This window comes from Silene latifolia, chromosome Y (genome assembly GCF_048544455.1).
Source record: "Silene latifolia isolate original U9 population chromosome Y, ASM4854445v1, whole genome shotgun sequence".
NCBI classification, from domain to species: Eukaryota; Viridiplantae; Streptophyta; class Magnoliopsida; order Caryophyllales; family Caryophyllaceae; genus Silene; species Silene latifolia.
This window is the reverse complement of record NC_133538.1, coordinates 100,331,759-100,403,847: the sequence shown is the minus strand read 5'-3', so window position 1 is coordinate 100,403,847 and position 72,089 is coordinate 100,331,759. Positions and strand designations below refer to the sequence as shown.

The following is a 72,089-nucleotide window of genomic DNA, read 5'->3' as shown; positions in this document are numbered from 1 at the left end:
TCTACTCAACTTGACGCGTAAGATATAAACCAACTCGAGTCTTGTTAGACCATGCATAGAAGTTGATTAGGAGGAAAGTAAGTCGACTTGTAGGTGTTGTACAATCTAATCGATTCGGCTCCGGGACCCAACTCTTCCTAAGAACCGTAAGATATAACCCAACTCGGTTCCTCCACAACATTAATTGCTTGCAACCTTGTAAACATGTTTGTATGATCAACACCATGAATCCCCCATGACCCCATGACATCCTAGCACTTTTAATCATTTGTTTACATCTTTCCTTTTATTGCTTGTTTTACTTTATTGCTTGCATTAGTCTAGAACACAACTACAAACCCAAACAAATTGTGACACTAGCATAAATTGAGATAGATAGACTTAGAACCCAAAGCACACCGTCCCATGGATCGACCTCGACTTACCGCTAACTAGTTGTTTGTTGAGTATTATAAATGTGTTTGATTGGATGAGTGACGACATTGTCCGGATCAAAATGGCGCCGTTGCCGGGGATGGTGCTATGGGATTAAGTTCTTACTTGTTTGTCTATTTTGATTTTGCTTTCACAAGTTCCTCAAGGATTGTTCTTACCGTTTTTGTGTAGTTTCCATGCTTGTAGTTGTTTCCTTGTCTTAGCTATGATGGCTCAAGACTTGATACATGGAGTATATGTTGGATCTTTTGAGTATGACTATGGGTATGGGAAGTTTGAGGAGCAAGTCAACACAAACCTACCTTACTACTCATACAATGAAAATCCTAACCACTACCCCAATTTTTCCCACCAAAATCACCACACCCAATATCAACAACAACCACCCACCCAATACCCATTTCACAATGAGCTTCAATTGCCACAATACAACCACTTTCACACCTACCCACAACAAAAAGATGAACCCATTCAAAACATGATTCTCCAAATGATGGGGGATCAACAAAACTTCTTCAAACAAATGCTAGAAGAGAGCCAAAAAGAAGATAATTTTCTTAAAAACATTGTTATCCAAAGAGAGGAATTGAGGATTCAAATTGCCCAATTAAAAGAATCCCAAGCAATCACTCACCACCGTTCTTTGGACATTGAGCATAAATGCGAATTTGAAGTAGTGACCTTTGACATGGAAGATGAGAAGTGGGAGGAGCCAAGTTCCTTGAGCTCTTACGACTATGAAAGTGTTGTGTTCGATGAAGAAGACATAAGGTTGAGCAATCCAAATACCCTTAACCTTTGTGAGTATGAGGGTGTGTCTTTTGATATGAACGTTGAGGTGTTGGAAAAAGAGTTACATGAAGCCCACATTTATGATCCACGTGAAGATAACAACAATGATGATGAACCTAGAGGAGGGACTCACAATATCACCTTGCTTGAGGAGCCTATCCTTGAGGCATTTGAGATACCCTATCATGAAGAAGAACGTCCTTCCTTTATCCTTCATGAAGACCACTTGGCACCTATCTTGGAGCCAATGATCATTGAAGAGGATATGATAGACCTTCTTCAAAAGGCCAAAGTCTCTTACAAGAACTACTTGGTGAAAAAGCTCAAGGAGAAAATTGCTCGTGAGGCTACTTGTGAAGGTTTGGCACCCGCAATCTCAACTCCTATGGTTTCCAATCATCAAAGACATGAAAATTCTCCTTCTACCTTGGAAGGATTGAAAAATCAAAATGCTATCATCATCACCAAAATTAAAGAAGAAGTTGGTAAGTGGAAATCCACGGATGAAAATGAACCACACTTCATGCTTAGTGTTGACAAGAATCATGGGTTTACCTATTTGAAGCATCGGGAGAGCTCTAACGCTAAGGGGAAGGTAAGAAAAAGAACATTCTACAAGCTTCCTTGGCCAAATTTCATATTCAAATTGAGCAACCCATACTTGTGCTTATTTGGAGCTTGTTCACAAACTTTTGATCTTTTATTAAGAGCTTTGAGCTCTATGGATAATAATTTAAAATTGAACTAGTTTGGTGGAGTCCTATCTCAAACCACCATTTGTAAGATATTTCTTGGACCCCTTTATTTTGTATAATATTGTACATTTCCATTTGCATTTAATTTCTTGCATGAGAGAGAAGAGAGAGAGAGTCATCTTACATGTTTCATGAGCAAATTTCAGAAAGAGATAAGGAAAAAGAGAAAATCAGTGAAAAGGGGTGTGTTGTTTCACGAAGAAGAAAGAAGAAGAAGGAAAGAAACAAAAGACGCCCGGATCGAGAGGAGGACGCCCGACCAAGACCCGCGGGAAAGAAAAGGTTAAAACTGAAGAAGAATCCGTGCGGATTCGAGGAAATCCGCCCGTCCTGGACGATACGTCCGTCTTCTTCACGGGACGCCCGTCCCCTATGTCGTCCAGAAGCAAGATTTTGAACTGTGTCAAAATCCGTGCGGATTGTTCACAATCCGCCCGTCCCGACCAAGCCGTGCGTCCTATATACAATCCGCCCGTCTTTCCCCGCTTCTCAGCCAACGAAATTCTCTGTGCTAGAATCCGTGCGGATTCTAGCAAAGATGCCCGTCTTCTTCTCCGAGAATCCGCCCGTCCCGACAGAAATCCGCTCGGATTGCACTGTTCCCTCGGATAAAACGGGTCCGACCCAACCTTATCCGTTCGGATTCCCTACTCCTTCTATATAATCACCCCCTTTCTCCCTCATTTCCTCACCTTACCAAACCCTAAAAACACTCATCTCAATCCTCAAAATCACCATCCCATCCTCAAAAACACCCCCATCACCAACATCCAAATGGCACCATTGACAAACACCAAAGGAAAGGCCAAGAAATTGGTTGAATCATTCGGGAAGAAGCGCAAGGGATCAACCTCTTCAACACCGCGAGAGGTAGTACTACCAAGGAGCACCCGACCCTTAATGAGGGGAGGCATTGAACAACTCAACCACTTCCAAGAAATGCTCTTTCAATCCGACGACCACCGCCAAAAATTTGTCGAGCTACTAGGTAAGAAGTACGAACCTACTCAATTTGTAGACACTAGGGTGTTGGAAATCCTTAAGATAAGGTACCCTACCGAGATGTTCTTTAATGGCCTTGGCATCGGGAAACTTTTACATGCCCATGAAGAGACTTACCTTAGTCTCACCCTTGAATTCTTGAGTAGCCTTCGCATTGTGGCGGATACCCACAACAATGTTGGCATGGAGTTTAGGTTATGCAACCTAGACCATAGTCTTTCGCTTGAGGAATTTGCCTATGTTTTCGGTCTTGAAGTACCCACCGACTATACCGAAAAGCCCGATAATTTTGGTGTGGACTTTCTTTGGAAGGCTATCTCCGGGAGGGACTTTACCCATATAAAGCGTTGTTATACCTTTGCCATCCAGCATCCGGTGATTCGATTCACCGAACGCTTTGTAGCCGGTTGCATCAATGGGAGGTACGAACAAGATAGGTGTACTCTCATCGACTTAACTTTTCTTGAGTCCTATTTGAATGTTCGAGCGGTGAGGCGTTATAACTTTAATACGCCACTTGAGATACTTACTAGGTTCCATGATTTTGCTCAAGGGACCACCCAACTCAAAACCTTCGTGATGGGAGGTCTAATTACCATTTTGGCCCACCACCTTTGTCCCGGGTTCAATACCCGAGGAACCTATACTCCTCTTGAGGGGAGGACTTTGATTGATGAGCACACCATCTTCCACAGCCACCGATGGTGTAACTACACTCGAGATGGGAGTGTGGAGTGGCACACCAAGGGATGCACTTCAATGATCCTTGAGGGATGGAAGATACCAGGCATTGACCCAAGATTGAGCCCGTACTCTCCTCCACCAAGCTACCTCCTTGATATCCAAATTCTTGATAATCCCCCTCAAAGGGAAGAGCCACACCGTCAACCACCTCGTGGAGGGCCGGGAGTACCTATTCGCCCACCTTCCTACGTACCTATCCCGCCATACCCTACTCCTTATACCGAATTTCAGCCGGCAATCCCCAATACCCCGGGTATTAATGATTTGATGGCACTCATGAATAGAGTGGACCTTGGGGTGCATAAAGGGAGGGAAGACAACTACTTGGCCCTCTACCCCCAATACTATAACATGGCTCAACAAGGGTATATTGACCCCGATGGTCCTAAGCCCTCTTGGGCACAACCGCAGCTCTTGTTCCCAAATTATGGGGACCAAGCTTGGGGTCGAGGAGACGGAGGGCATTCTAGCCAAGGTGGAGGGTACTCGGGTCAAGGAGGAGGATTTGACCAAGGAGGATATTGGGGCCAAGCACCCGGATATGATCAAGCCGGGAGCTCTCATGGTTATGGCTATGATCAAGATGAGGATGACGAGTGAAAGAGGCCTACTTCACCACTTCCATTTGTATGATACCCATCTCTCCCTCTCTCTCTTTTGTATATACATTGCATTTAGTGTAGTTTTTGCATGCATTTGTATTATATTTCATATTGCATTTATATTAGTTAGTTCATATAGATTAGCTTGCATTGTATTTATCCCACATGATTCATATAGATAATTGCATATAGACTAGAATTCATGCATAGGCACTAATGGCCAAACCTATTCATTTCTACACTAGAAATAGTGTTTAAATTGGTTTGGGGAGGTTTGATCATAGGTGACCATAATTTACTAGAAATCATGCATCATATAGTATAGTTTAGATTGCATTCACTTGTTATATATGTCATATAGAATTGCATTTAGTTAGAGCATGCATTCATTCATATCATATCATTGCATTTGTACTTCAATTTCCATAAAATCAAAATTCCAAAAACATGTATTTCCTTTTTATTCCTACTCCTACATGTACATTGAGGACAATGTCCAAAATAAAGTGGAGGATGGGAATTTATATTCCAAAATACATAAAAATTGAAAATTTTTTAAAAATACAAAAACCTGTCTTTTCATTTCATAAAATCAAAAACCATAAAAATTTGAAAAATTGAAAAATCCAAAAACAAGTTCATTTCTTTTGTAGAGTAGACTTGTATATATTGTTTTGTATATATTGTGTTTGTTCATCCTTGTTCACATTGATTGACTACGCCACATCCGAGACATGAGGATATTGAAGACCGCATGGTATGATCTTTCCAAATCTCCTTTTTCCTCTTTATGTTAATGACTATGTGGCTTTATTTTGATTGATGCGGTAAAAACAATGTGAATTTAGGATTGCATTTAGTTTATTTGGCATATTAGTTGGTAGAATCATATGCATTAGGATGTATAAATGCTAGTTGCATCATGGCATGTAGTTTGCATGGTTAGAAAAACTTTGTGAAACCGTCTACTTGGGAAGCTTGACAAGTGTATATAGGCCCTAGTAGATGCTTTTTCTTCTTAAGACTTTACTTGTTAGAATACTTGTAAAACACCCTAGGATGTGTCATTCTAGTATCCTTTGACCCGTGGATTAAGGCCTAGTCAAGATTACCTTGTGGTGTGATAATTCCTTGGCTACCGTTTATTCCAAGGTGACCCTTGAAACCATGCATCCATCCATCATCCATGTTCTACCACACATTTTGTCATCAAAGGGAATGAGCACAAAAAGAAATCAATTTGAGTTCAATGAAATGAAAAGTGAAAGAAAGTTTGCAAAATGCATCAAAAGAAAAGAGGAGCAAAAATAGACTCCTAAAGCTTCAAAAATAAGGCACCCTCCCTACATATGGGGTGACTTTGAAAATGTTCAAAAAGAAATGCAAAGAAAAGTTGAAAGTTGTCAAGTGTTGAAATGCCAAAAATCAAAGAGAAATGGCAAAAAGAAAGTGTTCTCAAATGTTATATGCCACAAGAAATTGGGGGGGAAAAACAACAATGAAAGCAAACTCCCAAAATGAAACTCAAATACTATCGATCCCTTTTCCATCTTATCCATTTTTGTGCATGGTAGAGAGGAGACGACCCTTCTTCTTGTCTAGGCAAGAGGGGGAATTCCGCGATCCTCCAGTGTTTCTAACACCATAGGGAGTCTATTCTTGACAAAAGCATTTAACGATTGAGGACAAAGGTACCCTAGCTTGACACAACTTGGAGGTGATTTATTGGTATCCTTCTAGGCTTAGTAGTTTGAAGAAATTGCATCTATGAAGGAGTGTGTACCCTTGAATTGCTTCCCTTGTAGATAATTTCCGCCACTTAGATGAGGAAAGTGGCTATTCTTTTGTAGGTGCATCCATTACTTGTTTTGTGTGCTTTAATGTTTGGATGTATCGCCATTTTGGCAAGACCCACCTTGCCTTGCAAGAAGGCATCCTACCTCATGGTTGTCTTGTTGTGAGTTGAAGGGGCGGAGTGAGACCCGCTAATTGTCTCATATCGGTTATGTTATTAGGTTAGTTTAAATAAAGGTCTAGTTTTAGTCACCTCTTTACTCGGGACGAGTAAAGGTTCGGTTGGGGATATTTGATGTGAACATTATTTGCGCACATTTAGTCCCCTAATTGAGCCTATTTTGCATACTATTATAACATTCTATGGCCATTTTATCCGTCAAAACCTTCCTATTTGCTTTTCTATCGCATTTCATATGTTTTGTAGAAAAGGAGATAATAAGGCGGAAATTCCCGACTTTCGTGCATATTTGGAAGCTTATTGATGATACTAGATGGGCTAGTATGAAGAGGAAGCAAGGACTAAAGATCAATCCCACAAGAATAAAATGGAAGTGAACAAAAGGGAAGAAAAGAAGAAGAATCATTGCTGAAGAACAATCCGAGCGGATTGTCTCCAATCCGCCCGTCCCCTTACAGCACAATCCGAGCGGATTTCCTCCAAAGACACTCGGATTGCCCCGCCAGAATCCGCCCGGATTCCTTCGAATCCGCTCGTCTTCCGTCAGCATAATCCGCCCGTCCCGACCCCAATACGCACGGATTTCTTCACAGCAAAATTTCGTCTTCTCCAAGCTACAAAGAAAGAAGCCCTTCTTTCGAAAAGTACCGGCTTCTCCTTGCTCAATCTAAAAAGTGTAATTACTAGTTTAGCCCTTAGTTAACCCTAATGCATCCACCTAATTTCCACTATAAATACCCCATTTGTAATAATCAAATTATCAATTATTATTAGGGGATCTCTCTTAGCTAGAAAATCTATCCTTAGATTAGATTAGGAGTAGTTTAGAATATATTACTCTTTAATCTTTCCATAAATTACACATTAATCTTTCCATAATTATTGCTCAAGTTCATTATTCAAGTTTACTTTTGGGTAATTGAAGATTATTGGGTAATTATTGGAGGATTGACAACCTTCCATCAATCAATCAAGCTTCTTCTATTATTCTTTGCTTTATTATTTGGAATCATCTCAAGTTTGGTATAATTCCTTTACTCTTTAATCTTTATTGTTCATTTCTTCATTCTATTATCATGTTTATACTTGTTGTGATGATTGACACCATTAATGACATATTTTCCATGATAATGAGTGAGTAGTCTCTTAGCTAGGATTAATGGGTAATTAGGGGAAACCAACATGGGATTGATTCATGCTTAATCTAATATGTTCACATGATTAAATTGCTTGCTTGTTGTGATGTCAACTTTATGCACATGTTATGTTTGATGAAATGCTAAGCCTATGAATCCTTGCATTTTTACCATATCTTATCTACTCAACTTGACGCGTAAGATATAAACCAACTCGAGTCTTGTTAGACCATGCATAGAAGTTGATTAGGAGGAAAGTAAGTCGACTTGTAGGTGTTGTACAATCTAATCGATTCGGCTCCAGGACCCAACTCTTCCTAAGAACCGTAAGATATAACCCAACTCGGTTCCTCCACAACATTAATTGCTTGCAACCTTGTAAACATGTTTGTATGATCAACACCATGAATCCCCCATGACCCCATGACATCCTAGCACTTTTAATCATTTGTTTACATCTTTCCTTTTATTGCTTGTTTTACTTTATTGCTTGCATTAGTCTAGAACACAACTACAAACCCAAACAAATTGTGACACTAGCATAAATTGAGATAGATAGACTTAGAAGCCAAAGCACACCGTCCCATGGATCGACCTCGACTTACCGCTAACTAGTTGTTTGTTGAGTATTATAAATGTGTTTGATTGGATGAGTGACGACATCGTCCGGATCAGATTTCAATTCTAAAAACTGTCAGAAAACGTCACCCATAATGTTTCAGTTCATAAATCCACTTTTAGAAAATATTTAAAGGCAAGGCAAAATTTTAAACATAACTAGACATTATAAAGCTTCTTTGAGAAAAAGATTAGCCACTGTACCAAAAGAAAAATATATTTTAAAAATGAATTTTTGAGAAAAGTCATAAACGCGTTTTTACAGGCGAGCTGTTCACAAGTAATTTATTCTGACCAAACCGTAAGTCTAACTCTTATCAAATGTTTTATGCAGACTCTAGACTTGAAAATATCAGGAGTCTATTTCTTACACTTTTGCAAATTCAAAATAAAAACAGGTGATATGATTTTTACAAACAGACGAACATATTTGACAGATTTAACAACGGTTTTCTTCAAATTTGTAAAATACACCATAAATCGAAAGTAATGATTCAAGACCTAAAATTTTATACACAATCTAATACTCCATGTCTCTGCCACATATTAAAATTTTGTGAATTAATAATTTGATTTATTATTTTTAACATAATTAAAATCGAACAGAATCGCTATAATCGCAGAAACTGCATCAATACTTTAAATTACGAAATAAATATTAAAACTCCAAAACAATTACCACGAAAATTCATGGTATCTTAAAATCTATCATTTAACCCAGAAAAATAATTTACACCTCCTGGAAATCATAAAAACGAATTTATACTATCCTTATATCATATTAATCGGGTTAATCATAAAACTTGCAAATCAACCAAATAAATTCCTATTGACAAAATTAAATTTATACATAGTCAAAATTATTTATAAACACCAAGGGATCAGAAATCATATTAATGAATAAATCTTTATAAAACCACAAAAATGCAATAATACATACAACTACAACAATTAATCAATGCAATACCGAGTAACATCGTAGTTACCTATTCGCTATCCGAATTTATCAAATACTCGTCCTTGTCGGCGTCCTCTTGATAACCCTATAAAAACATTAACAAAACTCATATGAATTAACACATGAATTATTATTATGACGATCTACTATTAAGAACATAAGAGTAATAAAATTTACCCTTTGAATAAGGCTAGATCGATCGATTGGAGCTAGAAAAATATGAAGAAATGATAGTGATGGGTGAGCAATGTCACGGCACACTTAGAGCAATAGGGTATTTTTTTTAGGGTTTGCTTCTCTTATTAACCTTTAAAGAAATGATAACCAATAAAGGGGTTTATAAGAGTTTAAAGGAGAGTGAAATGAGAAAAAAAAATCAACTCTCTTAACCACTTTGTTCCACCGGTTTTTAGCAACGTAAATGGGCCAAAATGTCTTCCCATTTTCTAGTAAAATGATTTATGTAAACTAGAAAAATGTCTTAAGAAAATGGTTTAACAAAACTAGTTAAAACACTTTCTCATTTAGAACACACGGTCCAGATTACTAAGTTCAAAATTTGATTTTCCATTTCCTAAAAAAAGAAATGTCATTTAAATAAAAAGTCGGTCCGAGAAGAAATCGGACTGAAATAAGATTTAAAACGGCATTAATTAACGATTGGTACAAAACCGGTAAATATAAGTATTAAAATTTAAATCTTATAAACAAAAATTAAATAAGCGAGATTAGAAATTGCGGGTGTTACAAATTGAGATAATATATGGGAAGAAGGGTAGCTCTAAATTGTCTATCCTTAGGAATAAGAAAATATCGATATTCTTTGATAAACTTCCATATTGGCCTGACCTGGAGGTCAGGCATTGCTTCGATTTCATGCACATTGAGAAGAATGTCTGTGATAATATCACCAACACCCTCTTAAATGTTCCCGGCAGAATAGCAGAATAAAAGATAACAAAGTAGCTAGGGAAGATATGACATTGATGGGTATTAGGCCGGAGTTGGCACCAGAGAAGAGAGATAATCGTACATTTTTACCGCCAGCAGCTTTTACCCTTTCACGTGATGAGAAAAAACAGTTTTGTGCATGCTTGAAATAAACTAAGGTGCCCCAGGGTTATTCGTCGAATATTAGAAGCCTTGTTTCGATGCAGGACCTAAAACTCATCGGGTTAAAGTCACATCACTGTCACACTTTGATGCAACAGTTATTACCTGTGGCTATTCGGTCTATTTTTTCCGACAGCGTACGATATGCTTTAACTAGGTTTTGTGTCTTCTTCCAGTCTATTTGCGAGAAAGTCATTGATCCCGCTGACGCGGAGTCTTTGCAAAAGCTCGTTGTCACCTCTCTTTGTCAGTTGAAAATGTATTTTTCACCCTCATTTTTCTCTATCACGGTACACCTGACAGTTCACTTAGTTAGGGAGATTTTGTATCTTAGCCCTGTGTACTTGAGATACCAGTATCCTTTCGAAAGATTGATGAAAGTGTACAAGGACTACACATCTAAGCTCTATCGACCAGAAGGTTATATTGTTAAGTGCGCTATTATCGATGAAGCTCTTTCATATTGTTACGCGCACCTCTCCAGTGATGAGTTAATTGGAGTTCCTAAGAATCGCCATAATGATTGGATGGCGGGAAAAGGCATTAGGGGTCGTGTTGAAAAAATTGTGACCCGTGACATGTTGTATTTAGCACATATGTATGTGCTTCACAACGATGATGAGGTGCAACCTTATATTCAGCAGAACCAAGATGAGCTCAAAGACGTTTACCCAAACAAGAGCGAGATGTGGATTGTAACTGAGCATAACAAAAGATTTGGAGAGTGGATTAGGAATATTATTTTAGATTATAAGAATTAGTATGGTGATGACATATCTCCTAGGTTACTACGTCTCAACTCAAGTCCGAATGTGAGAGCAACCTTTTATAGTGGTTTTACCATTAATGGATATACTTTTTACACCGCGAGCAAGATGAGTTGAGCACAATACAAAATAATGGTGTTTGTTCTGAATTAGAGGCGATGCACTTTGCTAGTTCAAAAGATAAACATCCTATTTGGGGAAAAATGCTATATTATGGTGTAATTCAAGAAATATTGGAATTAGATTACATTGATTTCAAATACCTGTATTCCGATGTAAGTGGGTAGATAACAACAATGGTGTTATGGGATTTACGTTGGTGAATCTTAATAAGGTTGGAAATAAGGATGATCCGTTCATAATGGTATCACAAGCTAAACAAGTGTTTTATGTCACCGATCCTATGGATAAGAAGTGGTCTGTTCTACTATCTATAAGGAGTAGACGGGGTGCACCCGATAGTGGTGATAATGATCAGGATGTCGTATTTGAGGGACTGGATCACCGTAAGGTATCAAGTTTTGACGATGTTGATGATGATAACACTCCAAGCATCTATATGCGTGATGATCATGGAGAAGGTATTTGGGTTAACGAAGAAAATTTTCCACCAAAAAAACGTCCCCGATCCTGAGATGGTTATATGAGTAAGTATATATATATATTTGCTTTTATTTGTTTTTTCTATTATTCTAATTTTTTGTTAAGTTTATCATCGTAAAAGTGTATATTTTTCTATTATTATTTATACATACATTAATCAATTTAATTGTTGTTGCACTTGTCTTAGATTTTAGTTTCCTTCATTAATCATTTAATTGTAATAACTTATTTAATTTCTTAATTTCAGGTTATCATGGGTGAAAAGCGGAAAAAAAAAAGATAAGAACGATGACGATAAGCCTGGTGAGACTGCAGCTCTTCCTTAATGTCATAATAGTTTCTTCAAATTGTAATGGTGAATTGTATGTATCATTGAATAATGTAGAAGTGATCAGCATTATTATATAGTTGATGTTGTATATTGATCTGATATGGTGTTGCTGCTGTGGTTATTTGCTGCTGCTGCTCTTCCTTAATGTCATTTGATGTTGTTGCTGCTGGTTTGGTTATTCTTTGATGTTGTTGCTGCTGTTAATTGATGTGGGATTTTGACAGTAATGCACTGAATTTATAATTTTTTTTTTTAAAAAGGACAATAACAACGATTATTATAAAAAAAACCGTTGTTATTAACAATAACAATGGTTATCACAAATGAAACCGTTGTTATTACCTACCCTCCAATAAACTATTAAACGCGCACATTACTATCAACAACGAGTTTATCACATAACACCGTTGTTATTACCTTCCCACTCACTCTATTCACAACGGATGACTTATAATAACAACTGGTATAAACCGTTGTTAAAATATTTATAACAACGGTTTTGTGTCATGAAACCATTGTTATTACTTTCCCACCAAAATATTATTCACAACAGGGACTCCTTTTCACAACGGATAATTAATAACTACAACGGGTATAAATCGTTGTTAAAACTTTTGACAATGGGTTTTTTAAAAAAACTAAACCATTGTTAAAAGTTTTAACAACGGCCCGAACAACAACGCCCGCTTTTTTCTATAACAACGGTTATTAGCCGTTGTTGTCCCCTATATCTATAGCAGGGGTGGACCATTAGTTCCCTTTCTTGATGTAACTAAACAACTAGTTATGTTTTAGGTAATCCCTTACCTTTTCCCCTCTTACCCTTTCTGATTTCCTTTCTCTTTCCCTTTCTCTAACCAAACGCCCCCTTAATTCCTTGGAAATTCAATTCCCTTAACGAACCAAATGACTCCTTAGTCTTGTTTGGTTACCTAACATAATGCAAAATAGGGGAGTTTACAACTCCCTCATGATGTAGGAGTTTGATTACCCACCTCTTCCTCGATAATTGGAAACTCCTTCATCCATCTTTCTCCAAATTTACCCATTTACCCATACAAATTAGGTGTTACTAATATTATGGAGGGTATATTGGTAACTAGAAATTAAAATCAGGTGAATTGACATAGATCAACCAAACAATACATGGGAGTTTAATTCATGGAAAAAATAAACTCTTACAAGGCAACTAAACATGTTTTTATCAATTCATGTGCATTGTATATGGGAGTTGGATTCCAATGAGTTGGAAATTAGCAGAGGAATTCAACACTTGCATGAACCAAACGAGGCCTAAGTCAATTATAGTTCCTTATTTCCGATTAATAGTTTATATTTTCTTTTTTGGTGTTTCAGTCAATAGTTTACGTTTCTGTTTTGTGCATGATTTACTCTATACTTTATCTATTAATAATATTAAAAGTGATTCTCCTCTCTTTGTACCTTGTTCTTTATGTATAAAGAATATATAAATATTTCATTAAGACAGAAGGATTATAAGATACTCATGGTTTCTACGTTAATAGTAATATCAATTCTTATGCAATCTAAACAACAACAACGACAACGAAGCAAAATTAAAAGTAAAACTGAGTCGTATTTGTGACTCTGTGAGATTGATATTCCCCTTCACTATCTTTTCACGAACAACCAAGTGACCATCCTGACAAAGTCCAAAAAGAAAAGAACGAGATACACTTAAGCCACAAGGGCATAGAAAGAGAAGTAGACTGGTTGTCAGTTTTTCATCAAAGTTCAACGATTCAAATCCACCAAAAGAAGATTAGGAATGTCCTATTATTACCCTTTGACTAAGACTTTGTGTCATTGTACTAAATTTCTCAAAATTCGATCTTTTGGTAAATAACCACCCTTAATCTTTACCTTTTTTTTCTCTTCAAAATCCACTTCAATATATAAAGATTCAATATTTTTTAGTACATTCACTTATTAAAAGCAGCACCTACTTCACACATACTATGAAGATACAGAATATATTACATAGTATATTATGTTATATAGAATGGGTTGTATATATTTCCATATATTATAGTTTCCTAATGGTGTAGACTAGAAATCCTATATAAACCCATCTTGTATGTTGATGTGAATAATTCAATAAGAAAAACTTCCCAAATATCGTAAGTTTTACATGGTACCAGAGAGCTAGGTTTAGAAAACGCTAGACAACATGACCGGAGAAGACGCCAAGCAGAATTCAACCACCATGAGGATACATTGGTCATCTCCCTTGTTCCTACACTAATATGACAACCCAGGTATCATGATTACCCAACCAATATTCAATAGGGATAATTATGATAATTGGGTTGATGCCCTTCGAATGACATTGTATTCGAAAGACAAATTAGCTTTTCTTGATGGAACCATAAAGGAACCGAAACAGGGAAAAAAGAGCGAAGAAAGCATGGAGCATATTGTGTGGCGACAGTGTAATGCCATGGGGAAAGCATGGCTAAGAAACCTTATCGATCCAAAACTCTACGTTAATATAGCATTTTCCGAGTCAGTGGTACAGATTTGGGAAGAATTGAAGGAGAGATATGCAACGGGGAACTCCCCAAGAGTTCATCAACTCAAGTCGGAGTTGAATGAACTAAAGCAAGATAGACTGACCATAGTCGAATACATACCAAATTGAAGACGATATAGAAGAATGGGCCAGTTACAATCGGGTTCCAAAGAGCACTTGTTGAACCGGAAAAGAATTTTCGAAAGAAGAAGAAGAAAAGGTGCATTAATTTTTGATGGTCATCTATGGTATATTGCCTTCGAACATCCTGATGGAAGAGACAATTCCCACTTTAAGCCGAGTTTATGGTATTGTACTTCGTGAAGAAAGGCACAAATCAATTGTCGCTAGAAGGAACACAAGGTTGAAGAAACCGCCTTTGCAGCACGATGAGGTGGATCCAGTGCTTATGGAAGAGGACCCAAGGTGACTAGTGAAGCATATGACCAAGAGGGTCGATGCTCCTATTGCACTAAATGGGCCATGATGAAGATGATTTTTGGTCGAAGCATGGACTGCCAGCCCACATAGCTGCTCGTGGAAGAGGATGAGGTCGTGGTGCAAGGGGAAGAGTAGGTACAAGAACCGGTAGAGAAGATGGGAGATATAATTTGAAAGCGAATGTCGTGACTGCAAATCAAGGAGCACGTGCGGCCAACAGTTCTAATCGCAAATGAGGTATGTCGATGGATGATGTTCCACTCACACATGAAGAAGTGGTCTCCTTGCGCGCTCTCCTTCAGCCAAGCAAAGACAATACAGAGAAGTTAGCAAGTAACGAGTTTGAAAATTGTTGGATACAAGACACGGGCGCATTGCACCATATGACAGAAAGAAATGAAGTTGTTAGAACACACTTGGTTGATGCCAAGTTTCATTGTTATTTGATTGTTTTTTCTTAGTTACAAATGTTTAGTGTTTGAAGCAATCAATGGACTTCCAAGATGCTTCAAAATGATCAAGATGATGATGAGAGGAGTGAAATCTGTCATTGAATTTGGTAACTGCTATTGTAAGGAAAGGAATGATGCAAAAGCTGTTTCTATTTCTGTGAAAAATCCTGGGAGCTACAGTGATTGCCTGACATTATATATAGGACATATTCCTTACATAACCCTAGAACGATCTCAGCTAGATGACAAAATAGTAAAGCCTCCATACAGCTCATTACAATTCACACTATACTACCAACTTCCTTTGTCTTGTAGTGCTGCACCTTATTTCCTTTTTCTCAATGCTTCAACATATGACAGTCTTGGTCCATCTGTCTTAGGCTGGCTGTTTTTACCCTCTATTTTATACTCCCCCTCAAGATGTGAGTGTGGAGCTTCCATCACTCCCATCTTGTGTAAGAGTTTATAATGTTGTTGTACTGTAAGCTGTTTGGTTAACACATCTGCTACTTGATCTGCTGATGACCCATGAGATGGCTTGATAACTCCTTGAGCAACTTTCTCTCTTATGAAATGTGAATCAATCTCTATGTGCTTAGTCATCTCATACAGTACAGGGTTAGCTGCAATAGTAATATCTGCTTGATTGTCACATCTCAAGGCAGCTGACTCTATCTTTACGAGTCCAAAATCTTTCAAAAGAGTCATCAACCATGTAACCTCACAAGTAGTCAAGGCCATAGCCCTGTACTCTGCTTCAGCTGATGATCTTGATACCACACTCTGTTTCTTGGATTTCCAAGACACTGGTGATTGTCCTAAGAGAATACAGTATCCAGTTGTTGACCTTCTAGTGTAAGGGTAGGAAGCCCAGTCAGAATCACAGTATGTTGTCAATCTAGCACAGGAGCTGTTAGCAAACAATATGCCCTGTCCAGGTGAAGTCTTAAGGTACCTCAGTACTCTTTTAGAAGCTTGAAAGTAATCTGAAGTGGGTGACTGCATAAATTGACTTAGCAGCTGCACTGAAAAAGCTATGTCTGGCCTGGTGACTGTTAGGTATATCAGTTTCCCTATAATCTTTCTGCAATTTTCTGGATACTGCAGCAGTGTACCTTTGTCAGGGTACAACTTTATATGGCTATCAAGAGGAACTTTGAGGGCTCTCTGTCTATCAATTCCAAATTCTTTCAACATATCCATCACATATTTCTTCCGAGACACAAAAATTCCTTGTGGTGTCTTGGTCACCTCCAATCCAATAAAGTAAGATAAATCTCCCAAGTCTTTCATGTGAAAAGTAGAATTTAGCATGTTCTTCAACTTTTTAATCTCAGCCAAATCATTTCCTGCAATTACCATGTCATCTACATATACCAAGATTGTTGTTATACTGTCTTTCTGAGTTTTAATGAATAAAGAATGATCAGCATTGGACTTAGCAAATCCAAATTGGACAAGAGAAGTGGACAGTTTACCAAACCACTGTCTAGGAGCCTATTTCAACCCATAAAGTGATTTCCTTAGCCTGCACGCTTGAGGAGCTTCAGTTCTTCTAGTGACCTCGGTTCCTGAGATCCTACTTCCACTTCCCGTATAACCCAATGGGAAATGCATATACACTTCTTCCTCCAATTCACCATGTAAGAAAGCATTACTTACATCCATCTGGTTCAAGTGCCAACCTTTCATAGATGCCACAGCCAACAAGGCCCTCATTGTACTCATCTTTGCCACAGGAGCAAATGTCTCCATATAATCCATGCCATATTTTTGCCTGCAACCCTGAATGACAAGCCTAGCTTTGTGCCTCTCCAAGGTTCCATCAGGCTTGTATTTATTTTTGAAAATCCATTTACATCCAATGGCTCTTCTTCCTGGGGGAAGGGATGTCACTTCCCATGTCTGACTGGACTCAAGTGCTTCCAACTCATCATTCATGGCCTGTTGCCATTCTATCTTTCTTACAGCCTCATAAAAATTTGATGGTTCCTCTTCTGTTATGATAGAGTTCACCATATTTGCAAAGTAGTTTATTACTTGTGCTTCTGTTATACTGGTGGCTTGAGCATTATCATCCCTGTTGTTCCTTCCTTTGTAATTTACTACAAAATCTTTCATCCACTCAGGTTGCCTCTTGGTCCTGTCTGACCTCCTTTGATTTTCATTTTGGGAATGACTATCATTTTCAGCCTCATTATCTTCTAACTCATTTTGATCATTTTGATCCTCTCTCTGCAGTGTCGGTACAGTGTCAGCGGGTATACTGCCATGAAGTACATCTGAAGGGGGGTCTGAAACTTCACCAGGCATTTGAACAGGACATGGATGAAGGTAAGCATTCTTGTTCTTGGAGTTATACGGAAATAAGTGTTCATAAAACTGAACATCTCTCGTGACATATCTCTTTTTGGTTTCTAGTTCCTCAACTTTGTATTCCTTTTGATTATGAGGATATCCTATAAAAATACAAGTAATTCCTCTGGCTTGAAACTTGTCTTTGTTTCTACTGGGATTATAAGCCACACCCAAGCAACCAAAAGCTTTAAGATGATTATATTCAGGTGGCTTATGATACAACACTTCATAGGGAGTTTGATTGTGAATAACAGGAGAAGGAAGCCTGTTGATAATATGAGCTGCTGTCAGCACACAATCTCCCCAGTACTGTAGAGGAAGGTCAGCCTGAAATCTTATAGCTCTACTAACTTCAAGTAAATGTCTATGCTTTATTTCAACAACCTCATTTTGCTGAGGTCTATCCACTATGCTGGTTTGATGAACAATGCTATGATTAGTGAAGAATTCAATACAATATTGATCTTTGAATTCCCATGTATTATCAGACCTAATAATTTTAATTTTTGACTGAAAATGAGTGTTCATAAACTCATAGAACTCCTTTAGATATTTATAAGCCTGTGATTTAAACTCAAGAAGATACACCCATGTTGCTCTAGATTTATCTTCCACAAGGCTCAAGAAATACCTATATTTACCCTTGTAGAGAATCCTGTATGGTCCCCATATGTCCATATGGATCATGTCAAAGAGCTTAGCAGTGGTGGATTGACTCAAGGAGTAAGGTGATTTAGTAAATTTGGCCATGGGACAATAAAGACAAAGTTGTTGTTGAGACTCAGATGCAGATAAATGCAGAGAATTAATATGCTGCAACTTACTGTAAGGGGCATGACCAAGTCTATTATGCCACAAAGAAAACTGAGAAATGTTTGCATTCATAGATGAAATACTGTTATTACAAGCATTTTTAAAATGTTTCAATGGCTTTTGACACAAGTTGTCAGCCTTAGAATCACAATTTGAAAGAAAATAAAAAGAGTTCTTGGTAATGGTGTTATCAGCAGAGTTTGTAGCATTTTTGTGAGTCTTTAAGTAGTAAAATCCACCTACTGCTCTGCCTATTCCTTTGACATCAAGGGTAGAACAGTCCTACACAATACAATGACTATTATAAAATTTCACAAGACAGTTATTGTCCATGCACAACTTCTGAACAAACATAAGATTCTGTTTGAAATCCGGCACATACATAACTCCAAACAATTTAAGACCATTTTTAAGGTTCATATCACCCATATGTGTCACCCTAGATATTTCCCCATTAGGAAGATTAATCTTGGGTTTTCTCACGAAGGGTCTCACATTATGCAGTTGGCTGAGGTCTGTGATCATGTGATCACTTGCCCCAGAATCCACACTCCACTCACCTTTGTTCAGATTGACATTATGACAAGAAAGTATACCTGCATAGTTGTAGTCTATCTCCTCATCAGTGTCATGTTCAGACTTTGATCCAGATCCAGTTTTATTCTCAGGTACATACTTCAACAGGCTCTCCAATTGTTGTGTGGTAGAGGCAAGGGCAGCAGCAATTTCAGCATTGCTTGGCTCAGATTAAGTGTTGGCCATTCTTTTGTTGTTTCCTGTGAACTGATAATTGCTTTGCTGACTGTAGCCACCACTGCTGGTTTGACCATTTCCATAGCCAGAGAAGTCACTACTGTTGTTGTGACTGTTACCATATGCAAAGGAGTTCCTTCCTCTTCCTCTGAAACTACCTCTGCCTCTTCTCCAGTTGCCTTGTCCTCTTCCAGAACTGAAATAAGCTCTCATTGGCTTCTGATTATCTGGTCCAAACCAACACTTCTCTGATACATGATTGCTCAGGTCACAGTGCTTACACTTTCTTTCATGCTGCTCCCCCTTTCCCATGAGAGTAGAGGCCTCAACCTCCGCTTTTCCTCCAGATTATATGTTGAGTTGTTATGCTTCCTCTTGAACCATAATAGACACCACATCATCAACAGTGGGAAGGGGTGACATAAGTAAGACAACACTTCTCTGTGTTCCATAGGCAGCATCAAGCCCATTCAAGAACTGAAATAGCCTGGCCTCCTCCTTCTGTTTTTGCATAACATCTAGGAATGCACTTATCTCCTCAGTTATAACAGTAATGATGGGAAAATCATTGAGATTCTCTAATTCATCCCACACAGTCCTGAGTTGAATGTAATATTCTGTAACAGGTTTTCCATTTTGTTTCATTTCATAAGTATCTTTGTTCAATTTATACTTCCTAGCCCCATTGCTCACCAAGTACCTTCCTTTCAGTAATTTCCATATCTCTTTGGCTAACTGAGTGTACAGTATTGCCATTTTGATTCACTCACATTTTGTAATATCCAGGATATCACAAGACTGTTGGCTGCCAACCATGCTTCAATTTTAACGTCATCCTTCTTTGGTTTCTCCACTGCTCCTGTCACAAACCCCAACTTTCTCTTTGCTGATAGGGCCAACTCCATACCTCTTTTCCATGGAGTATAATTTTCTACCCCAGCCAATATGGGAGTTATCTTAAGTGTACTACCAACATCATTTAGGTTACAATACAAAGGATCTGTTACGTCTATGACAGTCTTGGTTGTATTCGTGTCAGCCATGATGATTTCACAAATAAAAGCAGTAATATGAGGGAAAGACTGTAACTTTAGGAATATAAATCTATTTCTAGGGACAAAGACTACAGCTTTAAAACAAATACACACTGAACATGAAAGTAGATTGTAAACTTACTATTAACTTGCTTAAAGTTGAGAGCCTGTATACAGAAGCCAGAGCACGAGGCTTATGGCTCTGATACCATGATGAGAGGAGTGAAATTTGTCATTGAATTTGGTAACTGCTATTGTAAGGAAAGGAATAATGCAAAAGTTGTTTCTATTTCTGTGAAAAATCCCGGGAGCTGCAGTGATTGCCTGACATTATATATAGGACATCTTCCTTACATAACCCTAGAAAGATCTCAGCTAGATAACAAAATAGTAAAGCCTCCATACAACTCATTACAATTCACACTATACTACCAATTTCCTTTGTCTTGTAGTGCTGCGCCTTCTTTCCTTTTTCTCAATGCTTCAGCATATGACAGTGTTAGGGTACAAACTCATGTCCCACATCGGTAGAATAAAGATGAAATATTATCTTTATAAGTGACTACAAAATATAATAGTATGAGGCCTTTTGGGAAGGAGCCCAAGAGTAAATCCGTGAGGGCTTGGCCCAAAGCGGACAATATCGTACTATTATGGGTTGTGGATATAGATGCAGCAGAGGCCCAACACGTGATATTCACGCTTCCGCACCACAGACAGTCTTGGTCCATCTATCTTAGGCTGGCTGTTTTTACCCTCTGTTTTACAGATGAAGCCAAGACAATGAAGTTCCCTAGCCTTAGAACACCGACCCCTATTTTAAAGGGAAAACTCCCTATGAAGTACTACATGGTCGATCTCCGTGTCTAAGTAGTCTCCAGGTGTTCGGGTGCTTATGTTATGCACATAATAAGACTTGAACAAAGGACAAGTTTGGCGAAAGGGGGGAGAAGATGTGTATTCATAGGGTATCCCTATAGAAAGAAGGGATGAAGAGTGTATGACTTAGCACAAATTCTTATTTCAGACCGCCCTATCTGTCTGAAATGGTCAGACGGATACCATTTCCTCTCACAAAAAACCCATTTAGGGTGTGAGTGGGAAAGCACATGGGGGTGTCCCACCACCCATGTGCTTCTCACTTGTGAGAGGTCTTATTGCAGTCTGAAATAAGGCGGTCTGAAGCAAGACGGACTGATGACGTCATGAAGCCCATAGTTCTCGTGATGTAAAGTTTATGGAGCATATTTTTCCGCTCAATGAAGCCCCTGATGACACGGAACACCCTATGTTGGACCAAAATGACAAACTCCATATATGGGACGATGAAACACACTATAACACGGAACACCCTATGTCGCCCTCAAAAAAAAAATACACCTCTTTATGAGAGATCTTATCATAATATTGAAGAATAAATGGAAATAAATAGAATATGGATGTCTATAGAATCATATATTGTGTGACTTAAGAGTTAAGAATTTTGATTTATTAATTTCTCTGTAACTCCTTAAATTACCGGAATTTTAAAATATATTTCGCAGTTTTATTCAAGTGCCAAAGGGAAGCGATTTTACTCCAAGAAAGATGTTATTCAATATCTTACTAAACATCGGTCGTATAACAAGACGAGCAAGCAAATTAGGACAAAATCTAAGAAGGCGAAGAGTAGGTTCCTCTTGTCCTTTTGTTCACTATCGTTAAATTATTGATTTGACTTCAACTGTTAGCTTATTGACACACATTACAATTCCTTTTAGATACTAAAATCAACTTAATAGGTAGACTCGTCCCATATATGGACTTCTAACTAACAAAGGTCATATGGTGATGCTGAAATTAGTATCACCGAGTAACGAAATGCAATTTTCACGCAAAACAGGTATGACAACTCATGTTTTGTTCATTATAGATATTTTAGAAGATATAAAACGATTAAGCGAAGATGTTTCAACCTCCTATTCAAACAATACACCAAATTGGCCTGAATGGCTTCCACAAGATTGGTCCATTCAACGCAGTCATGACGATCCCGACGATGTGGTAACTAGCTACTCCCTCCGTCCCAATCATTTATTGTATTTGGTTATAAAATTAAATACAAACAGTATAAATGATACTCCAAATGATGCAGTACTACTGTAGCCCGGACCGGAAGAAGTTTCGATGCAAGGATGATGTTCTAAACCATATTGCTGCTCAATCTACAAGTCGAAAGCCCAAGACCATGCCAAGACCAATCAAATAAGACGTAAAAGAAAGACTCCACAAGCCGAGGGTATGTACCTTCGCTTTTTATTTAATGTCATGCATTGAGAGACCGCATCTCACAAAAAAAAAATAGAGGCCGCATTTCTTAATCTTATATGCTAATGCAGCTGAGCAGGAGTGTGCTGGTACAAAAAGGCGAAGATGCAAGCACAACAATGTGGCCGGAGATTGTGAACTAAAGTTAGCCGGTGCTCCCCTCCTGAAAAAAGGAAAAGAAACTAAACAATAGAGGTGTAATCATCAGATGAAACTCTTGTAGAGTTTGATGTAGAAGTGTTGGGGAAGCGTCCTGTAAACCTTGTGTAGGAATAGTCTCACCCAACAACGATACTACGAAGGAACACACACAACGAACGTAAGTAAGAGCAAATAAAGCGACACCACAATTTCTCACGTGGAAACTCTTCTCAACTAAGGGAAAAACCACGGCTCTCTCGACAAATTAATTCACTAATAAGAAATTACAAAGTTCATAGAGTACAATCACACACTAGTATTGTCACTCCCTCTCAAACTTTATCTCACTCTTATTATCTCTAATGGATGTTGAACACTCTCTTTTCTCTCCTTTAGAACAAGAAGTATTCTCACCAATATAAACTAATTTGTCTCTCTATATTTGTGTGTGTATTATAATACTACCACCATTAGCTATTTATACTAAGTGGCTTTCAAAACTCCTAACAAGTTACTAATTGTTGTAATTAAAAACAACTTTATAACCTCTTGAGCATTAGTGTTCTCTCTTCCAAAAAACGTAGAATCTACGTATTTTGCATTGTAACATCAACACACTTATTTTACCTCTTAATATTTGGACTTTGGGGTGATTAATCCAACAATTTCCTCCCTCGACCCAAAGCTCCAAATACTTCAACTATCTCGGAAAAGCGGACTTTCTTCTTTACGTCGGCCTTTCTCTTCACGCTATGTCCATCTACATAGCAAATGTTATTCTTCGTTTTCACCCCTTGCATTACCAAGCTTCTTCCACGATATACTTTGCACCACTTACCACTACCAACATATCGGTTACCTTGAGTTGTCAACACACCCAAAGAAATAATGTTGGAACAAGCTCTAGGGACATACCTCACATTTTTTAAAGTTCTTATGGTGCCATCATGAAGTTTCATTCTCACACTCCCAACACCCTCAACTTTTAATTTGAGACCGTCACCCACTTTGACATGCCCAAAGGCTCCATTTGTTTGCAAAGTATCAAATAATCCTTGGTCTTTACACACATGCACAGAGGCACCCGAATCCATCACCCATTTTTCTCGACACTCCACCTCATCTTGAGAAGTCAAGAATATGCCTTCATCATCACTACTATTACCACACACCATATTGGAAGAATCACCTAAATCATCAACCTTAGCCTTGCCCAACTTTTCTCTTAAAGACTTCACACTTTTCAAGTCTTCCTTCATTATTGGACAATTTCGTTGAATATGACCTTTCTCATGACAATAGTAGCACTCCACACTATCCATGTCCTTCACGCGCGACTTCGATCTACTTCTTTGGCCATTTCCATGTCTGTGTGACCCTCTCCCTTTTTCACAACCATCTGCCACTAGTGCCCCATCACTTGATGATGCATCTCCATCTATTTTCGCCATCATCCTCTCATTTTCTCTCACCACCGTTATAGCTTCATCCAAAGAAATTTTCTGTTTACCCACGAGCATCGTCATCACAATGGGTCTAAAACTTTTCGGCAATGAAGCTAGTAACAAGAGAGCTTGCTCTTGATCCGTTATCTTCTCATCCGCATCCAAGAGTTGACACACTAACTGGTTGAATTTATTTATGTGGTCTTGTAAATTTGCATCACTCTCCTCCATTTTGAGTTGATACAACTCCCATCGCAAACATAGTCGGTTGGTGAGCGACTTTGAAGCATACATGCCTTGTAACTTTTCTAACAAGGCCCTCGGCTCCTTCTCGCTCAAAAGATTATACTTAATCTCCGGTGCTACCGCCAACCTTATCATACTCACAACTTTCTTTTTCTTTGACTCCCAATTAGCCTCACTCATCTCTAATGGCTTAGTCAATTCCAAAGCCTCATCAAGACTCGACTGGACTAGCAAGTCTTCAACTGTGCTTTTCCACACCATAAAATTCATCTTCCCATCAAATAATGGAACATGAAATTTCTCCGCCATCTTACTTACGATAAATAAGTTCCTCCCTAAATCTGAATCTCCCACACCTCCCAAGATACGTAACCTTCGGCTCGATACCACCTTTGTTGGGAAGCGTCCTGTAAACCCGGTGCGGGAAGAATCTCACCCAACAACGATACTACGAAGGAACACACACAACGAACGTAAGTAAGAGCAAATAAAGCGACACCACAATTTCTCACGTGGAAACCCTTCTCAACTAAGGGAAAAACCACGGCTCTCTCGACAAATTAATTCACTAATAAGAAATTACAAAGTTCATAGAGTACAATCACACACTAGTATTGTCACTCCCTCTCAAACTTTATCTCACTCTTATTATCTCTAATGGATGTTGAACACTCTCTTTTCTCTCCTTTAGAACAAGAAGTATTCTCACCAATATAAACTAATTTGTCTCTCTATATTTGTGTGTGTATTATAATACTACCACCATTAGCTATTTATACTAAGTGGCTTTCAAAACTCCTAACAAGTTACTAATTGTTGTAATTAAAAACAACTTTATAACCTCTTGAGCATTGGTGTTCTCTCTTCCAAAAAACGTAATGAATCTACGTATTTTGCATTGTAACATCAACACACTTATTTTTCCTTTTAATATTTGGACTTTGGGGTGATTAATCCAACAAGAAGATGTAGACATACATATAGTGAACCAGGATGAAATCATCTAAAATCGAGGAGATGTAACAAATCTATGTAGGAGACGTTTAAACGCTAAAATAGTGTAAAATCGTTTTAATTTATGAGTCCCAATTTTCTGTCTACTAAATTTTATAGGATAATCATGATTCGTGAATATAGGGGGAGACTTATGTCTCATGCTATACACAAAAATTCAAATAAGACCGTTGTATATAACACGAGCCTCATTTCATGTTATGCACTTCTAAAACTCATAAAATGCCAAATAGAACCGACAAGAGCAGCTTATCTTCTAAAATGCCAATTAGTTAAAGCCAAAAATCCCACAATTCTAAATGCAATAGCATCCTTTGTATACTACATCAAAGCTCTAATGCTCGACATTGATTTAATGAGTCTGCGACTCTGCGTACCTTTGCTAGACTTGTTCAATTCTAGGGACGAAGATTTTGTCAATCAGATGCATGTACATCATTTCTTATCGCATGTAGTTTCATGACACTCAATCAAAGCAAGTGCATTCCCAAGGTGAGTGACGGAACTATAGCTTGAAATATTATGATGGTTGTATGGTGAATCCGAACTTCCCAATTGATAAAATATAGGTTGTACTCCTGAAAACAGGAGGTAGAATTCCGTCTCACGTGGTAAAATCTGGAATAAAATTTCCTGCTATTTCCATGTGATTGTTAACTACAATGGCTATTGACTAAGGCCTGTTGCCTGTAAGTTGTAGGATTGAATGCACAGAGTTTCCTTACAACTTTTGGAACAGCTGTGCATCACTTCACAGTTCACGCAAATTACAGCGGTTTCACATAAGGTATCACAGAATGACAGAAAATAATACAGGCAAAAACCGATCAGAGTTTTGAGATGCTCTGCTGTAGGACGGTAGAAGAATAGAATTGGCAAATTCCCGACCCAAACGGTTAACGAAACGAAACAACCAAGTTATCTATTCATTACTAGTGTAAGAGAAAAAAAAAGATAATAGCAATTATTTGCAATGAAAACTAGAAATATTTCAATCTATGTTACAACAAACAAATTAAGATGTCTCAACACTGAAGAACTGTCAACAGGCTGCTATAAACTTAACATTCATAAACATTAAAGATTAAGATGACATGTTGACATCATCCAAGGTTAACTGCATTATTGCCCAGAAAACTTAGTACCTACGATGCAAGGGCAAGGGAGGACGATTATCATCAGATCTATAATACTCCCGTCCCTCAGCCAAAGAATAATTATAAGGATCTTGCCTCGTTTCAGTCACATATGCTGGCTCACAGTACACAAGGGGTTCCCGATATGTCGTGTATGGCTCACGAAGGGTGGGGGGTTCAACATAATGTCTCGAATCCCGAGGAGCTGAAATCCCAGGATCTCGATACTCCATAGTGGAATCTCTCCGGTAAGAATCAACTCCCGGATCTCTCTCGTAAGTGTAAATTCTAGTGCGAGGAGGATCTTCTCCTCGGATAGGCTGATACAGAGACGATGACGTCACAGGTGGCCGGTAAGATTCTCGGTCATAAACGACTACGGGATGACGATACCTTTGGTCAGTGACCATGGGAACAAGCCTTAGTTGTTCCTGACCCCGGACAACAACAGCACTACTCGTTTCCTCCTGAACTCTGACCACAGGAGCATATCTTGTCTCCTGACCTCTGATCATGTGAACATGCCTAACTGGTTCCTGAACTTTTCTCCTCCTTTCCCGTCCACGTGATGAACTAGGGCCCAGGCCTACTCTTTTGCTACTATCTTCTTCCCATTTCCTTTTCCTGTCAACTCGGGAGGATGAAGTCGCAACAGCTCTCTGATTTCGACCCCCAAGCTTGGATTCTGATCTTTTGTTGGCCTCATGGAAAAGCTTGCACAAGTTTTTGACCTGTGATTTAGCCAAATGATTTTGGTAGAGAAGTCAACAAAGTTCCAAATCAGTTTAGTGAACCTTGTATGACCAAGCCCTAAACCTACCTACGTGGTTTCATTTAAGCGTAAACTAATAAAATTCTTACCTATTTTAAGATTTCTACTCTCTGAAAATTTCAGCAAATCTCTTACCAAAAGCTATTTTCGCCCCCAGATAAAACAAATTCCCAAAGAATACCAGTCATAAATAATATTTATTTTTACCCATAACTAGCTTTTAGGAGAGGAAGATAATTCATGGTTGATCTTCACAAATGTCTTTTTCTTTTCACCCAAAGCTCAATTTTATAGGACGTGTGGTATACATGTTCAAGCAAGGTAGAAGTACTCTGAAAATTTTATAAGTAACAGGTAAGAATTTGAAATCAATATCTATCTATCTATATTAATAAATGAAACTTTTTTCGAGCGATTACAGAGTCTCCAACTTTCGTAAAATACTTAACTAAAATACATTAATGTATTTAATAGATATTTGTAGAGATAAATTTTGTCTAACGTGGTCTATAGTTTTTGCTCATGGTATTTGAGTTAGAGTTGTTTACTAAAGTATTAACTTCCCTCTAAAAGAAAATATATATCATGGGTCTTCCGTACATATGATAATTGTTCCCAAATTTATTGATTTTGTTACATACTACTAACTACTGTTATGATTTTTTATTTTATTCATGGTGATTGTTTATGTGGTCGTTGTAATTATGTAGTAGCGTTTTTACGTCCAAAACATCTCTTTTGTTGTATAACTATTAAATCTAAATTGGTTGTTTTAGCATTCCATTGGATAATATTAGTTTTTTTCACAAATATGATTTTTCTTTTATTTACATATGCAGATCATATTTTCAAGGCTATGCATGCAGATGGAGAAAGTACAATTTGTAATTTTATGGTAAGTCTTGCTAACTTCATGTAAACAAGCACATAACATGATTTCGTTTATGTTACTCAAACGTCTCTATTTTCGGTTAAAGCTATGGTAGAGTTTATTCCTAAGTTTTTGTGCATAAGAGTAAAATGAGTTTATATCAATGAGTACAATACTCAAATTAGAGTATTCGTTCCAATCATATTCCTAAACCAATTTACAAATCACGAAGTACAAATTGGATCCCAGTATACTTGATCTAAACAATATGCCGATATTATAAAAAGCCAACTACATCAATGTACCATTCGCATTATGCCTTGATGAAAACGATCAACCTTTCCAGCTCCTTCATTGTATACGTGCCTTCATTGTATACGTGCCGTGTTTTTGTCTTTTTTGAGGTTCAATTTTATTTTGATGTTTGATTTTCATCCATTTAAAGATTATGCGTTTTTTTCCACCTATGTATAAGATCTTACTTCCTATGTCCCAATGAATTGTTTATACTTACTTTATTTTGTGAGGGGGGAATAAGTCAAGTGTAAATTATTGATTAGGACGGAGGATACTAATTATTTAGGAGTATTAGGTTGCATAAATTACACATATTTCTAATCTTATGATATGCATACTTGAAAATAACATCCTAACAATTTGTAATTAGGGTCGATTCTATCTTATTGATTATGAAGTTGAATCACATACAAATTCTAAAAAGCATGTGATTTCTAATTTGAATTTTTAATCAAACAACTTTGGCACAATAGGTTTTATGGATAATCAAACTACCCATTAAATATATTCTCAATCTAGAAAGGTAAACAATTCTCAACATAAAAAGGTAAACAAATGAATACGACACCCATTAATATATTAATAATAATAGTTAAACAAATAACCGGGACAAAGGGAGTAATACGGAGAGTCCAACTTGTGTGAATGGCAATCAAGAGACTTGAAACAATAATTAAGTATAGATGACATGATTCTAATAAGTTGTGATTTTGTAACACTTCCAAAGAGTATTTGTAAAAACACAAGTCTTCACTTTAAAAAGTTGGATAATTATCAGCATTTTAATCAAAATTTGGAAATAGATAATCTGATTTTGAACCAGAACATTAACTGTATAAGTATGAAGCATGATTTTAATAAAAAAAAAATCACTAAAAAAAGCTTTTTTCGAGCATTTACAAAGAATTCAATTTTCCGGAAACACTAAGTTGTGTAAACAACTAAACACATGAAGCATCAAAATACATTACAATTCTAATTTTACTAAAAGTACAGTAACTAAAAACAACGTATATTTGATTAAAGTAGAATATTATTTGTGATAAGATAAAGATTGAAATTGTGTTTGTATGAAACTAGGACATGGAAACAATGGAAGTAACATATGTTTTTATTAGATTATCACGCTTTCAATTGTATATTACTAATATTACTCTCTATTAATATTACTCTATAATTTTGTATCTGACTATATTGTAGATTATCACATTTCTACATGAAAGAATAATTTAGTACCCCGTATTTAGCTATTTAACTACATCCCAATTTAAAGCAAACCCACCTAAATTCTTCTTTTTCTCCATGATATAATTTATTGCCAGCCTTCAGAAAATTTAAATAAGACGATATTACAAATAGATGCCCAGGCCCGTGTACGAAGTATCGTATCCGATATGTATCGGCGTATCGGATACGTGATTTTAAAATTTAATAGATACGGGAATACGGTCAAAGGAGTATCTTGACTATTTTTTAGACACGGATACGATACGCCTAATATATATTATTCTTAATATTTTAGAAATAAATAAAAATACAGTATAATTTTTTGGTACTTAAAATGATGACTGATGGTGAGAGATAACATAAATAGATATAAAATTAATTATTATCTTTAGCTGTCCCCACCAACTCACCAACTATCCACACACTCCTTTCATTAAAAAAAATAAAACCCTAACTACTACTCATCTTCACCTGCCGCTATTTCCTTTCAACTTTCTCTCTCCCTCTCTTCTTTTCTTTTACACTTTCTGCTACTCACTCCCTCAAGCTTGAACTTCCTTAAATCTTCTCCTTCTCCCAGAACCGTTAACATGCTTCAACGTAACCAGATCTGGGTAAAGGTCAAGTTCTTCACACTAGAATAGCTTCACACAAGTAACAAAGGTAAGTTTTCTCACTCCTTTTCGCCATACCCGAGTCGTGTCCCATTCTGGCGTGTCGGGGACGTATCACGTGTCGTATTCCGTATCGTATCGTATCGATACGGAATACGCCGGAGCTCAGACGTGTCGGAGTAACGCAGATTGGCATTAAAGTATATAACTAAAGGAGGCTTTTTTTTTCTAATTATACTATCAGTATTAGAATTAGGAGATAATTAATTATTTACAATTTTTTTATTATAATTAGGAATATAATTTTTCTATTAGAAATGAGAACTAATTAATTATTTTACAATTTTCCTATTAGAAATAGGAAATAAATTAACAATTTATTAAGGCTTTTTTTTTCCTAATTATACTATTGGAATTAGTAGATAATAATTATTTAAAATTTTTCTATTATAATTAGGAATATGATTTTCCTATTAGAAATGAGAATTAATTAATTATTTTACAATTTATTATTAAAAACAGGAAATAGATTAATTATCTACAATTTATTAATATTAAAAAATAATTCAGTAGTATTTGGTCGCTTTTTATTAAATTAGAAGGAAAAAAAAGAAAAAAAAACCTTTGATATATTTATAATATCCAATTTTATAACAACTTCCAATTAAAAAAATGAGGTATTATGAGGCTAAAAGGCCCTAGGCCGAACTGGGTTGTGACAAATGTACATGCATAATATGTACTACATGGAATTTACTAATGTAAAGAGTAAAATGAACGCTGAAATATGCCTCTACGTCTTTTGTTAGCTAATGTCATATTTAATTATACATAATACGAAGTTTATTTTTCAAATGTCATATGTATTTCTCCTACTAATTTTAAAGTTATTTCCCTCACAATACACTTCAACTTCTATTGATAATTTATTATTATATTATTTACATTCATTTGTCATTATATAAAAGTATATTAATCAAAATTTAAATAAGATATTCACAAATTATTGATAAGTACAAAGTTTGTTATCTATTTTTCAAGGAGTATTAAAAGATAAGAAAGTTGCTGCTAATTTGCAAATCGAAATATCATATTATGACAAATGAGTAAATGTTTTAAAAAACTTTATTGTGCGATTGTTTTACAATTTAAAGTAAAAATGGTACCACGAGTAATAAAATAGATTTGAATGAGACTTGAAGGTAAATTAGATACACTTATTATAGAAATATGTATAAGGTTAAGATTCAATTCAAGCAACGATCAACATTAAAAAAAAAAGTCATGAAAAACACATAAAAGGGTAAGAGTACTTTCCCTAACATAGTGAAAACCGTCTCTCTCAAGCTTTTCTTCCGACAAATTTACATGCATAAAAAACGGTACTATTCAATTACATGGAGCAAACTAATTATTGTTGATGCTATAATTTTTTTTTTTTTTTAAATTGAGCACATCATCACTATAACTTAGGGAGAGATACGAATTGGGGAAGGATGAGACATATTCGTCATGCATAATACGATGCTTTAATCACCTTTAGCAAAAATATAATAATAAATGAAAAACTTTAAACCTAAAATGGGATCACGTACTTGCGAACTCTTCTATAGTTCTCTACCGCATTAATATTCTCATGAAGTTTATGACATTTATTTCATATTATAAAAAAAAATGATTATACTGCTTCGTACAATTTGTGATTTATAACTTTTAGCTAACTTATTTGAACTTGCTTAAATTTATATATTTTAAATGAAGAATAATAATTATAAATATGATAAAGATAAAGTTTGATCTTTAATTTACTCCGAGATAAAAAAAAACCTCAATTTTTATTTTCTTATAATATACTAATTAAAGGGTCATAATGTAAAACATGAAATTACACCACAATCTACTATTTCAATATGTCGATGATCAACACTCAAAATAGCACATTTGTTATTTAAATAGTGTAAAAACTCTCAAAATGCTAAAAAAAAAATGTTCAATCCGTCGTTATCAAACAAAACCCAAGTTTCTGCATTTTTTTTTTTTTTTGTCAATCAACTTAATCATTACGGATGTAAAAATGATGAAGTTCAGATAGTAGCGGTTAGTTTTCTGTTAGTTAGATGGACTTTTCAAGAGAGAGATGAAAGCTTTGCATTTTAGACCGTTTTATGCGTGAACCGAAGGGATTAAGTAGTGGGCTAAAGGTTGTTTTGAGTGGGAATGAGGTTGATTGCGACGAGTTGGTTGACTAAAGTTTTTCCTTACTAGATCTAAAAAGGGGATAATAATTATGAGATAATAAAATTTGAAGAAAAAAGAACAATAAAAATGAGATGGAGGTAGTAAGATTTATTTATGCAAAATGAAATAAATACCAAAGTTCGTGTATATATATAATATTCAAACTTATTCAGTTTACAAACATAGTACCCAAACACTTTGTTTGAGTATCTGGAATGGAGGTAGGGGAGGGGACGAGAAAAAGACTAGGAATGGAAAGAGAGAGAGAGAGAGAGATAAGAGGGAATATTGTTTCTTAAACTTCTCTTTGTTAAAGGAAAAATAAACTGTCTTCGATAAGGGAGACGGGGATCCATATCATCTAGAGTAAAGATTGGTGTTTCATGGAGGTGAATGTGATTTATGACTTCTTAGATGTAAAACGTGGCAGAAAGGTAGTGATAGTGGTAGTGGATTGGACGTTGTTTCAAGTAGTAAGAACTAATCACAGTGGCTGATGTTTTATTTTGCGGATAAATTAGTGGGGTGGAGGGAGGGTGCATTTGTGGAGGGTGATGAGTTTAACGAGGATAGTGATAATAAATAAGGTTATTTATCAGCAAAATATCGCTTGAATTAAAACATATAGGTAACATGAATAATAACAAGAAACTTCAAAAGATCATACTGATAAACTTAATCTTGACCCCATCAATCCAAATTAAAGTAAAATCTTAATTCTAACAACATTGTCGAGAGCAAGGGTTAGTTTCCATTGGATTGTGGATTTTTCTAGAAGTAGGGGTTTAGTTTTTCATTTGGTTGGATAAATTTGAGAGAAATTTCGAAGACAAGGATCGATCTTTCAAGGGATGAGATTGTTTTAGATCATGTGTGTGAATAGGGAAGAAAAATAGGGGTCTGCGTGAAGGATTTTGTTTCAAATGAGAAGATGGGGAGCAAGACTATTGTTATAGGGGGGTGACATGTAGTATTGCGTTGAAATTTGGTTCACATTCAAAGGTACGTCTATAGTTTGACCGGGAGATATAACATTTAACTACCTGTAAATATTTTTACGTAACTACCATTTGATCCAACAATGATTAAATTATTATTGTTATTCTAAAGAAGGAGATTTGTTGCATCATTGAGTTGATTATGCAAAGTAAATATTATTGTTTTCCTTGCTCAATTGAAAATTGAAAAACAAACAGGTATTAATGAACAAATTCTAAAAACTATCAGTCCAAGTATCATATATATAAACTTCATATTGGTGTTATTTTCCTAAAAAAAACACTCTTTTATTCTTAAGTCAATATTATGTTAACGGGAATTATTTGTTGGTCATGCGGCATACATAAAGTCTTAGACATGAACGATGTACTATATGTCTATATTCCATTTTATTGTGAAATTTATCACACATTATTTTAATATCCGTGCAACGCACGGGCAAGAAAACTAGTTAGTTGTTATTAGATACTCCATCAGTTAAAGTATTTCACTGCTTTATTGAAAATCTCACATATTTTGAGAAATGTAATGAAATGGACCGAACAGAATAAGCATTGTTTACCAAGCATCTCCTCGTCTAATCTAATACTCCCTCCGTACCACACCAAAGGTAACGTAGGGAAAAATGGAGTATTTAAGAAAAAGTGGAAAAAGTAAAGGTAAAGAGGGAAAAAATAGGTGGGGTATGTAATTGTGGGTTTAATTGTGGGTTGGTAGGTGGGGTATGTAATGGCATTTTGTGTAAATATCAAATGAGTATAAGGACAACTTGGTAATATTGTGGGCCAAATAAGGAATGTTACCTTTGGTATGGTACGTCCGTTTATAGTAAGTGTTACCTTTGGTCTGGTACGGAGGGAGTAATATTGTTAGTGGGATGGTATATAGGTTTTTGTGGAATCAGCCAGTCGTAACAAACCAAACATGGAGGCAGGAGAAGTGATGAAATCAAACCTGCTCACTGGTCAACTGGCAATCGAACTTGTTTTTTGTAAAATAATTTTCCTTGATGACCTTCTTGAACTTCTCCTCTGCTACGGGCAAGCAATCTTCGAGAATAGTAAAACGGACCTGTCAGAGGCAAAGTTCAAAATTAGACACTTTTTTTTGGGGTTGCCAAATTTAAAAGGCTCTGTAGCTTTGCCTTTTACATGGCCCAGAGCTAAACCGAATATACACGTGCTCTCTAAGTTAATATCCAATCTATATATTGCAAGCCATATCTCGATACCAAACCCTCATACACTAGCTGAAGAATAGCCCTTTATCCTTAAAAGCAATCACCACCACCACTCAATATCATAATGCCATTGGCCTAAGTAAGCTTGCCACGTGTCATATCTTGAGGTAAGAAAACCAAACAACCAAGGCTCGGGACAGAACCAAAAACCGCAAACCCAAATGCCTCTTCTCAATATTCTCAACCATCACCATGCAGAATTGCAGAGTACTCCACCCATTAAATTTCCAGAACCGTGTGGACTTTCTGTGTTAATCTATTGACAGATTCGTGCAACATAAATTGACAATCGTTTACACAAATACACAATTGATACCGCAGATTGGTGAGCTGGTTGACATGCAAGAGGTATACCAGAAAAAACTTCTAGACTTCTAGTCCATATTTAAAAGTCCATGCAATAGGTAAGATTTGCCAAGACTAATCCAGCGAATGCCACAGTGCACCATACTGAAGCTAAAAACAAGCAGTCATAATAAACATACATCCTAGTATCCTATGCATAATCACAGGCAAGTGTGCTTTCAGTACATGCATGATACAACTGTCAATTGCATCGTTCTTATTTAAGGATGTAAGACTTGTTGTATCGTTGAAGATTGTTAAATCTTTGGATCGAAAAGACTAACCTGAGAAGGATATTGCGACTTGAATGCCCTGGGCTCAACATTATAACTCCCTGGGCCAGCAGCTTTGTATATTCCATACAACATTTTGAGATCAATATCAAACAAAAAAAGTCTCATGCCTTTGTAAATTTTTGACACAATATCTTTCTTGGCAGCGGGTAGCCCAAAAACTGTATACTTATAACAATCCTTTTTCGTTTCAGAATTGCACATAAAGATCATGCCCATACCATCAACTTTCTTGGGCAACTTGCTTTTTTTGGAAGAACCCGACCTATCTACATCCTCGGCATCCACATTCTGGGTGCTTTCATCCACCGCCTTTCTATTTTTCCTCTTCTGTGAGCGGCTAATCCTGGGTTTAGGCTTTACTGCCTCTTCATTCTCAGTTTCATGCTCAATAGGTTGATTCTCTTTACTTGTGGGATCATCATTTGTGGGTTCAAGCTCAGGCTTCTGCTCAACAATGGCTGTCTGCATACCAGGTTGGCCCTGTGGATTCTTTTTCCTGATTCTGTTCACTTTCTTATTAATCTTAACTATTGGTTTTCCTTCCACGGTCTCTTCGTTCTTTGAATTCTCAATTTGGCCTTCGTTGCGTACTTCACCTGATGTGTCATTATCTTCCAAACATTGTGGCTTGACTTCAGCTGACGTGCCTGCCTCGCATGGTACACCAGATCCCTCATTACCAGCAGAAAGTTGCAGTTTAGCTTCATTAACGGCAGTCACATTGCCTAGTGATAATCTCTTCCTAATCAACTCCCTTACAATTTTCTTCTTTGGTTGAAGCACATTTTCAGCAGCAACTATGGCTTCATTACCAACACTTTCTTCGTCTTTGATAGACTCATCTCCCCCATTTTCGGCAGGAGAGCTAACAGGCGCATTGCCTAGTGATATATTCTTCTTGATCAATTTTTTCCTTACAATTTTCTTCTTTGGTTGAATCACTTTTTCAGCAGCAGCTATGACTTCATTAGCAGGGCTCACATCTTCTTTGATAGACTCAACTCCCCCATTTTCGGCAGGAGAGCTAACAGACACATTGCCTAGTGCTATATTCTTCCTGATCAATTTTTTTCTTATAATTTTCTTCTTTGGTTGAATCACTTTTTCAGCAGCAGCTATGACCTCATTAGTAGGGCTTGCATTTTCTTTGATAAATTCATCTCCCTCGTTTTCGACACGAGTGTTAACAGACACCTCAGCAATCAGCTCATTTGCTTCTTTGTCATTGTGCATATATTCAGTCGAATTCTCCTCTAGCACATGTTTAGAAGCAGCCAAGCCTTCATCAGCATTTGTCACACATGCATTTATGTCAGGTTTCTTTTCTTCTTTCCCAGTACATAAGTTTTCATTTTCCTCTAGCTCCTCTGCATTTGTTCCCTCGTTACTGCCTTTAACATCCACATTAGGGACTGCATCACCTCCAACAGTCATGTCTGCCTCTGTCTCATTTTCATTGGTTCTCTCGAGACGGTTTTCAACCTCTATGTTAGTGATTGCATTACCTCCATCACTTACGTCCTCCAATTTGTCGTCTTCATCTAAACTTGTAAGAACCGTCACATCTCCATCATTAATCTCATATCCAATGGCATGCCCGTCGTCCATCAATTGTTTCTCATCAACATGTAAAGGAACAGCCTCACTATAGAAAACTTCAACTTTTGCTTCCTCGCTAAGAGAACCCTCAGCTGCTTCTGAAATCAAGGTTTGCAAAGGCTCGGGTTCATCATGCACAAAAGCAAGGTCTCTAGATTTTGATTTGGGCCCCTTTCCTCTTGTACCAACCATTTCAGCCTGAATGAAATCAGCATAAAGCTACTGAGAGATCATTCAATAACCGATAAGTACAGCAGAAGGGAGTTGAAAAGGCTTGCAAGATGGCGTAGAAATAAAAATGGACTTCAATCGCGTTATCAATTTCCCTCAACACCATAACCAAAGACTTGCGATTCTTGGCCAAAAAATATGATGGAATAAAGCCCAATAGAACACAACAACATTACCCCGGTGTGTAAGGGGGGCCAGATGTACGCAGCCTTACCCTTGTGTCAACAACACAAAGACGATGTTTCCAAATGACTCAAAATGGAATAAAGCCCAATGACTCGTTAAATTGTTTGCATTTCTTTTTAATAGAAGTCATAAGCGGTCGATACGAATCGTAATGCAATTCTCAACGTGGCTCATTGAGAAAAACCTCCGAGTAAAGGTTGGAAACATTTGGCCCTCGGAACCATTCAAAGACTTTTAAAGATTGGGGTAATGTCTTTAACCTTGCCATAGACGAATACCTTTGAGACATTGGGGTAATCCCACTTTAACTTTAACTAGTCTCGAGCACATGCTGGTAATGCAGGCACACGGTCTCCTTCAGGACATCCGCCTTTGAGTGACTAGGGTAATGTTATCGTTGTATTAAATTGCTATCGACGTAGCACAAACACAAACTCTGAATCACGGGCAGCATACTATGACGTGTGGCATGGACTATGGCATGATTTATTTCGCCCCCTTTTTTTTTTCTAAATTTAAAAAGGCATGAAGCACACCAAGGCGACGATGCACGAGAGAGGTGAGAGTGAGGCGAAGGCGCACACCTCATAGACACATTGTGTAGGGTTTCATAAAAGAAACTTATATTTTCAAAATAAAATGGTGTTATCATACTCTTTCATTTGACAAAGGCTTAATGAGTAAATAAGTTAAAACTAGAGACAATAAGGTAAGGAAAAGGACATATAATTAAAGAGCTAAAAGGGGAAAAATGCATATTGCATATCAATGTGCCTAACTAGATGTTCCATATCAACAAGGCACATTTAGCTATATGTTCCTTTTCTACAAGGCACAATTAAGGCGCAACGAGGTGTTTTGGTGCCTTATTTTTTTATTTTATTTTTTTGGTCTAAAGGGAGCCACAAAGAGCAAGACTTTGATGCTCACAAAATTTGAACGCAGGTCATGACCACCACCTCTCATAACTTTACCAACTAAGCTAGTTGACGTCTGCTTGGCTAGTGCCTTATAAAGCCTTGGATAAAACATAAGCCATCTAGATTTAGTTGTAGCAAATAAGCCCGATCGATGTATTGTCGATACAAAACATGGAGTCAATAGTTAATACCACGCTCATGCGCCAATGTTCATTGGATGGAGATTCTCTATAGTCTACACTAGTTTATTATCATTGCAAAGAGTGTCCATTTTGACTACGTTATTAGACCACGGTCCTAACACCATATCACGACCAAGTTATAGAGTTTCCAAGGTTGTCTTACCGTATTTTGCAATAGTTTATGATGGATATAGAGTCGGTGAATTACGCACTTTAGGAGGCAAGTGTCGCATTCATAGCGCAAGGAACAAGAATGTGGCAAAAACCAATTCCAAATCCAAAGTGCTAAACTATTGTTGCCATACACATAAGCATTTAAAAAGCATTACTTCGACTCTAGTGCCGTTAGAGTCCTTGTTCGTGATAATTTCACTTTCATGCCAAGAGGTTTTAATAACTACGTTAATGGTGAACTAGGTTTGAGCTATTTCTACTTTGGTTGCCATAATATGAACAAAGTTTAATACAACAACAACATTACCCCAGTGCCTCAATGGCTCCCGCAAATTGCGGGGTAAGGGGGGTCGGATGTACGAAGCCTTACCCTTGTGTTAGCAACACAAAGAAGCTGTTTCCGAATGACCCAAGATGAAAATTGCGTCGAGAACTGCATCGAAGGACCGCTACTTCACAAAAGAAAGAAGTACGGCCACTTTAGTGAGCCATTTTGATTTATTCCATTATAATCCATAACCAAAGAGTAATGAGTCTTTGGCTCCATTGGAAATATGGAAAATATGAACAAAGTTTAATCCTACGAACAAATTTCTTAAGCAAAATCATACTCCCTCCTATCCACACCAAAGGTAACATTCACGTTTTGGTGGTCAAACTTTGAAAAAAACTTTGAAAACTTTGACAATGAATACCGTTAAAAAATATGAAATTTTGAAAGACGAAAATTATATATATAGATTTGGTATGAAAAAGCATTTCATAAAATTTTATTTCTTTACAAAAAAAAGTCACGTATATGTGAAGAAAATACGGTCAAAGTACCGCCTCGAAGACCACCCAAAAGCTAAAGCAAGTGTTACCTTTGGTTGGATCGGAGGGAGTATAAAATTTCACTTTAGTAGTTATTATAATATTACTTTTCCAAATTATTTTGCGGCAATCAAAGAGGGAACTACCACAAACTTCATATCACTATATGGAATTTGTGAAAACTTACATCTAAATGGAATTAGCTCAAACCACATAACGCCAAAAGGAAATAAATTAGCTCAGTGCCTACTCTCGCAAATGGCGTGGTAAGATCGTAAAAGAGATAGGAGATACGCATTGTCATATTTTAGTATTTCGATAGTGACATTTGATAAGATAATACCCCTCCCCAAAGTATGGTTTGTTAAGAATCATCTAGAAGTAACTTGTGCACCCTAACATCAATGCACACTCAACAATGTAATCAGGGGCGAGATTTCTAATTTCACTTCAATAATAGCAAAGGCACCTAGATAGTATAAGGATAATCCTCTCATCAGAACCATAAGAGCAATGAAGAGCAATGATTTGCGGAACAGAAGAGTTAAATGAACTCATAAACATAATAAAAACGGATAATTCACGCGGTATCCCTAAGTTGGCCACTTTGCACAAAATACCCAAATTTTTGATCCGAAAAACTTAAAGAGGTCATAACTCGTGTTTACGAACACAGAAAGTGAAGATTTTTTTTTTTCAAATCGATCACTTTTCCGAGTACTACGATTTGAAAAAAAAGTTTCACGAGTTTGAAACTCCAGGAGATATGCTCACTCAAAGTTTGTTCGGTCGAAAAAACTTTGACGCACAATAACTCGTAGTAGCGGAATCCAAATGCGACATTTTTTTTTCAAATTGTAGTTCTCGGAAAGATGAGCGATTTGGAAAAAAAAAATTCGCCACTTTTGGAACTCGTAAACACGAGTTATGACCTCTTTAAGATTTCCGGATCAAAAATTTGGGTATTTCGTGCAAAGTGGCAAACCTTAGGGGTACCGCGTGAATTATCCGTAATAAAAAATTATTAATATTCTATTTACGGAAACAAGAAAGTACATAAATTCCCAAACACAATAACAAACCATTCGTATTATTTTCTATAACAAAAGCACAATAACATTATCTCATGCGCACGTAGGGATGACAATATCATCATCTAAATGGAGCTAAGTCCCCATTCCCCCAAACAGATGAAAAGCCAAAAACTAACGGGTCAAAGGCGAATCATGAGGAAAAGGAGCTCATTGGAAATTAATCATGGATGTTTCCTTTAATTACCTATTTCTATTTTGTTAAAAAAAAATACCAGTTCATCACTCAAATAACGCACATGAGTTGAAATTCAGTTCCCAAGTCTTTACTACTCTCTCCAACTCAACCGATTCCTTATTTTTTATTCTTCCGAGAGGAGTATTTTAATCAAAAACTAAATAATCAGCTGATGGACTACTTAGAATCTCAGTGCTTCACTAACAACTTTTGCAATAATAATCACTCCGAAATCCTAAATCAGCACATTATTGGAGTTTCATCGACAGCAAATAACACGCCTTCATCATCATACCCATTGAATTAAGGGAAAATAAACAATACATCGCTCAAAAAACTCACATGAGCTGAAATTCAGTTCCTAGCTCTATAGTCTATACTAAACTCTCCAACTCAACCGATTCCTTAATTTTATATTCTTGCGTGATTAGTATATTATTTAATCAAACTAAAGAATCAGTTGAGTCAAATGGACTAATTAGAATCTCATCTCAATGTTTCACCAACAACTTTTGCAAGAATAATCATTCCCAATTCCCAATTCCCAATTCAGTCGGAGTTTTATCGACAGCAAATAACCCGCCTTCATCATCATCCCCGTTAAATTTCGTCTAACAACTAACTCTACAGCATCTTCCACGATCAAAATTGAATCAATTTAACCACTTTCCTGATACAATTAATCCAATTTATCATGTTAACCTATACAATTAACTACACACAAATCACAAATGCAAGAATAATTAATCAACAAATCAATCAGATAACAAATCAGGTGATAAAATCGGAGAATCAAAAGCATAGAAATATAATTATAAATTCATTAATTCGAAACGAATATGAAATCAATAATAACGAAATCATAAAATAAAGGAAATTGACGAGAAATTAATAGAGATCTGGTGAAGATGATACCTGGAAAATTGAGGAAATTGAAGATAATAATTGATTTAATTAATTTGGGTGGAAAATTTGAGGAATAAAAAGGAGGAGGATGATGTGATAAATGTAGTAGAGGTTGTTACCTGTTATGTTAAGGGGGCGTTTGGTTCAATAGCATGGAATAGAATGGAATGGATTGGAATATGAATCCATAATAGTATGGGGTTCTAAATCCATTTCTTTATAAACTTGTTTGGTTCATCTAAAATTGTAGAAGGGAGGAATGGAGTTAGATACCAAGGGGGGAAGTTGGGTATGGGATTCTAGGGGGTTGGAATGGAGTTAGAATCCATTGGGTATCTAACTCCATTCCAAAAGACTCCAACCAAACATTGGAATGGAGCAACTCCATTCCAATCCATTCCAAGAGAGCCAACCAAACAGCCCCTAAATATACGGACTTTGTTTTTAGAGTTCTGTTACTAGTTTTCAACCCGTGCAATTTGCACGGGTATGAACTTATAATCACTGAAAGTAAATATTTAAAAATTGTTAAGTAATATACATAGATATTTTATTTTGTATTTCTTTTATATATTGATAATAGAATAAAATGCGTGTTAAATTTGCAAGGATTGAAGCTTGCACAAGTTGTAAATATGTGATATAAACCCCACAAATTCGGTGTTGTAACGTGAAACATAGTATATATTATATAATAAATGCAATATATGGGAAATAATAAAAATCAAACAATATAAATATCGCTATAAAATGAAAATAGTCATCAAATTTGAAAAGGGTTTACAATCAAATTGAAGAAACATAATTGTAGAATTAACGAAAGTAGTCTAATATCATTCCAAATGTTGGAAAATTTCATGGTAGACTACATTAGTTGTTCTATTCGAATAATTAAATCAGTACATTCCGAACAATTTCGCAAATAACATCATAACAAACGTTATTTTGTAATTACTTCCGTAGTTTTCTCCGTGGGACCCATATTTCCGGAATTTTAAAAAAAAAAAAAAACCTTGCTATGATGATGTGGCTGCACAGAAATCCTTTAAATGTTCTTGTTTTTATTAAGATAAGATTGGGCTTTGAAGGTAATACTCTCTCCCTTATTTTTTAATAATTGATAAATTTTAAATTTTATAAATTAGAAATAAAAAAATATACCATTATTTGTAATTTTTATTGCTCTATAAGTAGAGATCATATTTGATATATTTTTGTATTTATTTTGATTTTACTCGCATATTCACATCACATAATTAACATATTCAAATAATGATATTCAAATCATATGAAATAATTACTTTTATTCGTCTAAATTATTTTGCATAATGCGGTTTTGAAATCGACTAAAACATTGATGACACTAGATAATACACATTAATCAAACTATAATGTCATATTCACTGAAAATGAATATAATAGAGCCATATGGTGAATACGGAATATCACACTACATAATACATATTCATCAAACTACATTTCTATATTCACAAAACTAAAAGTGAATATAAGAGTGTCATATTGTGAATATCACCCTGTATAACACATATTCATTAAACATTGTCATATTCACTTAAAGTGAATATGATAATGTCATATCATGAATATAACATTACATAATACTTAATGCGAATATGATAGTTGTAACAGCTTCTTAAAAGTGAGAGTTAATTTTATATTTAAAAAAAATATAGGAAGTTGATAAAAAAATAAAATAAAATAAAATAGGAAGTTGAGAATGAGTGGGGAGTTGGAGGGAGTATGGAGAATCTTACACATGGTGTAGGATATAAGACTTTGAAGATCGTTGTTATGGTGTTTTTAGTACTTCGAGGTACGGAAAATGGATCTCTCAATTTTTCTCCTTTTTATTTCATTTTATCACATTTACGGCATGTTTGAATAACAAAAATGGAGGAAAAGGGAGGGGAGTGAATGATGAGTGTTTGGATACAATTTCCCTTTAAATCTTGTTTTATGTTGGAGGGATTTTGTTTGCCTTAAGACAGGGAAAATGGAGCCCTCTAAATCTCACTCCCTCCACTTCCCTCCGACCCATTTTGTTATCCAAACAAGGCATGTCGTCGGAGCGGAGCGGGTGTATGGGGGAAGATACCTTGTATTCGCGTCCGAAAACTAAAATATGTACCTTTAACTGCCCCACTACTCGCGTTGGGGTGAAACTTTTGGAATTCATACTCCCCAATCAATCATACCGGTAAAAGATATCAATCATGCTTGCACCCGTTGTAGTAATACCCCTGATTTTAAGTACTCGGCCTGTAATACTCCGTATTTAATAATAATAATAATAATAATAATAATAATAATAATAATAATAATAATAATAATAACAACAATAATAATAATAATAACAATAATAATAATAACAACAACAACAACAACAATAATAATAATAATAATAATAATAATAATAATAATAATAATAATAATAATAATAATTTTAAGGAGGTTGATATCGGTTTGGTTGATGGACATGGTGGCTCTCTTCGTCCTGCGGATTTATTCCTTTATTCTTGGAACAGGGGGCTGTTAGAAATCTATATCTCATTATACTCAATATATTCATATATGTTTCACTTTAATTTAGTCATAAAATTAATTAGATCTTATGTATGCAAACATAAATAAATATAGAGAAGAAATCGTCATTCTTACATTGAGATTTCGGACCAAAGGGCACAAGTAAGATCTCCTTCTTACTTGTTCTTGAGCTTTCCTTATATGTATGAACAAGATTCAAGTTTAGAATCTCTCCCAAAAGCATATACCCAAGGAACACCCTTAAAACCAATATTATTATGATCTAGTAATAATATTAATCATACTTCAATTTGACACAAAAATGTTATTTTTTGCTCTTGAAATTTCGGTTCAAGAAGGAGTATGTGAGAGTTTATTTTTGCTCTTAAGCATCATCTCAAAAACTAGAGAGAAGAACTAATTTTTAGACTAGAATGAATAATAGATTAAAGAAGAGAAAAACTCTCTCCTTTTCTTATGGGTGGCCGAAAAAGATGGCCTTGGGTAGCATGCCCAATGCCTTTTATTTTTGCTCTTCTCAAAAGCTAGGTATGCATGGCTACTAGTAAGATATAATCATTGTGTTTTCCACTTAAGATAAAAACACAATATATATCTTACACACCCTCCATTATTTCGGCACATTCAACATAAAATGGATGGTCCATTTTATTTTGTCATTTGTCAATTGTAACATATGTGACATGTTACTTGACATATGAAATTGTAATGTATTTTTAACATATTAAAAATCAACATACTCATAAAATATGTCATATACAAAATCGACTAGTAATTCGTAATTACTTGTACCAAAAAGGTTTATCAATTATAAATTACAACATCTTGTATTTATAATAAATCATTCATTCAATCTTAATTCAATATCAATTGTTTCGTAAACAATAATTTTATCCAGGTAATAAAACAATTCGATTACTTAGACCATATCTCATTTAATAAAATTACAATAAGACACGTAAACTTGACTCACAAATCACCCGTCAATTTTAAGCAATTTAATTAACTCGTTTCGGCATACGATTAATTAAATTATCAATTAAGAGTATTTCCCTATAGGTATGACCTAAGGGGATCAACTGATCACCACCGTCGCACGACAGTAATGTCAAACTCTAGTCAGCCAATCATTACCGATATGTGTGGACCAGTTGACTGTAAAATATTACATCCCACATGTATTCTTTAAACGAGATTTTAAACATGTGATCATCATGATCAACAGTTGTGATCGCATTATTGTCGGAGGACACATATTCCAACAATCTCCCACTTGTCCTCGACAAGTGTGCGTCACCAATTCTCTTGTCCTATTACTATCTCCCACTCAATGCAAGGTGTCTTTCAGGTCATACTTGCAAGTGATCATATCGAGAGTGGTTTCCTCGATCTGGAGAATAACTGATTGACCGGAATTATCTGCCATAGATACCTTCCGAGCGTGGCCACGCATTTCCAGTTCATTACTCCTCGAGTGGCCCTGAGATATTGTTATAACCCTGACAAGGGGTGGACAATTCCTATTGCACTTATTCCCTTCGACTAGCCACAACCATCATAACCCAAAATATGCCCATTTGACCTCATTTACGAAGGTCGTAGTAACACAAATCAAAGTTAATCTGAAACTGTGCCATCTTAGGCGAACAGTCTTTAGTCAAAAAAATCGACTCATTAGAATACTTTAGTAGCTTTCGTCACGACCAGGCTATATAAATTTGCCAGAACTCTATAAGCGGTCATAAGGCCCGACAAAGTGTTCCTAAAAGTCTGCCTATGTGATCGACTAGTCATTCTCATATGACTCCATGGCACTTGAACTTGCCATTAATCGCATCACACTCTAGTCACTTCGAGACGTCACCTCATACAAGTGACTATGGGCTAATACCATGTTAATCCGGGTTCACTTTAACGGGGTTCAATATTGTCTCCACAACCCGTTTGGATGTAACAAAGTATAAAAGGAGTTTTTAGATTTAAAAACTCGAACGACAAATGTGATTATCATATGAGTAGTCAATACTTGATTACTACTTCATATTCTATAATCCAATTTAGATCTTGTATGTAGTTGTTCATCTCAATTCAATTGAAATGACATGACTCATCATGTTAAGCCTATGAATAGGTATTGTAAGTAGGTCTTAGCAACCCCCTGCTCAACCTTGCTACATACTTGTTTTCCTTTCGTAATGTATACATTTGTATTAGAAAACTTTCTAAGTACGTGTCTAGATCCAGTCTAGATATAGGCTTTCTTGCCTTAAAATAGCTCCCACTGTTTTCACAGTGTATGGGACTCATCCCTCTTGCACATCCCATGATTGCAAGTGTACTCAATTTCCGTTGTAAATATTTCTCATTGTTCTTTATTGCCTAGAACGATTCTAGAAAATCTATTTCTTAAATAACATAGCCACAATGGTATATTAACCATCCTAATGTGTTTTGATTATGGTTTTGTCGGAAACCATGCGCAATCTCAATTGTCAATTGTCACTTGTGTAACACCCTTACACAAAATTGTATCAAAAACACTTTGCATTACATCCTTAATGCTTCTGCAAGCACTTAAGGGTAATCTTCATGGCTTACTTGGTAACTGTTACTTAAATTCGATTTGAAACAATTCATCATACTCAAAGTATATGAAGTGTTATACATCATTTCCTATTTAATTGATTCGACAGCGGAAGTAAATGTAATCAATCAAATATGTTCAACTCGATTGAACTAATCATGAATCTTATCAACATAAGACTTCTTATTTGGCGCTAATATCATGTGGATTTATCTCCATAAATCTGGATATTAAAGATGTATTATAATACTCCAAAAGTCTTAAATCATTCCCAACGATCAATATGTCATCCATATATAAGACTAACTAAAATTTCCGTAACTCCCACTAAACTTCATGTATAAACACAACTTCTCGACTTATCGGGAAAATTTTTATACCATGATCAAATCATTGATTCCAACTCATTGATGTCCTACTCAAGACCCTCTCTTAAGTTGCACATTATCTCAGGATTGCAAGAATCTACAAAACTCAAGACATGTATTGAATACATTCCTTCTAATTGAAGAAGTGGGTTTTTAGATTCACTTGCTATATGTATATCATCATAATGAAACACAATCCCTAAGAAGATCCAAATAGACTTAAGCATTTCAACTAGTGCAAAACCCTTTTGCCACCAATCAAGCTTTGATATCTAACAATCCACTTGGAATTTATTTCGGATTTTCGTGGCTCTAAGCCTTGTATTGAGTTGTGACTTAAACACTCTTATGTAAGTCATATGTTCATTACTTTCCAGAAGTAATCAAATTGAATCAAACAATTTCTTTGTAAGTTGCAAGCTCTTTACTTTCTTAAAAGTAACACTAATTCATCATCTTCAACAAGTGATGACTTTAACCTCCTAGGTTTTGAAGAAACAATGTTTTATACAAAACGTCTCATGTAGCCAAGAAAGACCAGTTTCTTGTGACATAATATTCTTTGTGGCTCTTGAATAATTTCTCCCACTCTGTCTTCCAGAAATAAACTTGTATTCTAGAAAGACAGCTTCACGAGCCACAAACCCGTTGTACTCGTGATTATAGTGAGGAAAAATGAGCATTTGTTTCTTTTGAAAAACTTACAAACATGGTACCCTACCATCTCATATCTCATATGATTCGTTTTAGATTTAGTGGAAAAATAATTTTAGACAAAATGATAAAATCCCCAAAAAGGATCAAGTAACTCAAAGTAACTTGATTAAAGTTCAAACCATATCGAATAGCGTTTGATTTCTTATCCAACCACACATTATCCCATAATGCGTGCTAAGAGAGATTAATTTGTGATACTATATCATATTTCCTTTGGCTTATATCAAAGTCTTCACTTTGATAATCACATCACGACTAAATCGTGATTCTTTGAACTTCTTCAAAGATTTCTCTATTTACCTTATTAAGTGAACATATTAGCGTCAACTTAAATCGTTGGTAAAAGAAAAATGATCAACCTATTTTGGATCAATGATTTACAACCTCGATCTCCTTTTCAACCAAAAGCAAGAGACATCTTGCTTTGAATACAAGATACGCATATACCATAAGATTAACAATCTAATGGTTTCAAGAGTACTTGATAACTCTTTGCGTTCATCATTCCAGAATTTAAGGTTTAATCTTGGGTTACCAATTTGAGTCTTGCATCATCTTCATGATTTATCATTCTAGTTTGGTTTAGAATATAATCACCTTGATAATGGGCTAGCCATACATCAAATCGTGGTGTACAACTATAAATCCAAAACTAGATTGATTACACAATGATTCTATCTCTCAACATCATGGTTGCTAGTCGTCATATTCTAATCATCCTATGTATCAAATACAAAGATGAAAACCACCACCGGTTTCTAATATTGACGAAGTAGTATTAGCAAAATTTATGTCAATCAAATAAACATTTAAAGAAGAAGGTCCCATTAGATGTCCCACAACTAACTTGTTGATTCTTGATAATTTGGGCGATTTCCTTTCTAGCGTCCAACAATTAAGACAATGGAAACTTTATCGGTCGGGATTGATAGGTTTAGTATCGTTATTCTCAATAACTTTACTTTTAACATTACCTTGTATCAATTCCATTCTAATTTTACTTCTTTGAACCTCATCCCTTTCTTAACGGTTTAAGAGAATGCTCCCACTCATTTCAATGAGTCTTTGCTAAGAGAAGCAAAATTGAAATTCATGAAGACTACTCTTCAATTTATTCGTTTAGTCTTAAAACTTTCATTGAAGTGGTTGCGGTATTTTGGTCAATTTTGATTTCCAACAAATCGAGTTACCAAAATAATTTAACGTTTCAAAGTACTTAACTCAATTAAGCATATGAGAAACAATTCATTGTAAGTAGATATGTTAGTCAAAAATCAAAAACCCTTTTGATCACGAATAACTTTTATCTATACTCTTTACAAGAGATCCTTGCAATGGATAATTCGAGGTTTTTAGAAGAAAATTCAAATTTTGTTTTTAGTTACGATGTTTTAATGGAGATTTGAACCAAAATCGAAATGATATCGTATATAAATTGTGGTGAAGAAATAGAATGATACGAACGATGCGACAACGGAATGATGAAAACTAACATTTATCGTTATAATAATACTTGTAAACAAGTATAGCATTTACATAGTGACCTCTACCCAACTATGATAAATGATTCCAAGATCCAAATTCATATTAACTTGGGCACGGTGTGGCCGATTCATCCCTTATCAATACTTTTGTTGAGTTCAACCCAAATTTCGAATAAATGTGTCCATGATCCAAATCCACATCAACTTGGGCACAGTGTAGCCAATTCATCCCTTATCAACATGAATTCGGTGGATAGACATTTATCACTCACTTCCCCTACGTAACCAGGTTTGTACCCCGGTGTGGCCGAGCGCACTCCCTCATGAAATAGGTTTTCATGATTTCTACTTTTTGGTAAGGCTAAGTCTCAATTGTTTATTTTAGCGAGAGGTCATGTCAATTTATTATCTATCACGTTTTAAGTGAACTAAAGCGGTGAAGTACGATAATTATAATTGACACGGTCGATAAACTCGATATTAAATGATGATGAATGTTTTAGTTATGGCGATTTAGCAATGCATGCGACATATAAATAAAATGCAAAGCATAAATTAAATCCTAGTATGGCCTTCCTAAAATAGTAAATATAATAAACTATTACAAATTCGGAAACCAACTCCATTGGTCCCTTGAACTTCGGTTTTGGCACGCATCTCGAGGTAACACCGTCTTTAATGGATCGCCTTCTTGAGTGGCACCGTCTTCAAGAATCTCCGGAATAAATAAATTACATAACAAATTACATAATTTTCTATTATACATTTGTAATTAAAATAAAAATAAATCTATTAAATTACAAATCGGTGATACGAGATCACAATAAATTACAACCGAATCGATATTCCCATACATTTCGGGCAATACCAATTAACAACTAAGGCCATACTAAGCAAAATTACATAATTCAAAAATTACATAAAATAAAATTATAACAATCATAAATAAAATGCAGCATTATAATATGTATGAACATGCCCAATTTTATGCTAAATCGCCTTTAAGGAGCCAATTGTTGGGAAATGTGTCCTCAACAATAGTGCGATCACATGATTTAAATATCATTATTAAATCTCATTTTAAAGAATGCAATTGGGAAGTATTTTTACTGTCAACTGGTCAACATATATCGGTAATGATTGGTGACTAGAGTTTGACATTACATCGTCGTTGACGGTGGTGATCGATTGACCCCTAGGTCATACCTATAGGGCGACACTCTTAATTGATTATTTAATTAATCGTATAATGTTACGAGTTAATTAAATTACTTGAAAATTGACGGACGATTTTGGAAGTAAAATTTACGTATCACATTAAAATGTGATTAAACGAGATACGGTCTGAGTAATTGAATCGTATCATTACTCGGATGAAATTATTTTTTAAAGAAACAATTGAAATTGAATGAATTATTATAAATACAATCTGTTGTGATTTATAAACGGTAAAATATTCTGGTACAAGTAATTGTGAATTACTAAGTCGATTTTTGTATATGACGTATTTTTATTAATACGTTGATTTTTAATATGTTAAAAATACATAACAAATTTATGTTACATATGACATGTGACATATTGACAATTGACAAAAATAAAATGGATTTCATGTCATCCATTTGGACTGAAATATTGGACATAATTAACATATTCTTATAATGTTAATTAGAGTAGTGGAAGATGTAATCATTCTTTTTACAACTAGGCATGCATACCTAGTGCTTCTTGTGGAAGAGCACCTAGCCCATGCATTGGCCTTCCTCTTCCTCTCAACCGGTTTCACCTAGAAAAGAACAAGGGTTCTTTTGCTTATTTTGATTATTATTCACCATATGAATGTGTGGGTAACATCATTATTCATTCACTTGATAAAAAATTATTTTTAGAGAGATAAAAATAATACTCTTCCTCTCCTCTTCTTCTACCCGGTTTTAGGAGCCAAAAACCAAATTTTTGGGTCATTTTTCTACTACATTAATATTATACTAGTTCATGTAATATTAATTAAATTAAGGGTAAGCTTTGGGTATTATTTCTAAGGAGAGATCCTACACTTGGATCTTGTTTCTTCCATTAAAGGAAAGCTCAAGAACAAAAGAAAAAGGAGATTTCTTTTGTGCCCATAAGAACCGAAATTACTATGTAAGGGTGATTTCTTCTTTATTTTGTTAATTTGTTTGCATGCATAAGACCTTATTAATTTTATGACAAATTAGTTAAACATATATGAGTATGTTAGTATGTATATAGATCTACATTTCCTTCAATCGGTATCATGAGCCACGGTTGTTTGCATGCAAATCGGTTAAAAGTTTTTCCGAGTTATAAGAATAACATATAAAACTTGTAAAATTTGTGTTATTATGATATATCACGAAATTAATTCATGCATGTTAATATTTCTGGTCCTAAAATGTTTTAGGATATTTTGGTTAATTTTTCGGATTTTTATTGTTCATATTATACAATAATGGCATTTAAATATGATTTTATGAGTAAAAATGTCATTTTCGGTCTAAAATTAGCTATACTTCGAATTTTCCATTGATTTTTGGATATGTTGTCACATATATTATTTTGAGATAACCTGTAAATTTTCATAATTTTTTGACTTGTTATGCTCGAAAAATGGTTTTTTCATTATTAAATTCGGATTTAGGTGAAAAATAGGTTAATATGAGTTAAATTTCGAATCTGGTCATAGAAAATTAATATGTTGTCACATGCAATTTTACAAGATGCGTGTAAAATAATTGGCTATAAAGAAGTCTTTTTGCATGATTTATGGATTTTTGAAGAAAAATAGCATAAATAGTGACATTATTAGTGAAAAATTAATAAAACATAATTTATGACTTAGGAAAAACGTCTAATGTTGCATTTTATTATATTTTTCAGATCTAAAATTGAAAAGTTTATGAATATAATTTTTTCCATGTTTTTATGATTATTTTATTAAAAATTGATAAACCGCAACATTGTTTTTTCCGAAAAATTTTCGAAATTTTTAACCTAAGATTTTGAACATTATGAGTGTCATGGTATTTTTCCAGAATTTTCATAAGTTTAAATTTCAAATTTTGAATTTATTTGAAATTTTGTGATTTATTTGAAGTTTATAGCTTATTTTTGTAATTTTTGGTCCATTTATGAACAATTTTATAAAATATGGGTTAATTATGGTCAAATTATTAGTGAAGACTAAATTTTGAGTCCTAAGAGGTTAGGGTAATTAACTTATGCATAAATATGAGTTTATGTATTCTTGTGATTATAAAAATGTTGAAATCACGCAAATCCGTAAAAACCGAGTAATATACGATATTGGCTAATTAAAGGCGATTTAGCATAAAATTGGGCATGATCATACATATTATAATGCTTCATTTTCTTTATGATTGTCATAATTTTAGTTTATGTAATTTTGAATTATGTAATTTTACTTAGTATGGCCTTAGATTTTAATTGATATTTCCCGAAATGTATGGGAATATCGATTCGGTTGTAATTTATTGTGATCTCGTATCACCGTTTTGTAATTTAATAGATTTATTTTATTTTAGTTACAAATGTATAATAGGAAATTATGTAATTTATTATGTAATTTTATTTATCTCGGAGTTCCCAAAGACGGATTTCTTCAAGATGTTGATACATAAAGACGGTGTTGCCTCGAGATGCGTGCCACAACCGAAGTTCAAGGGACCAATGGAGTTGGTTTCCGAATATGTAATAGTTAAATAGTTTTTCTATTTTAGGAAAGGCCATACTAGGATTTATTTATTTATTTTTATGCTTGCATTTATTTTATGTCACATGCATCGCTAAATCGCCATAACTAAACGTGCATTGTCATTTTATCGAGTTTATCGACCATGTCAATTAAAATTATCGTAGTTCACCGCTTTAGTTCACTTAAAACGTGATAGATAATAAATTGACATGACCTCTCGCTAAAACAATCAATTGAGACATAGCCTTACCAAATAGTAGAAACCATGAAAACCTATTTCGTGAGGGAGTGCACTCGGCCACACCGGGGTACAAACCTTGTTACGTAGGGGAAGTGGGTGATAAATGTCTATCCACCGAATTCATGTTGATGAGGGTTTCATCGGCCACACCGTGCCCAAGTTAATGTGGGTTTGGATCATGGACACATTTATTCGAAATTTGGATTGAACTCAACAAAAGTTTTTGATAAGGGTTTTATCGGCCACACCGTCCCCTTGTTGAATGTGTTTTGGGCTATAGATAAATGTTAATGTAATATTATCGACCAAGAGTTCTAAAAGTAGAATCGATTAAAACGTTAATCCACCGAGTTATATTGATGAGGGTTTCATCGGCCACACCGTGCCCAAGTCAATATGAATTTGGTTCTTGGAATCATTTATTATAGTTGGGTAGAGGTCACTATATAAATGTTCATATCTTGTTAATTAATTACAAGTATGATTTAAAAAGACAAAATGTTAATATTTCCTTTCCTCCATATTTGTAGTGCATTACAATGAATCTATCAAACGCTACCGCACCAATAACTATTGAGTCATACCACAATGTTCTTGACGACATTTGCTCCAACAATGATTTCGACACCACTAGAGAACTTCATTTCGGGATAGGTTCGGATGGAAACCTTAACTTCATCACTTCTTCTAAACCACCTACTACTACTAGACCTTGTGTGAGTCCGTCTCAGGAAGACTACCTCATACAATCTATAGGGTCTTTGTCTCTGGAAGATAAAGATGCCAAAGCTAGTGGGAGCTCAAGCAATCAAGCTCTTGCTTCAAAGGGCAAAAGGTTCAAGAAGAAAGGAAAGAAAATCAAAAACTTCAAGCAAGTTAATGATGAGTGCCATTATTGCTATGGCATGGGACATTGGCTTAGGAATTGTCCCGTATATTTGCGAAATATAAGGGAAGGACTCATTACTCCAAAAGGTACAATTCCTAAAGAAATTTATGTTATTGATATAAATTATACTTCCACTACGACATGGGTACTAGATACCGGTTGTGGTTCTCACCTTTGTAATCATTTACAGGGTTTAAGAGATGTGGAGAGGCTTAGCAAGGGAGATGTGGATCTACGCCTTGGAAATAGAGCTCGGGTAGCGGCCGAATCCAAGGGAACTTATGTTTTAGCTTTGCCTAATGGATTTGAGTTGTATTTGCATAATTGTTTTTATGTGCCTACGCTCTCTAAAAACATTATTTCAATCGCCATGCTAGACATGGACGGTTTTTGTTTTGTCATTAAGAACAATCGTTGTACTATTTCTAGGAATGATTTGGTTATTGGCCAAGCTTCTTCCATTAATGGTATTTACATTTTAGAGACCTCAAATCCGACGAATGATATTTATAACATTCAATCAAAGAAACTCAAAACAAGTGACCCAAGTGAAGCGTTCATTTGGCATTGTCGATTAGGTCACATAAACGAGAATCGCATCAAAAGATTAATTTCAACTAATGTGATTACACCATTTGATTATCAATCATTTGGTACATGCGAATATTGCCTACTTGGCAAAATGACTCGTAATCCTTTTAGTGGTAAAGGGACACGAGCTAGTGAGCTATTAGGACTCATACACACCGATGTATGCGGACCAATGAGTATCACCGCTCGTGGTAATTATGACTACTTTATAACCTTCACCGATGACTTGAGTAGATATGGGTATATCTATTTAATGAAATACAAGAGTGAAGCGTTTGAGAAATTCAAGGAATTTCAAAACGAAGTAGAGAACCAATTGAACAAAAGGATTAAGGCACTACGATCCGATCGTGGTGGAGAATACCTTAGCCTTGAATTTGATTCACACTTGAAAGGTCGTGGTATTATATCACAACTTACTCCACCCGGAACACCACAACTTAATGGTGTTGCCGAAAGGAGGAATCGAACCCTACTTGATATGGTTCGATCCATGATGAGTCAAACCGAGGGATTCTGGGAACTCGTTTTGGGGATTTGCGATTCAAACCGCAATTAGATCTTTGAATAATAGTCCCACTAAATCCACCGAGAAAACTCCATGTGAGATGTGGACGGGAAGGATTCCCAATATATCCTATATGAAGATTTGGGGATGTGATGCTTACGTCAAGTCTAAGAACGACAACAAGCTTGCCCCAAGATCCGAAAAGTGCATCTTTGTAGGTTACCCCTTAACCTCACGAGGTTATTACTTCTACAAACCTCAAGATAACAAAGTGTTTGTGTCTTGCAAGGCAGTCTTCTTAGAAAGACAATTTATTTCTAAGAGACAGAGTGGGAGAAATTTTGAACTTGACGAAGTTCAAGAGCCACAAACCGAGGAAGAGACGCAAGAAGATGTTCCTTCGTCGTCTAACGCGGTTGTACCTCCTCCACTAAGAAGGACGGGCCGAGTAATTCGCCATCCCGATCGATATGTGGGACTTATCGAGGAAGATGGAACACTCGATGTGTTGCTTATAGAAAGTGACGAGCCCGCCACCTACAAGACCGCAATCTCTAGTCCTAATTCCTCCTTATGGCTTGAAGCCATGAAGTCCGAAATGGATTCTATGCATGAAAACCAAGTTTGGGACTTGGTAGATTTGCCTAAAGGGGCAAGACCCCTTCAATGCAAATGGATATTCAAAATCAAGAATGGCATAGAAGGACATGACGATGTCTACAAAGCTAGGCTAGTGGCAAAAGGATTTACCCAAGTCCAAGGTCTCCATTATGATGAGACCTTCGCCCCCGTAGCCATGCTAAGATCCATACGGATTTTGTTAGCGATCGCCGCATTTCATGATTATGAAATATGGCAAGTAGATGTCAAAACCGCTTTTCTAAATGGGCATTTAGAAGAGGAGGTGTACATGATACAACCCGAAGGTTTTGTTGATTCTAAAAATCCTAACAAAGTGTGCAAGCTTAAGAGATCTATTTATGGTCTTAAGCAAGCATCTAGAAGTTGGAATCATCGATTCAATCATGTTATAAAGGAAAATGGTTTCACTCGAAGTGTTGAGGAACCATGTTTATACATGAAATTCAGTGGGAGCAATGTTGTGTTCCTAATCTTGTATGTCGATGACATACTACTCATTGGAAATGATATTCCAATGTTGTCTTCTGTTAAGAAGTGGTTAGGTAACCACTTCCAAATGAAGGATTTAGGAGAGGCACAACGCATATTAGGTATCCGGATCCATAGAGATAGATCCAAGAGGATATTGGCACTAAGTCAAGAGTCTTATGTTGATAAGATTCTTGACGGTTCACATGGACAAATCCAAAAGGGGTTTGGTACCTATGGTGACCGGGACGATATTGAGCAAGACTCAATCTCCCTCCGAACCCCATGATGTTGAACGCATGAAGTTGATCCCTTATGCTTCCATTGTTGGATCAATCATGTACGCCATGATATGCACACGTCCCGATGTCTCGTATGCCTTGAGCATGACGAGTAGATATCAAGGAAATCCGGTGAGTCAGTCGAATTGCGATCAAGAACATCCTTAAGTACTTGAGAAGAGCTAAGGATTCTATCCTGGTGTTTGGAGGAGACACTGAGTTGCGTGTTAATGGATACACGGACTCAAGTTTTCAAACAGATAGAGATGACTTGAAATCACAAGCTGGTTTCGTGTTTATGCTCAATGGTGGTGCCGTAAGCTGGAGAAGCTTCAAGGAAGTCAGAATCGGATTCTACAACGGAGGTGAGTACATCGTTTGCATCGAAGTCGCTAAGGAATTTGTTTGGATCGGCAATTCACGGAAGGTCTAAAAGTAGTACCTACCGCCAATGATCCCATCACTCTCTATTGTGATAATAGTGGGACGATCTTCCAAGCTATGGAGCCGAAGTCTAGTAATAGATCTAGACATGTACTTAGAAAATATCATGTAATAAGAGATTTCATTGAAAGAAAGGAAATTGCGATTTGTAAGGTTGGGACGGATGACAACATAGCCGATCCACTCACCAAGCCTTTATCGCAGGCTAAGCATGATGGACATGTTACGTTCATGGGACTTAAACGTGTACCAAGTTTTTGTTAGATTTTGAAATAAAATAAAAGTGTTGTTTTTGTTCATGTTCATAATCACATTTGTCTTTTATCTTTAATTTATACATTGTTACATCCAAACGGGTTGTAGTGACAATTGAACCCCGTTAAAGTGAACACGGATTAACATAGTATTTGCCCATAGTCACTTGTATGAGGTGACGTCTCGAAGTGACTAGAGTGTGATGCGATTGATGGCAAGTTCAAGTGCCATAGAGTCATGTGAGATGACTAGTCGATCACATAGGCAGACTGTTAGGAACATTTTGTCGGGCCTTATGACCGCTTATAGAGTTCTGGCAATTTATATAGCCTGGTCGTGGCAAGAGCTACTATAGTATTCAAATGAGTCGATTCTTTTGACTAAAGACTATTCGCCTAAGATGGCACAGTTTCAGATTAACTTTGATTTGTGTTACTACGACCTTCGTAAATGGGGTCAAATGGGCATATTTTGGGTTATGATGGCTGTGGCTACTCGAAGGGAATGAGTGCGATAGGAATTGTCCACCCCTAGTCAGGGTTATAATAATATCTCAGGGCCACTCGAGGAGTAATAAACTGGAAATGCGTGGCCACGCTCGGAAAGTATCTATGATAGATAAGTCCGGTCAATCAGTTATTCTCCAGATCGAGGAAACCACTCTCGATATGATCACTTGCAAGTACGACCTGAAAGACACCTTGCATTGAGTGGGAGATAGTAATAGGACAAGAGAATTGGTGACGCACACTTGTCGAGGACAAGTGGGAGATTGTTGGGAAATGTGTCCTCAACAATAGTGCGATCACATGATTTAAATATCATTATTAAATCTCATTTTAAAGAATGCAATTGGGAAGTATTTTTACTGTCAACTGGTCAACATATATCGGTAATGATTGGCTGACTAGAGTTTGACATTCGTTTGTCGATGCGACGGTGGTGATCAGTTGACCCCCTAGGTCATACCTATAGGGCGACACTCTTAATTGATTATTTAATTAATCGTATAATGTTACGAGTTAATTAAATTACTTGAAAATTGACGGACGATTTTGGAAGTATAATTTACGTATCACATTAAAATGTGATTAAACGAGATACGGTCTGAGTAATTGAATCGTATCATTACTCGGATGAAATTATTGTTTAAAGAAACAATTGAAATTGAATAAATTATTATAAATACAATCTGTTGTGATTTATAAACGGTAAAATATTCTGGTACAAGTAATTGTGAATTACTAAGTCGATTTTTGTATATGACGTATTTTTATTAATACGTTGATTTTTAATATGTTAAAAATACATAACAAATTTATGTTACATATGACATGTGACATATTGACAATTGACAAAAATAAAATGGATTTCATGTCATCCATTTGGACCGAAATATTGGACATAATTAACATATTCTTATAATGTTAATTAGAGTAGTGGAAGATGTAATCATTCTTTTTACAACTAGGCATGCATACCTAATGCTTCTTGTGGAAGAGCACCTAGCCCATGCATTGGCCTTCCTCTTCCTCTCAACCGGTTTCACCTAGAAAAGAACAAGGGTTCTTTTGCTTATTTTGATTATTATTCACCATATGAATGTGTGGGTAACATCATTATTCATTCACTTGATAAAAAATTATTTTTAGAGAGATAAAAATAATACTCTTCCTCTCCTCTTCTCCTACCCGGTTTTAGGAGCCAAAAACCAAATTTTTGGGTCATTTTTCTACTACATTATTATTATACTAGTTCATGTAATATTAATTAAATTAAGGGTAAGCTTTGGGTATTATTCCTAAGGAGAGATCCTACACTTGGATCTTGTTTCTTCCATTAAAGGAAAGCTCAAGAACAAAAGAAAAAGGAGATTTCTTTTGTGCCCATAAGAACCGAAATTACTATGTAAGGGTGATTTCTTCTTTATTTTGTTAATTTGTTTGCATGCATAAGACCTTATTAATTTTATGACAAATTAGTTAAACATATATGAGTATGTTAGTATGTATATAGATCTACATTTCCTTCACCAATATCGTATATTAATCGGTTTTTACGGATTTGCGTGATTCAACCTTTTAAAATATCACAATAAATTATATAAAATCATATTTATGTATTAGTTAATTACCCTCACCATCTTAGGACTCAAAATTAGTCTCCACTAACATATTGACAATAATTAACTTAAATTTCTTAAAATTGTTCATAAATGGACTCAAAATTTCAATATAATGCTATAAACTTTAAATAAATCATAAAAATTTCAAATAAATTCAAAATTTGAAATTTTAAACTCATGAACATTCTGGAAAAATACCATGACACTCATAATATTCAAAAACTTAGGTTAAAAATTTCAAAATTTATCGAGAAAAACAATGTTGTGGTTTATCGGATTTATCAAATATAACCATAAAAATATGAGAAAAATTATTTTTATCAACTTTTTAATTTTAGATCTGAAATAGGTGATAAAATGCAACATGTGATATTTTTCCTTAGTCATGAAGTATGTTTTAACAATTTTACTAATCAAAGTCACTATTTATGTTATTTTTCATCAAAAATTCATAAATCATGCATAAAGACTTCATTATAGCCAATTATATTACACACATCTTGTAAAATTGCATGTGACAACATACTAAATTGCTATGACCAGATTCGAAATATAACTCATATTAACCTATTTTTCCATTTAAATTCGATTTTATCTTGAAAAATCCATATTTCGAGTATAAGAAATCATAAAATTATGAAAAATTACAGGTCATCATAAGATAATATATGTGAAAATATATCCAAAAACCACTGGAAAAATCGAAGTTTAGCTAATTTTAGTCCAAAAATGACATTTTTATCATAAAATCACATTTTAATGCCATTATTATATAAAATGAACAATAAAAATCCATAAATTAACCAAAATATCCTAAATACATTTTAGGACCAGAAACTTTAAAATGCATGATTGATTTCGTGATATATCATAATAAACACAAATTTATAAGTTTTATTTGTTAATCGTATAACTCGGAAAAACAATAACCGATTTGCATGCAAACTACCTAAGGCTCTTGATACCGCTTGTTAGAAATCTATATCTCATTATACTCAATATATTCATATATGTTTCACTTTAATTTAGTCATGAAATTAATTAGATCTTATGCATGCAAACATAAATAAATATAGAGAAGAAATCGTCATTCTTACATTGAGATTTCGGATCAAAGGGCACAAGTAAGATCTCCTTCTTACTTGTTCTTGAGCTTTCCTTATATGTATGAACAAGATTCAAGTTTAGAATCTCTCCCAAAAGCATATACCCAAGAAACACCCTTAAAACCAATATTATTATGATCTAGTAATAATATTAATCATACTTAAATTTGACACAAAAATGTTATTTTTTGCTCTTGGAATTTCGGTTCAAGAGGGAGTATGTGAGAGTTTATTTTTGCTCTTAAGCATCATCTCAAAAACTAGAGAGAAGAACTAATTTTTAGACTAGAATGAATAATAGATTAAAGAAGAGAAAAACTCTCTCCTTTTCTTATGGGTGGCCGAAAAAGATGGCCTTGGGTAGCATGCCCAATGCCTTTTATTCTTGCTCTTCTCAAAAGCTAGGTATGCATGGCTACTAGTAAGATATAATCATTGTGTTTTCCACTTAAGATAAAAACACAATATATATCTTACACACCCTCCATTATTTCGGCACATTCAACATAAAATGGATGGTCCATTTTATTTTGTCATTTGCAAATTGTAACATATGTGACATGTTACTTGACATATGAAATTGTAATGTATTTTTAACATATTAAAAATCAACATACTCATAAAATATGTCATATACAAAATCGACTAGTAATTCGTAATTCCTTGTACCAAAAAGGGTTATCAATTATAAATTACAACATCTTGTATTTATAATAAATCATTCATTCAATCTTAATTCAATATCAATTGTTTCGTAAACAATAATTTTATCCAAGTAATAAAACAATTCGATTACTTAGACCGTATCTCATTTAATAAATATACAATAAGACACGTAAACTTAACTCACAAATCACCCGTCAATTTTAAGCAATTTAATTAACTCGTATCGGCATACGATTAATTAAATAATCAATTAAGAGTATTTCCCTATAGGTATGACCTAAGGGGATCGACTGATCACCACCGTCGCACGACAGTAATGTCAAACTCTAGTAAGCCAATCATTACCGATATGTGTGGACAAGTTGACTGTAAAATATTACATCCCACATGTATTCTTAAAACGAGATTTTAAACATGTGATCATCATGATCAACAGTTGTGATCGCATTATTGTCGGAGGACACATATTCCAACAGAGGCGTGATGTGTGCGTTGACTTGACAGGTTCTTCTCCTTTGACTCAAACTGGGATGACGGATTTTGTGCCTGGCCGGGTTGTCGCTGATGCTGCTCAGCGAAAGTGTGTTAAGTATGGGGATTTGTGCGCGGTAGCGGGTTATGGTTTCCTTCCTTTCTCTTTCTCTTCACTTGGGGAGCTGGGTTCGGATGCTGTTGCCTTGCTCAAGCGGATCCAGAAATTCTCGGTATCTCAGGATGCGAGGGCTCGGGTGGCCGCTTACATTTTTACTAGACTTAGCTTTTCTATTGCTAAGGGTGTGGGAGCCCAAATTGTCTCTCGGCTCCCCACCAAATTCATGTAAACTTTTATTTTTCTTTTAATGAAAGTTGCGCGCATCCTTTTATAAAATAATAATAATAATAATAATAATAATAATAATAATAATAATACATTATACATGTACTATACTCCCACCATATACATATATACTCCCTTATCCTCATCCACCCAACCCTTATCATTTCATTCATCATTTCCACCACACAAAATTAGAGAGAATCTTAGAGAGAAAAAAGAGAGAAAAAGAGAAGAAAGGAGATCGCCTTTTTGTCCCTCCGCCTTGAGATCGTAAGGTAAACCGTCTTATACTAGCCTTTATATTATTATTTTTATACCTTTGACCTGTCCCGACCTTGACCCATCTTTGGCCCGCCTTGGACCACCAATGGACGGCCGTTGACCACCCAAAACAAACTTTGATCGAGTAGAAAAATGGGTTTGGGGGGTTTACGTGTCGCGGGTTAGGGCTTCGGTTTTGGGGGTGTTTCGAGTTGGTTTGGGTCTGGGTATGGGCAGATTTAGGTCGAGGGTGGTGAGAGGAGTCGAGTGGTGGTTATGGTTGGCCGTGAGGGTGGCTGGAGGTGGCAGTTTCAGAGGGAGAAAGGAGGGAGTCGGGTTGTTATTGTTGTTGTATGCGGTTGTTGTTGCGGTTGTTGTTGCTATTGCTGGTGGCGATTGTCGTTACGGTGGTGGTGCTTGGACCCACCGTGGTCAGGCCGACACAATGGTGGTAGTGGCGGCCACGATTGTGGCGGTTTGCGCGGGTGTGTGTTGCGTGTGGTTGTTGCGGGTGGGGTGTTGGTGTCGGGTATAGTTGGTGGAGGGGCCGTGGGTAGCTGCTGACCGTGTCCACCATGGCTGGTGGTGGTGGTCCACGATGGCAGCGGAGGTGTTGTAGTGGGGCTTGGGTGAGTCGGGTGTTTAGGTAATTATACATGACGGGTTTATTTGGTCCTATACATAATTTTATAAATATATTAGTATATTTATACGTATTTGTATAAGTATATTAGTATATTTATACGTATTTGTATAATTAGATGAGTATATTTATATGTATTCGTATTATTATCATATTTTAGGAAATGGTTTTTGTGAGATGGTTTTACGAGACGGGTCTAGCTTGTGTGACAGTTTGCTTATGCGGATTTGCTGTGAGGTAGGTTTATTCTACTCAGTTTCATTATTGCATTTATTTATAAAATGAGTCTTTCATCATTCATTTGCATTGAGTGATTCGGTAATTGGCATGTTATATGGTATATCGTATTTGTTGTGTTGTCTTGTATGTCGGAGGACATGGTAGTTTGTTTGGTTACTTATTTTGGAGACGTAAGACGGTTTGGAGACCGTCTTGCGCTTAAGTCGCCTCTTGGAGCTTCCCACTCCAAGAGGGATGTGCACATTAATGGCTTGAGTTACGGAGGGACTCGTGTGCTTGAGACACGACGTTTGGCAGGGGATACGGTTGGCTTTCGAACCCGGTACGTCTGGGCGTGTCCCGGTACCTGTTTGTGGTTATCGGTATGTTTGAGCGTGTCCCGGTACCAGTGTGGTGATCGGTATGTTTGGGTGTGTCCCGGTACCAGTGTGATTGTCGGTATGTCTGGGCGTGTCCCGGTACCTTGGTGGTGGTTGTTGATGGTGGTTGTTGATGGTGGTTCATTCATATCATAGTCGTGTTGCATTTTCACACACTCGAGTCATGTCACACTTTATTTATTTAATGAAACTGGCATTTGTGTCCTTGTCATCTATCTCTTTTGGGGTGGCCTGTGTCGATCCATATAATATCCTTTGATCATATGGGGAGCAGATTATGTTCAGGTTGTTTGGATAGTACGCGGGAGACGGGACGAGCTTGATGATATAACGAGACGAGTCTAGTTGGCTAGAAGAGTATAGATGTCACGAGTTGCATTTTATTTATTCATTTGTTTACGTTTATGTAATTCATTAAACCTTATATTAATAAAATGTTCTTTGATTGGAGTTTTGAAATCCTACCTCGGGAAACCGAGATGGTAACGCTCCAATTATCTTGGCCGGATAGTTGAGGTGTTACAAAGTGGTATCAGAGCGACGATTTTGGAACCTAAAACCAATGAACCAAAAATGAATATAAGAGAGTCTAAGTAAAATAAACCCGATATGAGTACAATAGGAGATCGGTTTTGGATGAGTAGGCGCCCTCATGCCAAAGCTAGTGCCTATCGTCTCAGTTGGTCACTACGTGGGTGGTTACGAGTCGGAAAACGTAATGTGATATGTTGCATGATGATGTGCGTGGTATAAATTTTGTTTAACATCTTACATGATTGACTTACTCAAATGAAACGTTGTTTGATTACATGTAGTTTTGATCATGGTTAAGTACCTTGCATGATATCTTGATCCATTTGATGCATGATAATATGTAAAATTGGTGTGAATATGTGTGTACTGTTACTCGTTTTATTTTATCGTATGATAGAATCGTTCATGTAGAATGTGATAACACGTGATGGATGGATAAATAGATTAATGTGAGTGATATGTTGTAAATATGATTAGTGTGCACTACAAGAAATCAGGACAAAGGCGACCATAGAACAGTCGCCACTATAAATACAACGACTAAGAACCGTCGCCCGCACTTCGTAGCAAGGTTTAGTCGCTTTTGGCGACGGGTCATAGTTGTAGATACGTCATTTCTGCACCTCCCGCCAAACACCCAGTGATGATTGGGCCGCATGTTTAGCATATGTCGCGATTTTATGAAATTTCGTAAATCGGTTAATAAAAGGTAATTCAAACACTTGTGTCTACCTCATGGTTGTCATATAGGTGTCATTACGGTCGTTTTGGCAGTAATTAGAGTTCATTTGGAGTCCAGGTCAATAACCGTCTTCATTTCCTAAAACCGTCAAAACCCGAGTCAAAGCAATGTGCTTGTTTACCTAAGGTTAGGATGTCATAAAATGTTGAGATTACATCTCATTTTGAGTCTCATGTCATTTCATTAGGCTAAACTAAAAGTTTACATTACAAAATGTGCATTTCATTTGGCTAAAATGATAACCCGACCTTTAGGCCCGTTTTACAAGGTCATAACGACTTTTTTGGGTTAGGCCTATTTCACATAAAGTTCTAGATCTTTCTTTTAGCTTTCTAACGCCACCAAAATCACCTTATTCCGAGTCTTGTAGAGAAAGTTATGCGTAAAATACGACAAGCTGTAAAACGCTCTTTCTTGCGTAGGAGGAACCCGCTGAGGAAAGGACGCAGCAAGTGCTGCGCCTCTTCCAAGGAACGCAGCACCTGCTGCGCCTTTTCTCAAGGCTTTATTTTTGCCCAAGTTTCCGTGTTTAACCTAAGTCGGTTATTTCCGGATCTTTCTCTCCTTTCCTAAACCCTAATTCCGTGATTAGTATAAATAGGAAGCTTCGTTCCTCATATTTCTCACGCGAGTGTCCGCCCTTCTCTTCTCCCTTTGCATTCTAAGACCACACTCTTGCTTATTGGCGCTTACGTGCTTGAACTTTCGACCACGTAAGCTCAGATCCTTCCGAGTATCAGCCTCGTTTTGCATGACCGACCAATTTGACCATCTCCACTACACCATAATCAATTAATCAATTCAATTTGCTTTTAAATCCCTTTTCAAGGGCACTTTCATATTTGCATTATAGATCGAGTCGAGTTACCACTAAAAACCGATTTAGTTAAATCTCGCGACGCTAACATGTAAGTCTGAGGGTGTAAAATCCCAATTTTATTTAATGTATTTATTTTCTGTATTATAATTAATATAAGAATTTATGTCATAAGCATGCTCGAAACCGTCTTTTAAAATCACCTTTTTTAAAACCCTTTTTAACGGAAATAACACGGATCTGACGTGGGGAAGAATCGCTTCAACTGATGCGCCTTCTGGAAAGGGCGCAGCATCTGCTGCGCCTCTTCCAGGGGCTGCTTTCAGTTGATGCACTTCTTCTTCTTCCTCGGGTTTTTGTTCCTTTCGTCTTTTATTTTTCTTTCTTCGTTCTTTCCCTTATTTCACCTAATAATTTTCAAATTAGTTTTTATGAATCCATTTCAATAATTTTCGACTTAAATCCCTTATAACCGATATTTGCGGGTTTTCGTCATTAAAGTCAAACCGGGTTGTAGAAATTCGATTCATTCATATTGAGTTTCTGGAATTCGACCTTTGATATATTCTTACCTGTTTATCATCGCGTCCATCATTAATTCGTCATATTTAACCTAATTTGTTTAGTTCCTTAATTTGTTAATTAATCCATTAAATCATGTAATTAATTCGTATTAGTCGGTTTCATCCATGTTTATTGCTTTCATGACCATTAATCACATGTAAATAACCTGCTAATCACTTTCACCCGAGTCAAATAGTATAATCAAGCCTTAAAATCACCAATTAACATTTGCAATTCCGGCTTCACAGCCAGAACTGAGCCAAGGAACAGACGCAACTACTGCTGCGCCTGTTCCTGGTTGATTTCTGTCTCTGAACTCCCGTTTTGCCTTGACCTAGTTTTAGCTTACGTATTAATTAACTACTATTCGTATTACCACCCTTAATTCATGTTCGTTTATTTGTTTATTCTTTCTTTCTCAAATTATCCGTTTTAGGAGTATTTTCGACATAAATCATTAATCCAATGTAATTATTGTAATTTTCCTTTATTGTATTATTATCGTATTTCTTTATTGTATCACTTGTATGCCTTCACATGTAATCAATCCGAAATCTCAACTTTGACATCTATTGTATGCTAAATTACTTGTTCACCGACTTAGTCTAATTCTTCACATGTTAGGATTTAAACTTGGATGTTGCATTGCATGCATATAATCGACAACATATCGAGTATGAACAACTTCCCTAATCATTAGTAGAGGCCGCTATCGAGGCGGGCGGGATTAGGTGTTCGATTAAAAGAGCTTCCTAATACGTACCCTCACCCCTTACTCCAGATCTCTTTGAACATCCGTGTTCATTGGCATCCTCGAGAGTCATTCTAGACATAGAATGCTAAGGGTAACGAGTTCTTGGTGTTCATGTCACTACTTTGTGTCTTGACATGACACGAGGTATTCGAACGGTTTCCAATTTTCCACAATAAATTGGTGGCAACTCCACAAATGCAAACGCTTGTTTCCAAGCGCCCCCCGTGGCCCATGTCCACAGTTTGGCGACTCCGCTTGGGATAATACACTTACGTGTAGCCAAAATGGTGAAACTTGAACAAGGTTAGGGAATAGTTTGTACAAGACAATTGTCGGTTTTCATAACTCGGTCTTCCTAGATCGTTTCATTCGGCCTTCCTAGGCCCAACCCAACCCATTCGACCAATCGTCCCGTCTAAATGGTCCTAATTCTTATTTGGGCCCAAGGATGGATAGCGATAGACGTCATCCATACCATGGTACTTACTCTTGTTTGTATCAAGGACTTTCACTACTTTAGAGAAAATGGACTAGGAATCGGCCTTACTCTTGTTTGGTACGAGCCTCTCCACAGACCCCGGGTTTGATTGTTCGGTATGGTAACCCACACTTTAAACCAAAACCCTTTTAAATTCACTCAGCATCCCGTTATAATGCTTGTATATATGTTTGTATCATATGTGATCACCATTTCTAAAACAAACCATGACGATTTTTGTAAAATTCAAAATCCTTCTTTAGCATGTAAAATTTCGAAAAATTGGGCCTAACATTAGCGCAAAATAAGCCTAAACTCTGTCCATATGTCGAGTCAAACTTCGGGCCTAAAACCCATTTCAAAACCAAATACAAAATAATAAAAACAAAAAAACGAAAAAAGGTCCGAAAAAAAAGGAAAAAGAAAAAAAGAGAAAACCAAAATATTTTCCAACATGTAAATGTAAATGTGTAAATTTAATTGGGCTAAGTTAGAGTCAAAGTTCAAATTGACTATGTCCTAGTCGGAACTCTGTCGAGTCATAAACTCGTCTTCCTTTACATTTTGGGTCTTTTCAAAATTTAAGTCAAGTCCTAAGGCGTCACGCCGTCATTTTGGACACCCTACCCCAATTCAGTTAGGATCTAAACATTTCCACACCTCGACTCACGCACTCGAGGCTAACACATCGAGTCATTCCAACATCCGTTTCTTGAATTCTCCTAATGACACGTTCGGGACACACATACCCGAACCTCGAGTCAAGTCTGTCTTAAACACACAAATTAGAATCAATACTTTTCGTCAATCCCGTCAATCCAGTCAACCATATGAATGTCATTTTATCAAAGTCAACACTCGAGTCTAAAATTAAAGTCAAGCACCGGGAATTCAAACACGAGAAGTCGCTCACGACATTTCACGAATTCGCAAGTCAAGTCTAGACCTGTCGTCTTATCCTCATAGTTACTTGTCCCTTCCTGCATTCCTTTGTTTGTTGCCTTAGTATGCGTGATCCCATGTCGAATCAAGTTGTAATGCGCGTCATTTCTGTCGAGTAGGAATCCAGCAAGTTCCGTCAGTCAGCAAAGTCACGAAGCAGATCAAGCCACAATCACCGTGTCTCTCCAAGACGTTTATGCCATGGTCCTAGGAGTTCAAGCTACAGTGGAAAATTTGAGCATTCGTGTCCTCACCCTCGAGAATAGAATGGTGGAAAAGAACACACCACCTAGAAAAACCTCTAGTCTAGGTCGTCCAAAGCTTACCTCTTGCAATAACCATCATCCTAGAAAGCCGAAAACAGCTGAAAGGAAACCTGGGAGGCATCAAAGGGTGCTTACCGATTTAGGCATGTCTTATGCCGATGCTTTGAAGAGACTCTCTGCCCAAGGTAAGCTACATCTAATAGGGCCGACTCCGGATCCACCTTTAGAGAAACAAGTGAACCTCTGGAAGGGCAACAAATAATGCTTATATCACCAAGGTAGAGGCCATGATATTGAAGAGTGTTTTCTCTTGAAACACACCATCCAAGATATGATCGAAGAGGGTAAGCTTCCTAAGCCACCTTCTGTCGAGCGATCCAAGAAGATCAACCCTCTTGGGTCTAATATCATTAAACATGACGAAGAATCATCTCTAGACTATTCTCATCTCCTCGATCCTTATGACAACGGATATGTCAACGTGCTTGAAGACGACGATATCCAAAGTGGAATGCTCATGCTTTCCATTGCCTTCAACAACAAATTTTCCAAAATAGAGGGAGCTATTGATAACCTAAACTCTCGGCTTTCCAACATAGAAAACCAGTTCGCCGAAATGGGTAAGAAGCTTGATGCCCAACCTCTCAAAATGAAAAGTGTCCAGACAAACCCTCAGCCTTATGGTCTCGAGGAGAAAGCAATAATTGAGCGATCTATTCCTGGTTCTTCTCATCCAAGAATCAGAATCAACAAAGGCAACCTCATGGAGCCTTCGTCAAAGAAACCTAACAACTCTTCAAGGTCATTCACAAAGGCTTTCAACAAGAAGGATACACCCCCTAGGAAATTTACAAACATTGGTATTACATACACCGATGCCCTCCATAGACTCATAGAACGACGAATGTTGAAACCTATCGGTCCTACACCTGATCCAGAAAAGAAGGCTAAATTCTGGGATGAGAACGTCTATTGCCGGTATCACAGGGGCAAAGGACACGATACTGAGATGTGCTATAAGCTCAAGCATGTGATCCAAGATATGATTGAAAGCGGGAAATTGTCTCTCTCAACCTTTAACTCACATGACAGGTTAGGCAATCCTCATGGATACACCACTTATCAGGAAACTCTTCTTGACTTTTATCCTTCTAGTGTTCCCAATAATGAGGACGGGGTGCTCAAATGGGTGAATGCTCAAAGTCAGATGCCGAAGCCAGTTGCTGGAAGAGTAAACGTTCAAGCGTGGGCCGATGATTACGAGTCTAGATCTGAAATCGAGTCAAAGTCCGAGTCCGAGTTCGAGTCTTAGGCTTTCTATCCCATAATTTTGTCATAGTGTCTTTCTTCGTGTCCATTTCCATTTCTAGTGACAACCTGGGGCTGTCCCACGAGTCACATGTCTTTTCGAGTCTATGTTAAGTACATTCATTACTCATTTCAATAAAAATACACTTTTCATCCATATATTCTATCCTATATTATCTTCTCCTATGACAACACGAATTGATTTGAGACTTTTTTTGTTAAAAAATAATAATAACGACAACGCATGACAAGTCAATATGAGTGCACTTAAACGATGTTCCATTCCAAGTTGTAGAGGACCCGAAACTCCGTGTTCTTTCTTTACCTATTCCATGTCTGGCAATAGAAACCTTTCTATAACCCTACTCTAGGACGAGCATATCTCAAGAGATTCTAGGACGAATCCAGACCGTCTCCCTTATTGACAATCTATGACGGAAGGCAAGCCCATTCCCCACAATAAACAACCCGTGTTACTAAAAGACCAACCCGTTTCACACCAAAGGTGATAGTCTGACCCAAATACATGATAGCAAGCAAATCCAAGACGATACGAGCCATGATGAAAGACAAAACGCTCAATCAAGAGAAACTGAGGTCAATATCCAAGGCCAGAATTATGCCCGTAATCCAACACAAAAGAGTCAAAAGAAGAGGTTCAATCAAACAAGTCAATCTCGAAAGTCAATGTTATCCTTAAAAAACCGAATCAAGAATCTGAGCAAAAAGCCGAGATATATTCTAGACCAAGAATCTGAGTCTGAAATCAAATACTAAACGGAATACTCCTGAATTCTATATAGAATCAAGTTACAGTATAGAATCAAGACATCAATGAAGATGGTTAGCTAGCAACCCACTTAGCCTTTCACACATCACACACCCTAAGTCATTCTCGAGACCGTTACCGGGGAGATAGTTAGGAATTTTGAGAATCCTATAAAGCTTGTCAAATACACCCATCCTTTAAGGCCAAGACATGGAAACTTGATCCCACGTCAATTAACCTACCTTTATGTGCTCGGGCTACATCAAGCCAGAGACTCCATTTCCAAGCCACATTACAAGACATAGCCCCATTAAGCCTTAACTCCACAAAATCAAGCTCCAGAGATTTGTTCATCAAAGCCTCTTATTACCAAGCTCCACATTCCAAATATCCAATCCAGTTTCACCTTGACCCAGACACGGAGTATTCAATAATTTGCTACCCAGAACGGGACATACCCATATTCATCCTTAGGGTCCACTAAATGTGCTCACACGACAAGGAATTTTTTTTTTACAAACTTAATTATACCTCTTTGGTCTATGATCAGAGGGAGTTATCTCAAATCGATTCTTCGAGTCATCAAAGGAATATTACTCTTGTGACCCCTGCACTTTAATGTCCTGACAACATAAGCTTAGGCACACACTTGAACTACGAACATGGTTTGATTTCACCTTTTCAGGTGGATACGTAGGCAGTCCTTTCTTACACAAGAAGGATACAACCACAACACCCAAACAAAATTAACCAAACCTCAGAACTACGATCTGGTTTGATTTCACTTCACGTGAATACTTAGGTAGTCCTCAAGGACACAACCATCCCCACTTCCAACTTTCAATCTCAATTATCAACCATATCAACCATAACAATTTTCAACCTTCCAACGTCAATTAACATCCCTTCCACTACCAACACCTCTTTACTGGGGGCTCCTTCTTGTCGCCCAATCTCTTTTTTACCAAAGTCCAGAGTCATCTTCTCATCCTGGGGGCTTCTCTTCTAAGATGCCACCCTTCCTTTATTCCTATAAGTCTAGCTAGTACTCGGTCCGGACAATGACAAAGATCTTAGATCAATTCTCCAAGTCACCGTGCCTTGAGAGGGGTCTCTTTTACAGCAAACGGTGGTGAAAGAAGTCCTAGTAGACAGATGGTCCATGGCTCATGCCTTGCCTTTATATGTCTTCATCATTCTTGCAATTCTTCTACCTTTGGA

The 72,089-nt window shown here is 36.3% G+C and overlaps 3 protein-coding genes across 3 annotated transcripts; 1 reads left to right on the top strand and 2 right to left on the bottom strand.

Moving 5' to 3' along the window:
• Nucleotides 1-14,115: 14,115 nt before the first annotated feature.
• Nucleotides 14,116-14,493, top strand: LOC141628605 (uncharacterized). The gene has a single exon (XM_074441723.1). It carries the CDS (start codon nucleotides 14,116-14,118, stop codon nucleotides 14,491-14,493), a length of 378 nt encoding a protein of 125 aa, XP_074297824.1.
• Nucleotides 14,494-19,544: 5,051 nt separating this feature from the next.
• LOC141628604 (uncharacterized) lies at nucleotides 19,545-20,224 on the bottom strand. Its single transcript, XM_074441722.1, has 2 exons — nucleotides 19,976-20,224; nucleotides 19,545-19,916 (listed from the first exon to the last, which is right to left on the bottom strand). The coding sequence occupies exons 1-2, from the start codon at nucleotides 20,222-20,224 to the stop codon at nucleotides 19,545-19,547; spliced, it is 621 nt and encodes a 206-aa protein (XP_074297823.1).
• Nucleotides 20,225-26,264: 6,040 nt separating this feature from the next.
• LOC141633277 (uncharacterized) lies at nucleotides 26,265-41,813 on the bottom strand. Its single transcript, XM_074445714.1, has 4 exons — nucleotides 41,693-41,813; nucleotides 35,392-37,200; nucleotides 34,477-34,593; nucleotides 26,265-27,235 (listed from the first exon to the last, which is right to left on the bottom strand). Exons 2-4 carry the CDS (start codon nucleotides 37,192-37,194, stop codon nucleotides 26,507-26,509), a joined length of 2,649 nt encoding a protein of 882 aa, XP_074301815.1. The 5' UTR covers nucleotides 37,195-37,200; nucleotides 41,693-41,813; the 3' UTR covers nucleotides 26,265-26,506.
• Between the last annotated feature and the right edge of the window lie 30,276 nt (nucleotides 41,814-72,089).

What these genes read in the sequence shown, in the direction of transcription:
- LOC141628605 (XM_074441723.1), top strand. Translation starts at nt 14,116, where the DNA reads ATGATTACCCAACCAATATTCAATAGGGATAATTATGATAATTGGGTT.
- LOC141628604 (XM_074441722.1), bottom strand. Translation starts at nt 20,224, where the DNA reads ATGGCTGACACGAATACAACCAAGACTGTCATAGACGTAACAGATCCT. An exon ending in GGTTGGCAGCCAACAGTCTT is followed by an intron (nt 19,917 to 19,975) that starts GTGATATCCTGG and finishes CTGTACACTCAG; the next exon opens with TTAGCCAAAGAGATATGGAA.
- LOC141633277 (XM_074445714.1), bottom strand. Translation starts at nt 37,194, where the DNA reads ATGGTTGGTACAAGAGGAAAGGGGCCCAAATCAAAATCTAGAGACCTT. An exon ending in AGTCGCAATATCCTTCTCAG is followed by an intron (nt 34,594 to 35,391) that starts GTTAGTCTTTTC and finishes TGCCTCTGACAG; the next exon opens with GTCCGTTTTACTATTCTCGA. An exon ending in GCCAGTTGACCAGTGAGCAG is followed by an intron (nt 27,236 to 34,476) that starts GTTTGATTTCAT and finishes GCTAAATCACAG; the next exon opens with GTCAAAAACTTGTGCAAGCT.